Raw genomic sequence first — 68,920 nt, 5'->3', positions numbered from 1 at the left:
CGAGAAACAGCGCCGCGAATTGGGCAGAAAATGCATTAGGCGGCTCTTTGTGCATTGTGTAAAGTGCCAAGTTCAAAGCTTCATAAAAAAATAATTCCACAGTAAATACTGCTTAAAATGTGGATTTCATTAGAGGAGTAGCTCTACTGTGATAGGATAATGTCCACTTTAACGCACCCTCTGAGGCTGCCGAGAAACAGCGCCGCGAAATGGGCAGAAAATGCATTTGGCGGCTTTGTGCATTGTGTAAAGTGCCAAGTTCAAAGCTTCATAAAAAAATAATTCCACAGTAAAAACTGCTTAACATTTGGATTTCGTTAGAGTAGTAGCTCTAGTATAATGGGATAATGTCCAATTTAACGCACCCTCTGAGGCTGCCGAGAAACAGCGCCGCGAAATGGGCTGAAAATGCATTAGGCGGCTCTTTGTGCATTGTGTAAAGTGCCAAGTTCAAAGCTTCATAACAAAATAATTCCACAGTAAAAACTGCTTAAAATGTGGATGTCGTTAGAGTAGTAGCTCTAGTATAAAGGGATAATGTCCAATTTAACGCACCCTCTGAGGCTGCCGAGAAACAGCGCCGCGTATTGGGCAGAAAATGCATTAGGCGGCTCTTTGTGCATTGTGTAAAGTGCCAAGTTCAAAGCTTCATAAAAAAATAATTCCACAGTAAAAACTGCTGAAAATGTGGATGTCGTTAGAGTAGTAGCTCTAGTATAAAGGGATAATGTCCAATTTAACGCACCCTCTGAGGCTGCCGAGAAACAGCGCCGCGTATTGGGCAGAAAATGCATTAGGTGGCTCTTTTTGCATTGTGTAAAGTGCCAAGTTCAAAGCTTCATAAGAAAATAATTCCACAGTAAAAACTGCTTGAAATTTGGATTTCGTCAGAGTAGTGGCTCTACTATAATGGGATAATGTCCAATTTAACGCACCCTCTGAGGCTGCCGAGAAACAGCGCCGCGAAATGGGCAGAAAATGCATTAGGCGGCTCTTTGTGCATTGTGTAAAGTGCCAAGTTCAAAGCTTCATAAAAAAATAATTCCACAGTAAAAACTGCTTAACATTTGGATTTCATTAGAGGAGCAGCTCTACTATAATGGGATAATGTCCAATTTAACGCACCCTCTGAGGCTGCCGAGAAACAGCGCCGCAAAATGGGCAGAAAATGCATTAGGCGGCTTTGTGCATTGTGTAAAGTGCCAAGTTCAAAGCTTCATAAAAAAATAATTCCACAGTAAAAACTGCTTAAAATTTGGATTTCATTAGTGGAGCAGCTCTACTATAATGGGATAATGTCCAATTTAACGCACCCTCTGAGGCTGCCGAGAAACAGCGCCGCAAAATGGGCAGAAAATGCATTAGGCGGCTTTGTGCATTGTGTAAAGTGCCAAGTTCAAAGCTTCATAAAAAAATAATTCCACAGTAAAAACTGCTTAAAATTTGGATTTCATTAGAGGAGCAGCTCTACTATAATGGGATAATGTCCAATTTAACGCACCTTCTGAGGCTGCCGAGAAACAGCGCCGCGAAATGGGCAGAAAATGCATTAGGCGGCTCTTTGTGCATTGTGTAAAGTGCCAAGTTCAAAGCTTCATAACAAAATAATTCTACAGTAAAAACTGCTTAAAATTTGGATTTCGTTAGATTTATAGCTCTACTATAATGGAATAATGCCCAATTTAACGCACCCTCTGAGGCTGCCGAGAAACAGCGCCACGAATTGGGCAGAAAATGCATTAGGTGGCTCTTTGTGCATTGTGTAAAGTGGCAAGTTCAAAGCTTCATAAAAAAATAATTCCACAGTAAAAACTGCTTAAAATTTGGAATTCGTTAGAGTAATAGCACTACTATAATGGGATGATGACCAATTTAACGCACCCTCTGAGGCTGCCGAGAAACAGCGCCGCGAAATGGGCAGAAAATGCATTAGGCGGCTTTGTGCATTGTGTAAAGTGCCAAGTTCAAAGCTTCATAAAAAAATTATTCCACTGTAAAAACTGCTTAAAATTTGGATTTCATTAGAGGAGCAGCTCTACTATAATGGGATAATGTCCAATTTAACGCACCCTCTGAGGCTGCCGAGAAACAGCGCCGCGAAATGGGCAGAAAATGCATTAGGCGGCTCTTTGTGCATTGTGTAAAGTGCCAAGTTCAAAGCTTCATAACAAAATAATTCTACAGTAAAAACTGCTTAAAATTTGGATTTCGTTAGATTTATAGCTCTACTATAATGGAATAATGCCCAATTTAACGCACCCTCTGAGGCTGCCGAGAAACAGCGCCACGAATTGGGCAGAAAATGCATTAGGTGACTCTTTGTGCATTGTGTAAAGTGCCAAGTTCAAAGCTTCATAAAAAAATAATTCCACAGTAAAAACTGCTTAACATTTGGATTTCATTAGAGGAGCAGCTCTACTATAATGGGATAATGTCCAATTTAACGCACCCTCTGAGGCTGCCGAGAAACAGCGCCGCAAAATGGGCAGAAAATGCATTAGGCGGCTTTGTGCATTGTGTAAAGTGCCAAGTTCAAAGCTTCATAAAAAAATAATTCCACAGTAAAAACTGCTTAAAATTTGGATTTCATTAGAGGAGCAGCTCTACTATAATGGGATAATGTCCAATTTAACGCACCCTCTGAGGCTGCCGAGAAACAGCGCCGCAAAATGGGCAGAAAATGCATTAGGCGGCTTTGTGCATTGTGTAAAGTGCCAAGTTCAAAGCTTCATAAAAAAATAATTCCACAGTAAAAACTGCTTAAAATTTGGATTTCATTAGAGGAGCAGCTCTACTATAATGGGATAATGTCCAATTTAACGCACCCTCTGAGGCTGCCGAGAAACAGCGCCGCGAAATGGGCAGAAAATGCATTAGGCGGCTCTTTGTGCATTGTGTAAAGTGCCAAGTTCAAAGCTTCATAAAAAAATAATTCCACAGTAAAAACTGCTTAACATTTGGATTTCATTAGAGGAGCAGCTCTACTATAATGGGATAATGTCCAATTTAACGCACCCTCTGAGGCTGCCGAGAAACAGCGCCGCAAAATGGGCAGAAAATGCATTAGGCGGCTTTGTGCATTGTGTAAAGTGCCAAGTTCAAAGCTTCATAAAAAAATAATTCCACAGTAAAAACTGCTTAAAATTTGGATTTCATTAGAGGAGCAGCTCTACTATAATGGGATAATGTCCAATTTAACGCACCCTCTGAGGCTGCCGAGAAACAGCGCCGCAAAATGGGCAGAAAATGCATTAGGCGGCTTTGTGCATTGTGTAAAGTGCCAAGTTCAAAGCTTCATAAAAAAATAATTCCACAGTAAAAACTGCTTAAAATTTGGATTTCATTAGAGGAGCAGCTCTACTATAATGGGATAATGTCCAATTTAACGCACCCTCTGAGGCTGCCGAGAAACAGCGCCGCGAAATGGGCAGAAAATGCATTAGGCGGCTCTTTGTGCATTGTGTAAAGTGCCAAGTTCAAAGCTTCATAACAAAATAATTCTACAGTAAAAACTGCTTAAAATTTGGATTTCGTTAGATTTATAGCTCTACTATAATGGAATAATGCCCAATTTAACGCACCCTCTGAAGCTGCCGAGAAACAGCGCCACGAATTGGGCAGAAAATGCATTAGGTGGCTCTTTGTGCATTGTGTAAAGTGGCAAGTTCAAAGCTTCATAAAAAAATAATTCCACAGTAAAAACTGCTCAAAATTTGGATTTCATTAGAGGAGCAGCTCTACTATAATGGGATAATGTCCAATTTAACGCACCCTCTGAGGCTGCCGAGAAACAGCGCCGCAAAATGGGCAGAAAATGCATTAGGCGGCTTTGTGCATTGTGTAAAGTGCCAAGTTCAAAGCTTCATAAAAAAATAATTCCACAGTAAAAACTGCTTAAAATTTGGATTTCATTAGAGGAGCAGCTCTACTATAATGGGATAATGTCCAATTTAACGCACCCTCTGAGGCTGCCGAGAAACAGCGCCGCGAAATGGGCAGAAAATGCATTAGGCGGCTCTTTGTGCATTGTGTAAAGTGCCAAGTTCAAAGCTTCATAACAAAATAATTCTACAGTAAAAACTGCTTAAAATTTGGATTTCGTTAGATTTATAGCTCTACTATAATGGAATAATGCCCAATTTAACGCACCCTCTGAGGCTGCCGAGAAACAGCGCCACGAATTGGGCAGAAAATGCATTAGGCGGCTCTTTGTGCATTGTGTAAAGTGCCAAGTTCAAAGCTTCATAAAAAAATAATTCCACAGTAAAAACTGCTTAAAATGTGGATGTCGTTAGAGTAGTAGCTCTAGTATAAAGGGATAATGTCCAATTTAACGCACCCTCTGAGGCTGCCGAGAAACAGCGCCGCGTATTGGGCAGAAAATGCATTAGGCGGCTCTTTGTGCATTGTGTAAAGTGCCAAGTTCAAAGCTTCATAAAAAAATAATTCCACAGTAAAAACTGCTGAAAATGTGGATGTCGTTAGAGTAGTAGCTCTAGTATAAAGGGATAATGTCCAATTTAACGCACCCTCTGAGGCTGCCGAGAAACAGCGCCGCGTATTGGGCAGAAAATGCATTAGGTGGCTCTTTTTGCATTGTGTAAAGTGCCAAGTTCAAAGCTTCATAAGAAAATAATTCCACAGTAAAAACTGCTTGAAATTTGGATTTCGTCAGAGTAGTGGCTCTACTATAATGGGATAATGTCCAATTTAACGCACCCTCTGAGGCTGCCGAGAAACAGCGCCGCGAAATGGGCAGAAAATGCATTAGGCGGCTCTTTGTGCATTGTGTAAAGTGCCAAGTTCAAAGCTTCATAAAAAAATAATTCCACAGTAAAAACTGCTTAACATTTGGATTTCATTAGAGGAGCAGCTCTACTATAATGGGATAATGTCCAATTTAACGCACCCTCTGAGGCTGCCGAGAAACAGCGCCGCAAAATGGGCAGAAAATGCATTAGGCGGCTTTGTGCATTGTGTAAAGTGCCAAGTTCAAAGCTTCATAAAAAAATAATTCCACAGTAAAAACTGCTTAAAATTTGGATTTCATTAGAGGAGCAGCTCTACTATAATGGGATAATGTCCAATTTAACGCACCCTCTGAGGCTGCCGAGAAACAGCGCCGCAAAATGGGCAGAAAATGCATTAGGCGGCTTTGTGCATTGTGTAAAGTGCCAAGTTCAAAGCTTCATAAAAAAATAATTCCACAGTAAAAACTGCTTAAAATTTGGATTTCATTAGAGGAGCAGCTCTACTATAATGGGATAATGTCCAATTTAACGCACCCTCTGAGGCTGCCGAGAAACAGCGCCGCGAAATGGGCAGAAAATGCATTAGGCGGCTCTTTGTGCATTGTGTAAAGTGCCAAGTTCAAAGCTTCATAACAAAATAATTCTACAGTAAAAACTGCTTAAAATTTGGATTTCGTTAGATTTATAGCTCTACTATAATGGAATAATGCCCAATTTAACGCACCCTCTGAGGCTGCCGAGAAACAGCGCCACGAATTGGGCAGAAAATGCATTAGGTGGCTCTGTGCATTGTGTAAAGTGCCAAGTTCAAAGCTTCATAACAAAATAATTCTACAGTAAAAACTGCTTAAAATTTGGATTTCGTTAGATTTATAGCTCTACTATAATGGAATAATGCCCAATTTAACGCACCCTCTGAGGCTGCCGAGAAACAGCGCCACGAATTGGGCAGAAAATGCATTAGGTGGCTCTGTGCATTGTGTAAAGTGCCAAGTTCAAAGCTTCATAAAAAAATAATTCCACAGTAAAAACTGCTTAAAATTTGGATTTCGTTAGAGTAATAGCACTACTATAATGGGATGATGACCAATTTAACGCACCCTCTGAGGCTGCCGAGAAACAGCGCCGCGAAATGGGCAGAAAATGCATTAGGCGGCTTTGTGCATTGTGTAAAGTGCCAAGTTCAAAGCTTCATAAAAAAATTATTCCACTGTAAAAACTGCTTAAAATTTGGATTTCATTAGAGGAGCAGCTCTACTATAATGGGATAATGTCCAATTTAACGCACCCTCTAAGGCTGCCGAGAAACAGCGCCGCGAAATGGGCAGAAAATGCATTAGGCGGCTCTTTGTGCATTGTGTAAAGTGCCAAGTTCAAAGCTTCATAACAAAATAATTCTACAGTAAAAACTGCTTAAAATTTGGATTTCGTTAGAGTAGTAGCTCTACTGTAATGGAATAATGCCCAATTTAACGCACCCTCTGAGGCTGCCGAGAAACAGCGCCGCGAAATGGGCAGAAAATGCATTAGGCGGCTCTTTGTGCATTGTGTAAAGTGCCAAGTTCAAAGCTTCATAAAAAAATTATTCCGATGTAAAAACTGCTTAAATTGTGGATGTCGTTAGAGTAGTAGCTCTAGTATAATGGGATAATGTCCAATTTAACGCACCCTCTGAGGCTGCCGAAAAACAGCGCCGCGTATTGGGCAGAAAATGCATTAGGTGGCTCTTTTTGCATTGTGTAAAGTGCCAAGTTCAAAGCTTCATAAAAAAATAATTCCACCGTAAAAACTGCTTAAAATGTGGATGTCGTTAGAGTAGTAGCTCTAGTATAAAGGGATGATGTCCAATTTAACGCACCCTCTGAGGCTGCCGAGAAACAGCACCGCGTATTGGGCAGAAAATGCATTAGGTGGCTCTTTTTGCATTGTGTAAAGTGCCAAGTTCAAAGCTTCATAAAAAAATAATTCCACAGTAAAAACTGCTTAAAATTTGGATTTCGTTAGAGTAATAGCTCTACTATAATGGGATAATGTCCAATTTAACGCACCCTCTGAGGCTGCCGAGAAACAGCGCCGCGAAATCGGCAGAAAATGCATTAGGCGGCTTTGTGCATTGTGTAAAGTGCCAAGTTCAAAGCTTCATAAAGAAATAATTCCACAGTAAAAACTGCTTAACATTTGGATTTCATTAGAGGAGCAGCTCTACTATAATGGGATAATGTCCAATTTAACGCACCCCCTCAGGCTGCCGAGAAACAGCGCCGCAAAATGGGCAGAAAATGCATTAGGCGGCTTTGTGCATTGTGTAAAGTGCCAAGTTCAAAGCTTCATAAAAAAATAATTCCACAGTAAAAACTGCTCAAAATGTGGATTTCGTTAGAGGTGTAGCTCTACTATAACGGGATAATGTCCACTTTAACGCACCCTCTGAGGCGGCCGAGAAACAGCGCCGCCAAATGGGCCTAAGGCGCAATACGGCTCTTTGTGCATTGTGTAATGTGTCAAGTTCAAAGCTTCATAAAATAATAATTCCACAGTAAAAACTGCTCAAAATTTGGATTTCGTTAGAGGTGTAGCTCTACTATAATGGGATAATGTCCACTTTAACGCACCCTCTGAGGCGGCCGAGAAACAGCGCCACCAAATGGGCCTAAGGCGCAATACGGCTTTGTGCATTGTGTAATGTGTCAAGTTCAAAGCTTCATAAAACAATAATTCCACAGTAAAAACTGCTCAAAATTTGGATTTCATTAGAAGAACAGCAGTCCTATAACGGGATAATGTCCACTTTAACGCACCCTCTAAGGCGGCCGAGAAACAGCGCCGCCAAATGGGCCTAAGGTGCAATACGGCTCTTTGTGCATTGTGTAATGTGTCAAGTTCAAAGCTTCATAAAACAATAATTCCACAGTAAAAACTGCTCAAAATTTGGATTTCGTTAGAGGTGTAGCTCTACTATAACGGGATAATGTCCACTTTAACGCACCCTCTGAGGCGGCCGAGAAACAGCGCCGCCAAATGGGCCTAAGGCGCAATACGGCTCTTTGTGCATTGTGTAATGTGTCAAGTTCAAAGCTTCATAAAACAATAATTCCACAGTAAAAACTGCTCAAAATTTGGATTTCGTTAGAGGTGTAGCTCTACTATAATGTGATAATGTCCACTTTAACGCACCCTCTGAGGCGGCCGAGAAACAGCGCCACCAAATGGGCCTAAGGCGCAATACGGCTTTGTGCATTGTGTAATGTGTCAAGTTCAAAGCTTCATAAAACAATAATTCCACAGTAAAAACTGCTCAAAATGTGGATTTCGTTAGATGTGTAGCTCTACTATAACGGGATAATGTCCAATTTAACGCACCCTCTGAGGCTGCCGAGAAACAGCGCCTCGAAATGGGCAGAAAATGCATTAGGCGGCTCTTTGTGCATTGTGTAAAGTGCCAAGTTCAAAGCTTCATAAAAAAATTATTCCACAGTAAAAACTACTTAAAATATGGATGTCGTTAGAGTAGCTCTAGTATAATGGGATAATGTCCAATTTAACGCACCCTCTGAGGCTGCCGAGAAATAGCGCCGCGAAATGGGCAGAAAATGCATTAGGCGGCTCTTTGTGCATTGTGTAAAGTGCCAAGTTCAAAGCTTCATAAAAAAATAATTCCACAGTAAAAACTGCTTAAAATTTGGATTTCATTAGAGGAGCAGCTCTACTATAAAGGAATAATGTTTAATTTAACACACCCTCTGAGGCTGCCGAGAAACAGCGCCGCGAAATGGGCAGAAAATGCATTAGGCGGCTCTTTGTGCATTGTGTAAAGTGCAAAGTTCAAAGATTCATAACAAAATAATTCTACAGTAAAAACTGCTTAAAATTTGGATTTGGTTAGCGTAGTAGCTCTACTATAATGGGATAATGTCCAATTTAACGCACCCTCTGAGGCTGCCGAGAAAAAGCGCCGCGTATTGGGCAGAAAATGCATTAGGCGGCTCTTTTTGCATTGTGTAAAGTGCCAAGTTCAAAGCTTCATAAAAATTTTATTCCACAGTAAAAGATGCTTTAAATTTGGATTTCGTTAGAGTTGTAGCTCTACTATAAAGGGATAATGTCCAATTTAACGCACCCTCTGAGGCTGCCGAGAAACAGCGCCGCGAATTGGGCAGAAAATGCATTAGGCGGCTCTTTGTGCATTGTGTAAAGTGCCAAGTTCAAAGCTTCATAAAAAAATAATTCCACAGTAAATACTGCTTAAAATGTGGATTTCATTAGAGGAGTAGCTCTACTGTGATAGGATAATGTCCACTTTAACGCACCCTCTGAGGCTGCCGAGAAACAGCGCCGCGAAATGGGCAGAAAATGCATTTGGCGGCTTTGTGCATTGTGTAAAGTGCCAAGTTCAAAGCTTCATAAAAAAATAATTCCACAGTAAAAACTGCTTAACATTTGGATTTCGTTAGAGTAGTAGCTCTAGTATAATGGGATAATGTCCAATTTAACGCACCCTCTGAGGCTGCCGAGAAACAGCGCCGCGAAATGGGCTGAAAATGCATTAGGCGGCTCTTTGTGCATTGTGTAAAGTGCCAAGTTCAAAGCTTCATAACAAAATAATTCCACAGTAAAAACTGCTTAAAATGTGGATGTCGTTAGAGTAGTAGCTCTAGTATAAAGGGATAATGTCCAATTTAACGCACCCTCTGAGGCTGCCGAGAAACAGCGCCGCGTATTGGGCAGAAAATGCATTAGGCGGCTCTTTGTGCATTGTGTAAAGTGCCAAGTTCAAAGCTTCATAAAAAAATAATTCCACAGTAAAAACTGCTGAAAATGTGGATGTCGTTAGAGTAGTAGCTCTAGTATAAAGGGATAATGTCCAATTTAACGCACCCTCTGAGGCTGCCGAGAAACAGCGCCGCGTATTGGGCAGAAAATGCATTAGGTGGCTCTTTTTGCATTGTGTAAAGTGCCAAGTTCAAAGCTTCATAAGAAAATAATTCCACAGTAAAAACTGCTTGAAATTTGGATTTCGTCAGAGTAGTGGCTCTACTATAATGGGATAATGTCCAATTTAACGCACCCTCTGAGGCTGCCGAGAAACAGCGCCGCGAAATGGGCAGAAAATGCATTAGGCGGCTCTTTGTGCATTGTGTAAAGTGCCAAGTTCAAAGCTTCATAAAAAAATAATTCCACAGTAAAAACTGCTTAACATTTGGATTTCATTAGAGGAGCAGCTCTACTATAATGGGATAATGTCCAATTTAACGCACCCTCTGAGGCTGCCGAGAAACAGCGCCGCAAAATGGGCAGAAAATGCATTAGGCGGCTTTGTGCATTGTGTAAAGTGCCAAGTTCAAAGCTTCATAAAAAAATAATTCCACAGTAAAAACTGCTTAAAATTTGGATTTCATTAGTGGAGCAGCTCTACTATAATGGGATAATGTCCAATTTAACGCACCCTCTGAGGCTGCCGAGAAACAGCGCCGCAAAATGGGCAGAAAATGCATTAGGCGGCTTTGTGCATTGTGTAAAGTGCCAAGTTCAAAGCTTCATAAAAAAATAATTCCACAGTAAAAACTGCTTAAAATTTGGATTTCATTAGAGGAGCAGCTCTACTATAATGGGATAATGTCCAATTTAACGCACCTTCTGAGGCTGCCGAGAAACAGCGCCGCGAAATGGGCAGAAAATGCATTAGGCGGCTCTTTGTGCATTGTGTAAAGTGCCAAGTTCAAAGCTTCATAACAAAATAATTCTACAGTAAAAACTGCTTAAAATTTGGATTTCGTTAGATTTATAGCTCTACTATAATGGAATAATGCCCAATTTAACGCACCCTCTGAGGCTGCCGAGAAACAGCGCCACGAATTGGGCAGAAAATGCATTAGGTGGCTCTTTGTGCATTGTGTAAAGTGGCAAGTTCAAAGCTTCATAAAAAAATAATTCCACAGTAAAAACTGCTTAAAATTTGGAATTCGTTAGAGTAATAGCACTACTATAATGGGATGATGACCAATTTAACGCACCCTCTGAGGCTGCCGAGAAACAGCGCCGCGAAATGGGCAGAAAATGCATTAGGCGGCTTTGTGCATTGTGTAAAGTGCCAAGTTCAAAGCTTCATAAAAAAATTATTCCACTGTAAAAACTGCTTAAAATTTGGATTTCATTAGAGGAGCAGCTCTACTATAATGGGATAATGTCCAATTTAACGCACCCTCTGAGGCTGCCGAGAAACAGCGCCGCGAAATGGGCAGAAAATGCATTAGGCGGCTCTTTGTGCATTGTGTAAAGTGCCAAGTTCAAAGCTTCATAACAAAATAATTCTACAGTAAAAACTGCTTAAAATTTGGATTTCGTTAGATTTATAGCTCTACTATAATGGAATAATGCCCAATTTAACGCACCCTCTGAGGCTGCCGAGAAACAGCGCCACGAATTGGGCAGAAAATGCATTAGGTGACTCTTTGTGCATTGTGTAAAGTGCCAAGTTCAAAGCTTCATAAAAAAATAATTCCACAGTAAAAACTGCTTAACATTTGGATTTCATTAGAGGAGCAGCTCTACTATAATGGGATAATGTCCAATTTAACGCACCCTCTGAGGCTGCCGAGAAACAGCGCCGCAAAATGGGCAGAAAATGCATTAGGCGGCTTTGTGCATTGTGTAAAGTGCCAAGTTCAAAGCTTCATAAAAAAATAATTCCACAGTAAAAACTGCTTAAAATTTGGATTTCATTAGAGGAGCAGCTCTACTATAATGGGATAATGTCCAATTTAACGCACCCTCTGAGGCTGCCGAGAAACAGCGCCGCAAAATGGGCAGAAAATGCATTAGGCGGCTTTGTGCATTGTGTAAAGTGCCAAGTTCAAAGCTTCATAAAAAAATAATTCCACAGTAAAAACTGCTTAAAATTTGGATTTCATTAGAGGAGCAGCTCTACTATAATGGGATAATGTCCAATTTAACGCACCCTCTGAGGCTGCCGAGAAACAGCGCCGCGAAATGGGCAGAAAATGCATTAGGCGGCTCTTTGTGCATTGTGTAAAGTGCCAAGTTCAAAGCTTCATAAAAAAATAATTCCACAGTAAAAACTGCTTAACATTTGGATTTCATTAGAGGAGCAGCTCTACTATAATGGGATAATGTCCAATTTAACGCACCCTCTGAGGCTGCCGAGAAACAGCGCCGCAAAATGGGCAGAAAATGCATTAGGCGGCTTTGTGCATTGTGTAAAGTGCCAAGTTCAAAGCTTCATAAAAAAATAATTCCACAGTAAAAACTGCTTAAAATTTGGATTTCATTAGAGGAGCAGCTCTACTATAATGGGATAATGTCCAATTTAACGCACCCTCTGAGGCTGCCGAGAAACAGCGCCGCAAAATGGGCAGAAAATGCATTAGGCGGCTTTGTGCATTGTGTAAAGTGCCAAGTTCAAAGCTTCATAAAAAAATAATTCCACAGTAAAAACTGCTTAAAATTTGGATTTCATTAGAGGAGCAGCTCTACTATAATGGGATAATGTCCAATTTAACGCACCCTCTGAGGCTGCCGAGAAACAGCGCCGCGAAATGGGCAGAAAATGCATTAGGCGGCTCTTTGTGCATTGTGTAAAGTGCCAAGTTCAAAGCTTCATAACAAAATAATTCTACAGTAAAAACTGCTTAAAATTTGGATTTCGTTAGATTTATAGCTCTACTATAATGGAATAATGCCCAATTTAACGCACCCTCTGAAGCTGCCGAGAAACAGCGCCACGAATTGGGCAGAAAATGCATTAGGTGGCTCTTTGTGCATTGTGTAAAGTGGCAAGTTCAAAGCTTCATAAAAAAATAATTCCACAGTAAAAACTGCTCAAAATTTGGATTTCATTAGAGGAGCAGCTCTACTATAATGGGATAATGTCCAATTTAACGCACCCTCTGAGGCTGCCGAGAAACAGCGCCGCAAAATGGGCAGAAAATGCATTAGGCGGCTTTGTGCATTGTGTAAAGTGCCAAGTTCAAAGCTTCATAAAAAAATAATTCCACAGTAAAAACTGCTTAAAATTTGGATTTCATTAGAGGAGCAGCTCTACTATAATGGGATAATGTCCAATTTAACGCACCCTCTGAGGCTGCCGAGAAACAGCGCCGCGAAATGGGCAGAAAATGCATTAGGCGGCTCTTTGTGCATTGTGTAAAGTGCCAAGTTCAAAGCTTCATAACAAAATAATTCTACAGTAAAAACTGCTTAAAATTTGGATTTCGTTAGATTTATAGCTCTACTATAATGGAATAATGCCCAATTTAACGCACCCTCTGAGGCTGCCGAGAAACAGCGCCACGAATTGGGCAGAAAATGCATTAGGCGGCTCTTTGTGCATTGTGTAAAGTGCCAAGTTCAAAGCTTCATAAAAAAATAATTCCACAGTAAAAACTGCTTAAAATGTGGATGTCGTTAGAGTAGTAGCTCTAGTATAAAGGGATAATGTCCAATTTAACGCACCCTCTGAGGCTGCCGAGAAACAGCGCCGCGTATTGGGCAGAAAATGCATTAGGCGGCTCTTTGTGCATTGTGTAAAGTGCCAAGTTCAAAGCTTCATAAAAAAATAATTCCACAGTAAAAACTGCTGAAAATGTGGATGTCGTTAGAGTAGTAGCTCTAGTATAAAGGGATAATGTCCAATTTAACGCACCCTCTGAGGCTGCCGAGAAACAGCGCCGCGTATTGGGCAGAAAATGCATTAGGTGGCTCTTTTTGCATTGTGTAAAGTGCCAAGTTCAAAGCTTCATAAGAAAATAATTCCACAGTAAAAACTGCTTGAAATTTGGATTTCGTCAGAGTAGTGGCTCTACTATAATGGGATAATGTCCAATTTAACGCACCCTCTGAGGCTGCCGAGAAACAGCGCCGCGAAATGGGCAGAAAATGCATTAGGCGGCTCTTTGTGCATTGTGTAAAGTGCCAAGTTCAAAGCTTCATAAAAAAATAATTCCACAGTAAAAACTGCTTAACATTTGGATTTCATTAGAGGAGCAGCTCTACTATAATGGGATAATGTCCAATTTAACGCACCCTCTGAGGCTGCCGAGAAACAGCGCCGCAAAATGGGCAGAAAATGCATTAGGCGGCTTTGTGCATTGTGTAAAGTGCCAAGTTCAAAGCTTCATAAAAAAATAATTCCACAGTAAAAACTGCTTAAAATTTGGATTTCATTAGAGGAGCAGCTCTACTATAATGGGATAATGTCCAATTTAACGCACCCTCTGAGGCTGCCGAGAAACAGCGCCGCAAAATGGGCAGAAAATGCATTAGGCGGCTTTGTGCATTGTGTAAAGTGCCAAGTTCAAAGCTTCATAAAAAAATAATTCCACAGTAAAAACTGCTTAAAATTTGGATTTCATTAGAGGAGCAGCTCTACTATAATGGGATAATGTCCAATTTAACGCACCCTCTGAGGCTGCCGAGAAACAGCGCCGCGAAATGGGCAGAAAATGCATTAGGCGGCTCTTTGTGCATTGTGTAAAGTGCCAAGTTCAAAGCTTCATAACAAAATAATTCTACAGTAAAAACTGCTTAAAATTTGGATTTCGTTAGATTTATAGCTCTACTATAATGGAATAATGCCCAATTTAACGCACCCTCTGAGGCTGCCGAGAAACAGCGCCACGAATTGGGCAGAAAATGCATTAGGTGGCTCTGTGCATTGTGTAAAGTGCCAAGTTCAAAGCTTCATAACAAAATAATTCTACAGTAAAAACTGCTTAAAATTTGGATTTCGTTAGATTTATAGCTCTACTATAATGGAATAATGCCCAATTTAACGCACCCTCTGAGGCTGCCGAGAAACAGCGCCACGAATTGGGCAGAAAATGCATTAGGTGGCTCTGTGCATTGTGTAAAGTGCCAAGTTCAAAGCTTCATAAAAAAATAATTCCACAGTAAAAACTGCTTAAAATTTGGATTTCGTTAGAGTAATAGCACTACTATAATGGGATGATGACCAATTTAACGCACCCTCTGAGGCTGCCGAGAAACAGCGCCGCGAAATGGGCAGAAAATGCATTAGGCGGCTTTGTGCATTGTGTAAAGTGCCAAGTTCAAAGCTTCATAAAAAAATTATTCCACTGTAAAAACTGCTTAAAATTTGGATTTCATTAGAGGAGCAGCTCTACTATAATGGGATAATGTCCAATTTAACGCACCCTCTAAGGCTGCCGAGAAACAGCGCCGCGAAATGGGCAGAAAATGCATTAGGCGGCTCTTTGTGCATTGTGTAAAGTGCCAAGTTCAAAGCTTCATAACAAAATAATTCTACAGTAAAAACTGCTTAAAATTTGGATTTCGTTAGAGTAGTAGCTCTACTGTAATGGAATAATGCCCAATTTAACGCACCCTCTGAGGCTGCCGAGAAACAGCGCCGCGAAATGGGCAGAAAATGCATTAGGCGGCTCTTTGTGCATTGTGTAAAGTGCCAAGTTCAAAGCTTCATAAAAAAATTATTCCGATGTAAAAACTGCTTAAATTGTGGATGTCGTTAGAGTAGTAGCTCTAGTATAATGGGATAATGTCCAATTTAACGCACCCTCTGAGGCTGCCGAAAAACAGCGCCGCGTATTGGGCAGAAAATGCATTAGGTGGCTCTTTTTGCATTGTGTAAAGTGCCAAGTTCAAAGCTTCATAAAAAAATAATTCCACCGTAAAAACTGCTTAAAATGTGGATGTCGTTAGAGTAGTAGCTCTAGTATAAAGGGATGATGTCCAATTTAACGCACCCTCTGAGGCTGCCGAGAAACAGCACCGCGTATTGGGCAGAAAATGCATTAGGTGGCTCTTTTTGCATTGTGTAAAGTGCCAAGTTCAAAGCTTCATAAAAAAATAATTCCACAGTAAAAACTGCTTAAAATTTGGATTTCGTTAGAGTAATAGCTCTACTATAATGGGATAATGTCCAATTTAACGCACCCTCTGAGGCTGCCGAGAAACAGCGCCGCGAAATCGGCAGAAAATGCATTAGGCGGCTTTGTGCATTGTGTAAAGTGCCAAGTTCAAAGCTTCATAAAGAAATAATTCCACAGTAAAAACTGCTTAACATTTGGATTTCATTAGAGGAGCAGCTCTACTATAATGGGATAATGTCCAATTTAACGCACCCCCTCAGGCTGCCGAGAAACAGCGCCGCAAAATGGGCAGAAAATGCATTAGGCGGCTTTGTGCATTGTGTAAAGTGCCAAGTTCAAAGCTTCATAAAAAAATAATTCCACAGTAAAAACTGCTTAAAATTTGGATTTCATTAGAGGAGCAGCTCTACTATAATGGGATAATGTCCAATTTAACGCACCCCCTGAGGCTGCCGAGAAACAGCGCCGCAAAATGGGCAGAAAATGCATTAGGCGGCTTTGTGCATTGTGTAAAGTGCCAAGTTCAAAGCTTCATAAAAAAATAATTCCACAGTAAAAACTGCTTAACATTTGGATTTCATTAGAGGAGCAGCTCTACTATAATGGGATAATGTCCAATTTAACGCACCCTCTGAGGCTGCCGAGAAACAGCGCCGCAAAATGGGCAGAAAATGCATTAGGCGGCTTTGTGCATTGTGTAAAGTGCCAAGTTCAAAGCTTCATAAAAAAATAATTCCACAGTAAAAACTGCTTAACATTTGGATTTCATTAGAGGAGCAGCTCTACTATAATGGGATAATGTCCAATTTAACGCACCCCCTCAGGCTGCCGAGAAACAGCGCCGCAAAATGGGCAGAAAATGCATTAGGCGGCTTTGTGCATTGTGTAAAGTGCCAAGTTCAAAGCTTCATAAAAAAATAATTCCACAGTAAAAACTGCTTAAAATTTGGATTTCATTAGAGGAGCAGCTCTACTATAATGGGATAATGTCCAATTTAACGCACCCCCTGAGGCTGCCGAGAAACAGCGCCGCGTATTGGGCAGAAAATGCATTAGGCGGCTTTGTGCATTGTGTAAAGTGCCAAGTTCAAAGCTTCATAAAAAAATAATTCCACAGTAAAAACTGCTTAACATTTGGATTTCATTAGAGGAGCAGCTCTACTATAATGGGATAATGTCCAATTTAACGCACCCTCTGAGGCTGCCGAGAAACAGCGCCGCAAAATGGGCAGAAAATGCATTAGGCGGCTTTGTGCATTGTGTAAAGTGCCAAGTTCAAAGCTTCATAAAAAAATAATTCCACAGTAAAAACTGCTTAAAATTTGGATTTCATTAGAGGAGCAGCTCTACTATAATGGAATAATGTCCAATTTAACGCACCCTCTGAGGCTGCCGAGAAACAGCGCCGCGAAATGGGCAGAAAATGCATTAGGCGGCTCTTTGTGCATTGTGTAAAGTGCCAAGTTCAAAGCTTCATAACAAAATAATTCTACAGTAAAAACTGCTTAAAATTTGGATTTCGTTAGATTTATAGCTCTACTATAATGGAATAATGCCCAATTTAACGCACCCTCTGAGGCTGCCGAGAAACAGCGCCACGAATTGGGCAGAAAATGCATTAGGTGGCTCTTTGTGCATTGTGTAAAGTGGCAAGTTCAAAGCTTCATAAAAAAATAATTCCACAGTAAAAACTGCTTAAAATTTGGATTTCGTTAGAGTAATAGCACTACTATAATGGGATGATGACCAATTTAACGCACCCTCTGAGGCTGCCGAGAAACAGCGCCGCGAAATGGGCAGAAAATGCATTAGGCGGCTTTGTGCATTGTGTAAAGTGCCAAGTTCAAAGCTTCATAAAAAAATTATTCCACAGTAAAAACTGCTTAAAATTTGGATTTCGTTAGAGTAGTAGGTAGCTCTACTGTAATGGAATAATGCCCAATTTAACGCACCCTCTGAGGCTGCCGAGAAACAGCGCCGCGAAATGGGCAGAAAATGCATTAGGCGGCTCTTTGTGCATTGTGTAAAGTGCCAAGTTCAAAGCTTCATAAAAAAATTATTCCGCTGTAAAAACTGCTTAAATTGTGGATGTCGTTAGAGTAGTAGCTCTAGTATAATGGGATAATGTCCAATTTAACGCACCCTCTGAGGCTGCCGAAAAACAGCGCCGCGTATTGGGCAGAAAATGCATTAGGTGGCTCTTTTTGCATTGTGTAAAGTGCCAAGTTCAAAGCTTCATAAAAAAATAATTCCACCGTAAAAACTGCTTAAAATTTGGATTTCGTTAGAGGAGCAGCTCTACTATAATGGGATAATGTCCAATTTAACGCACCCTCTGAGGCTGACAATGTGATAACTCTTCTGTATTGTCAGATGTGGTCCATAACTTTAAAATGTACAGTAACCATGCAATTTCTCTTTCAAGTCAATTCAATTTAATTCATACATTCATTTGTATAATGCTTCTCACAATACATATAATTTCAAAGCAGCTTTACAGAAAATGCATGTTTCTATATTACAAAATCACAATAGGATTTTATGAGATATCAGAAAGTACATTTATAAGATTGCAAAAATTATTTAGAAATATCATACATGCATTTAAAGCAATGATAAAATTATCTTTATTTTATTTTTTTATAATCATCCATCTTTGATGTTCTGGAGTCCTTGCATGGGGTCTCCACAAGTCTTCATAAGAGGCTGGATCCAAGCTGGAGCATAATCTCTGGTTACCCTGTGAAATTTTAATTTGTAATAATAATAATAAAAAAAAGTATTCTATTTATTTTTTAAATAGATTCAAATTATGTTATTTGCAATAATTAAAGAATGATGTAGGCCTAATTATATTTTTACAGTCATTTTATGCTATAATTATTTGTTATTTACCTTTCAAAATAGTGTATTATTCTTTTCTGAAAATAGATAGGCCAACAAGATAACAGGGTCCCTAAAAAGTGTAAATAAGAGAAAAACCACATGGTCCCTAAACTGAGCTGATAATATACAAATAATTAAAGAATACTGTAGCCTAATTATACTTATGTGCCTGTATATTGTTAAAGTCCGTTTTCGCTGATCAGTGTTATTTGCATTTAAACATCGTTTATTAATATTTTATTCTGAAAATAAACACAAAAGTAACACAATCCCTTTAAAAAACGCGAAAAATAGAAAAACCGCACGGTCCCTAAGTTGAGCGTCAATAAGAAGCCAGCAAACGCGGAAGTTCGCGTCATTTAAGGTGGAACGGATAGCGTCAATAAGAAGCTGCGAATAAGAAGCTGGATTCAGCCTCGTGATAATTTACTTTCTGAAAGAAACTCTCAAAAGGCTACATTAATAATTTACAGTAATAACTTTGACTGTATCATTAAACATACTTTATACTATGGTATACCGTTGTATAAGTTCAAAGTAACTTTTAGCCTACTAGCTAATTTTAGCCAAACTCAGTTAATGTTAGCCAATTTCAGTTGACAATGTGGGCATCATTTCTTTCGGTTCATTCATGTCAAACAAGTAAAACTCTAGCACGTGAATCTAATAATACAAAATGTACGTACCCAACAGTAGATTTCTAATAATGTGGGCCTCAATTCCTCCTCTCTTCGTGGTTGTTCAAACTTCAGTGTTCCGGAGTGAGTCTATGGGGAAAACGCGTTAACATCTCGTGAGATAATCTAACCTATCGCGGGATTTGGTAATGTCGGAAGATCTTTTGTTACATCTTGGCAGCACAGTTTTGGCAATTACATCCAACTCAGACATAAATGGTGACCAGATATATTTCTGTTTTACATGCATACATTCCATAAAAAAACACACAAAAAAACAACAACACAACGTATCAGGTAGGCTACAGGTTGAAATAATGACTAAAATGCAGAGGCTTTGCATTCACTTAACCACACTGGGAACTGTGTGATTATAATTTATTTAAACAAGATAAAGTAAATATATTTACTTTGTATACAATTCGTGTATTTCATAAAGATAATTCCTGGTGTTTTTTTTTTCTGTCTTGCTTGACTAGATGTGTAAAGGACGTCAGTGGACGTGTAGCCTATTCACAGCCTTGACGTGTAAAGGACGTCAGTGGACGTCTTCACAACCTCTTAAAAACTACTTGGGCAATTAAATGAATTTTTGCAGTATTAACCATTCAAGGATTAAGCACAGCTTTTGCATATTTCACAAGGATTTCATGATGGAGGGTCATGATGGACTATAAATGCACGTGTAAAAGACGTCGCCAGGTGACGTCCTCTCACCCGATACTATAGACGTGTAAAGGACGTCAGTGGACGTATTCACACAACTTATTAAAACTTTAATTTAATAAAAAATTTAATTAATTATTGCAGTATTAACCACGCAAGGATTAAGCACAGCTTTATCACAATTGATTTCATAGAGGGTCATGATGGACTATAAATGCACGTGTAAAAGACGTCGCCATGGTGACGTCCTCTCTCACCCGAAACACAACATGGTATATATTGAACTACACGTAGCTAAAAGTCAAAATAACAATTATACATGCAACCTCAGATAACTGTAGACATGCACACATGTATCTGAATGCATTTTTAGGAAATGTTCTGTGTTACATATTTTTACCGATTTATGCCGTCATACCGCGACTATTTTTGGCCAGGGACACGACGTTGCCGTCGGACCAATGTTTGCTGGGTTATGACTATTTAATAAATTAGAACTGCCATCCAATGAACATGGATTTTTTTTTAATACAGGCATTATCAGTTGAATTTGGAGAAACCAATTTAAACATTTGTTGTGTTGCCTTACTTTTGTTTGATTTGTTCATTGCAAACAGCTGAAAGTCAGATTTTTTTGCTAATAAACCTGAATTGCGATTATACAACTGTATATATTGAACAACGAGAGGACTCTGATCAAATAATAATAGGCTATATTAAAAAAAAAATATGAAATCTACATTTTTTCTTTTTTAAGAACAAATACACAACTTTAAGTAGGCTACAAACGATTATACACTTTTACTTAAAGTATTTGTTTGAGATTCTTTGACTTTTATTGGAATAAATGATAGTTACCAAATTTAACTGATAAACGTAAAAACTATTTCTCGATAGGCCTACTTTTTACAGCATTTGTACGAGACAGATGGACTCCCATTTTAACAAGAGGATGAAAGACGTTTGCAAATCTAAATCTGTCTTTAATATGATTTCAAACCCATGGAACTAATGATCTCTGTTTTGCGTCAAGTATGAAGTATAATTCTTATTATTCTATTTGATCAAAATAACATCATCAGTGAACTCTGTAGGCTTGCATTTCAACATCCTGTATATTCAATATAATCAGGCCTACTTTTAGTTTGAGATGGCACAATGCAATGTTGAGGACATTCTTTGGCAGAAGGTATATCCTGTGCATACATTTGTTCATTTGTTTTTGTCTGTTTTTTTTTTTAAATAGAACTTGATCAACCGTTGGTATTATTATGAGAAGTATACGGATTAGGTCATGTACCCACTTGCTGCCTATTTTACTATAAGATGATCTGTTAGAAACAGTTTAAATCAATATTGATTTGTTTTTTTACTCAACTGTTGTCTTCAGCAGAAGCAATGCCAAAAAGAGTGAATTCATGCGAATATAAAAGAACACATAATGCACGTAATATTGAATATTCACATATTTATTTGCTTCAACTCAAAAGATCATATTCTAAACATCAGATGATCCTCTGTGCACAAGCAGGTTTAGTATCTAGTGATACTGTCTTCCAAGGGCGGAGACCACGACGGCGATGAATTTCTGAAAAGCGGCCTGGACTGCAGGTGTGAATCCAGCACCCATTTGTGCAGCAACAACGATGGTTAAGCAGTCAGCCAAAAGCTGTGGGAGGACAGAGAGCAGTGATATATACACAGATGAGATACGTGAACAATGAAGCCAGAACAAGACCATATAGCCTATTAATGAACGTTACTTGAGCGACAAACTTACCCTGAAGTTATCAGGATCTACGTGGAGCTTCTCGGAGTGCAGCACACTTAGTTCAGCATAGGTGGCTTTAATGTTGTCCATGTTCTTCACAGCCCTGTCCAGGCCACCGAGCACAGTTTTACCGTGAGCAGCAACCATGGGGTTTCCCATGATGGCAGCGGCGTTGTAGAGGTTTCCAAAATTGCCGAAGTACCGCTGGGTCCAGGGGTACACGATAAGACATCTACGAAACACAATGAGAAGAAATCATTTTATCAGAGCAGTTTCGAAACTAGTTGCCTGCCTTAAAGTTAAAGTATTGCTAAGACTCAATACCTTGCCAGGGCTTGGGGACCAACGACGTCGTAGTTAATCTTGGAGAAGACGTCCTGGATGGTGGCCCTCTCAAATTCTGTCCACTCAACCATGTTTCCGACTTTAGATGTTCAGACTAAACGACTTTAACAGAAGCTGAAGAATCCTGTGAAGAGAGCGTTTCAGAGATGAACTTTTAAATGTGTTTCGTCACCACACCCCTTAGCAGGCTATTGGGTGATAAGTTTGTGGGTTGGTTCAACGTCCATCCAAGAGATTCATATCATAGACTACTTACTTTTCTAATATCTACAAAGACTAAACTTAAAACAGTTCATTTTAGCAATAGTTTGCCGAGAAAAAAAACCTGAAACAACAACAGGCCAAATGACACTGAATTCTGTTAATAACTTAATTTAATAAGTCAAAAAAAAATGTAAATAACGATTATTGTAATCGGAGGATATGCTATCGATTGCAGATATAAATGCATAGCCTTTGAAACAATATTTTTCTAGGCCTACATCTCTGCCTCTTCATTTTTGCTGACATGTTTGTTTATAGTATAGGCTATAGAAGTATTTTAACAACTAATAATAACAGTAAATAGTATAGTTTTAACTGTAGAATAACATAGTCAATAAAAATAGTAACTAAAATAGTGAGCATTACAATAGCCTAAGTAAAATACAGAAGGGAAATTCAATTCAGAAGAAAAATATAAATGAGCCACGATTAGATGACAAGCTAAAAAAAAACACCTATTCTTTGGACATGAGTTGGGTAAAAGACATGGTTTAGTCCTGTCAAAGTCACGTGCTCACTGCAAACCACGCAAGACTCACTTGCGATTTAGTTTAGTTTATAACATTATATGAGCTGTGACTTCATAAGAATCATGCAAATTTATATAGTCTCACCTTTCTATTATCGCTAGCTATTAATAAATAGTCTGACTGATGGTCAACTACTTACTACCAACATAATGTTATGACCAAATACATAATACAACCAGAAACAACTGTTCAGTCTTACCAAAAAAGTTATTCCCCGAAATATGTTTTGGATTGTGCCACGGTTTGCATCAATCTAAGGCCTATTTCCTTCAGTCCTCTAATCCCATGCTGAGTGTGTTTTTCTGGATTGTGGCTGAATTAATGGTTTCATTCAACACACCAAACTCATGAACTGTGTTATCTATGTCCACATAAGAATGTGTGTTTTAGTGTGCGTGTCTATTTTACACTCTTGATAAAAAAAAAAAAAAAGTTTTAAACTGTGCTTGGGCACGTCATAGCGGCTTGCTGCGATATTGTAGACTAATATTGTAATTAATTACAAATATTGATGGTAAATGATTAAATTAACTTCAATTCAATTAATTGCTAGTTAATTCAATAAAGGTGAATAAAAAATAAAGCTTTACAAAGTATACGGTGAAATAAAGTGTGGCATTCAAAAGTTGATAAGTCTTCCACAGCTCGATAAGTCATCTTTGGGGGTGTGAGGAGGGTCTTGGGTGTTTCTTTCTGATGGCAGTATAAAACAGCCAGTCCTCTTGTCAGAACTCTACAGAAGTTTTCTGCAAACTAAAGTCATCCTTCCACGATGAGTCTCACTGCCAAAGACAAAGCTGCCGTCACAGCCCTTTGGGCCAAGATCTCAGGAAAAGCTGACGAGATCGGACACGATGCTCTTTCTAGGTAAGGTTTATTATGGTGTGCTGTAATATGCTAATAGTCATAGCTTAATGTTTTCTCTTGGCGTCTATCTGGAATTCAATGCAACGTGTCTTCCTAGGATGCTGGCGGTCTACCCACAGACCAAAACTTATTTCTCTCACTGGAAAGACCTGAGTCCCGGCTCTGCTCCAGTGAAGAAGCACGGGAAGACTGTGATGAGTGGCGTTGGTGAGGCTGTCAGCAAAATCGATGACCTTACTTCTGGACTTCTGAACCTCAGCGAGCTTCATGCTTTCCAGCTGCGAGTTGATCCCGCCAATTTCAAGGTAAAAGCACGAAAGTTCGTCTTAATTTTGTCATACTCTCGTAGTCGCGGTAACCTGAATTCGCTGTCTGTGTTTTCCCATAGATTCTGTCCCACAACATACTCGTGGTTCTGGCCATTCTGTTCCCCACCGATTTCACTCCTGAGGCCCATGTTGCTATGGACAAGTTCCTCTCTGCTTTGTCTCTGGCTCTGGCCGAAAAGTACAGATGAGCGCCCTTGTTGTTCTAGACCAGACGGATGCCTGTATAAACATTCTGTCTTGTTATGATGCAATAAAGTATGAAAAACCTTAACGAAACGTCTTTGCTGCATATTTTTAAGTCATTAACCTGTCAGTATCTGCTTATCAGTAAATTATGTTTTAAAACATTTTGTTGTCATAACAAGAAGACAATTAGCGAATGAAGAGAGACGAAATATAATATCAGAGCACAAATATTGTTTATAACTGTTTAAATACATTCTATAAGACTGCTATCATGAACATGAAAGTGATGTTGTTTTATATATGAGTAGTTTTTGCCTACAAATTTGGCATTTAAAATACAATAAAACATAAAACAACCAACCACAAAAATAAACAAGCAAATACATTTAAACAACTTCAAACTTGAAAACCTTAACATGAGACCAGACATTGCTTTATAATTTCTCAGCCTTAAGCATAGTTTGTGTATTTTAACATGGCCTAATATTGATCATTACAACATAATAAATCTATTCATTAAACAATTATTTTACCTGTCGGTCCGAGCTCTTGTCGTTAAACTTTCATTAAAAATAAACTATGAAATCAATATCAGTGTAAAATATAGTCACAGATATGGACGTCTCATGCAGTTTATTTTAACTCTAACTTATAACCATAATTGAAATTATGGTTAAGACCGAACGATTAGAAATCAGCTATTGCTGAAATTAATATGCACATATTGAATACTTCAAGAACAAATAAACTAATCAACTTGAAGTCCAAATGATAATTTTAATTACCAGTCTTATTTTATTTTTTTAGATACTTCCTAGACAGCAACATGTCATCCCAGATCCGGCCCACATCTGGTACACGTGGATTCCACAGGGTCCAGATGTGGGCCGGATCTGGGGCGACATGTTGCTGTCTGGGTGACTTTTAATGGAGTAAATTATATTGATTAAATTTAATTGATAAACAATTTCTCGGTACTTTTTACACCATTTGTACAAGACAGATGGACTTTTAAACTAATTTAAAAAGAGGATGAAGGCTGAAAACTAAATTCGTGTTTAATATGATTTCAAACCCATAAAACAAATCTGCTCTGTTTTGCGTCAATTGTAAACCAATTTGCGTCTCTCGCTCGGAAAGAAAATTTAAAGTTATTTTTCAACATGCAATATGTAAACCTAATATTAATAATGGGGTTAAACCCCATCGAAACTGTTCATTTGGTGCATTCTATTATCAAATATCTTATTATTATTATTATTATTATTATTATTATTATTATTATTATTATTATTATTATTATTATTATTATTATTATCATTATCATTATTATTATTATTATGGCCTTTAGGTTATAAATCAGCACTTTTACCATCATAACCTTCTTTATTAAAATAACGGACTTTTCCTGAAATCAAATTATTATTATTCGTATTTGATCAAAATAACATCATCAGTGAACTCTGAAACAACGAGCAAATTGTATTTGGTTATGTTTGTATCGTAGACGATTAAAACATCGAATATTAGGCTATCATGATTTTTCAATGAACATTGAAAAGCTGATATTTGTCTTTGTGTTAATATTTGTATTTCTAATGAGCTCCTTGGGCTATATAGGCTAGTAAAGGCTAAATGAACGGTGAAACTCTCAAACTCTATTACCTCTCTGAAAATATATTTCAACACCCTGTATATTATATCCTGTAGGGCCTACATAAAGTGGTTCATTTTCTTTTGTGTGTTTGTTTAATTAGAACTTGAAATAGGACTAATCTGCATGTATTAAGCTATTTGGTTCCACTTCATTTCGATAGTCAACTTTAGACATTCTACGAACTATTAGTAACTTTGCAACAACATGTCAACTATAACTCTCATTAGAGTATTAGTAGACTGTCAGTAGACTGTTAGGTTATGGTTAGGTGTTAGGGTTCGGGTTAGTAGAATAAGTTGAATTGTAGTTGCCAAGTTACTAGTCTGTAGAATATATGTTGGTGGAGCATCAAAATAAAGTGTTAGCAGATATTAGGCAGACAATCTACTAATAATGTAATAATAGTTAGTTGATATGTAGTTGCAAAGTGGACTATCAAAATAAAGTGTTACCGGTTATTTCACCAATATTATTATGAGAGGTCTTCGTATTAGGTTATGCACGAACTTGCTGCCTATTTTAATATAATAAGTCTGATCTGTTAGAGACAGTTTTTATCAAGGTTTGTTTTATTTTCAAATTAAAGGTTGTCTGCAGCAGAAGCAATCCCAAAGACACAAAGAGTGAATTCATGCGAATATGAAAGAACACATAATGCACTGAATATTGAATATTTAAATATTTATTTGCTTAAACTCAGAAATCATATTCTAAACATCAGATGATCCTCTGTGCACAAGCAGGTTTAGTATCTAGTGATACTGTCTTCCAAGGGCGGAGACCACGACGGCGATGAATTTCTGAAAAGCGGCCTGGACTGCAGGTGTGAATCCAGCACCCATTTGTGCAGCAACAACGATGGTTAAGCAGTCAGCCAAAAGCTGTGGGAGGACAGAGAGCAGTGATATATACACAGACGAGATACGTGAACAATGAAGCCAGAACAAGACCATATAGCCTATTAATGAACGTTACTTGAGCGTCAAACTTACCCTGAAGTTATCAGGATCTACGTGGAGCTTCTCGGAGTGCAGCACACTTAGTTCAGCATAGGTGGCTTTAATGTTGTCCATGTTCTTCACAGCCCTGTCCAGGCCACCGAGCACAGTTTTACCGTGAGCAGCAACCATGGGGTTTCCCATGATGGCAGCGGCGTTGTAGAGGTTTCCAAAATTGCCGAAGTACCGCTGGGTCCAGGGGTACACGATAAGACATCTACGAAACACAATGAGAAGAAATCATTTTATCAGAGCAGTTTCGAAACTAGTTGCCTGCCTTAAAGTTAAAGTATTGCTAAGACTCAATACCTTGCCAGGGCTTGGGGACCAACGACGTCGTAGTTAATCTTGGAGAAGACGTCCTGGATGGTGGCCCTCTCAAATTCTGTCCACTCAACCATGTTTCCAACTTTAGATGTTCAGACTAAACGACTTTAACAGAAGCTGAAGAATCCTGTGAAGAGAGAGTTTCAGAGATGTTCTTTTAAATGCGGTTCGTCACCACACCCCTTAGCAGGCTATTGGGTGATAAGTTTGTGGGTTGTTTCAACCACGTCCATCCAAGAGATTCATATCATAGACTACTTACTTTTCTAATATCTACAAAGACTAAACAATATTTTGCTGAAAAAAAAAAAATAGAAACAACAATAGGCCGTTTGAGACTACTGCATCATGTTTAAAGCCTACCATATTGAATATGTCAACGTTTTTTACAGAACGATTATTGTTATCGGATGCCATAGATTGTATATGATGGAAATAAATAATACATGCATATGAATTAATATTTTTGTACATTGGACAATTCTGAACAGAATTTAGTATCTGAGAAGAGGTGATGTTCTCTCATATCTCCACCACTTGGACAAATAACTGATCTCCCATGAGAGTTGCAAACTACAGAATAATTACGAAATCGAATAGCATATAGAGACGTATGTATTTGACAATACAGGTTCCTAAATACAAATGTAATTTGAATAACTGTTTATCAAAAAAAATTATAATTATTATAATAAAATAATGAAATTAAAAGCGACTGTCTCCTTAATTTACACAAGTTCTTCAGTATGCTAGGCCATATTAAATCTGAACATAGGCAACTTTTGCTATATCATATTCCCATAACCTCGCACAGGCTCGCAGTAACTTTATATTGTCCAAGCCTACAATAGAAATGCCTTGCATCACAGTCTTTTAGCGACCTCTGCTGTTCACGTCTATTAAGTTTGCTAATATAATAAATGTAAATTAAACAGAATTAGTTCACCACTTTCGCCAGCAGGAGACGCCAATATCTCTCTCTCTCTCTCTCTCTCTCTCTCTCTCTCTCTCTCTCTCTCTCTCTCTCTCTCTCTCTCTCTCTCTCTCTCTCTCTCTCTCTCTCTCTCTCTCTCTCTCTCTCTCTCTCTCTCTCTCTCTCTCTCTCTCTCTCTCTCTCTCTCTCTCACACACACACACACACACAATTCCATTTTTTCCAAAATACCCCATAATTTGTATTATATATTCATAATGTTAATATCATCATTTGCTACATGATAATATCATCATATTTTAAACATTTGCTATTAAGTCCACTATGGGCAGTACATCCACTGATTCCTTTCGAGAACATTATTGCCTAATGCCCAAAGGCTTTACATGTGGTCTCAAATTAATAGGCCTAATTACTTATTTGTTCACATGTACAATATATTGACAAAGAATTTTTTTGGGGGATGCCTGCCTTTACAAGCACATAAACTTTAATGACATCCCATTCTTAATCCGTAGGGTTTAATATGGAGTTGGCCCACCCTTTGCAGCTATAACAGCTTCAGCTCTTCTGGGAAGGCTTTCCACAAGGTTTTGACCATTCTTCTAGAAGCGCATTTGTGAAGGTCAGGCACTGATGTTGGACGAGAAGGCCTGTCTTGCAGTCTCCACTCTAATTCATCCCAAAGGTGTTCTATCGAGTTGAGGTCAGGACTCTGTGCTGACCAGTCAAGTTCCTCCACACCAAACTCGCTCATTCATGTCTTTATGGACCTTGCTTTGTGCACTGGTGCGCAGTCATGTTGGAACAGGAAGGGGCCATCCCCAAACTGTTCCAACAAAGTTGGGAGCATGTAATTGTCCAAAATGTCTAGGTATGCTGAAGCATAAAGAATTCGTTTCACTGGGGGCCAAGCCCAATCCCTGAAAAACAACGCCACACCACAATCCACCCTCCACCAAACTTTACACTTGGCACAATGAAGTCAGGCAAGCACCATTTCCTGGCAACCGCCAAACCCCGACTCCTGCATCAGCATCCGCTGACCTCACTCTGTGATTTTACATGGCCTACCACTTCTCGCTGAGTTGCCCAATTGCTTCCACTTTGTTATAATGGACTTAACGAAAGATTTTACGAATGGACTCATTGCACAGATGGCAACCTATCAAGGTACCACGCTTGAATTCACTGAGCTCCTGAGAGTGACCCATTCTTTCACAAATGTTTGAAGGTGCTTGATTGTATACAACTGTGGCCATGGAAGTGATTGGAAAACCTGAATTCAATGATTCTGAGGGGTGTCCCAATACTTTTGTCAATATAGTGTATAACAATGTGATTTAAGCACTGAACTGGCCAGAAAGGGTTGGTAAATCCTACAATAATTTGGAGACACTCGCAGCTCCGCTTACATCGAGACAGTGGACGTGCGGACAGTTATAGGCCTATTAGTATGGCGCTTTTTAGACAATTCCAGAATGTTTGTGAGTATGGCAAGCTGTTTAGCTTAAAATGTTCCAGCGATACTCGTAATTGCATTTTTTTTTACTAGTAAGACCTCAGTTTGAGAGTAATAACAATATAGTAACAATTACAATTGACCAATCGGTAAGCCCCTCCCCTCGAACGTAGATGAGCCAATGGCAGTGGGCATTTCCTAAACCCAAACAAGACAGAGCAAAATGTCTGTCTTGTTTGGCTCTCTAAGGATCACCCCCAATCCCAATGAAGACGAAAACATAAATTTGTATGGTTGTCATACTCTTGTTAAGTTACAATTAAAGTTAGTGAGTCCATGCAGACTGGTCTACAATTCAATCCCAGCAAACACAAAACATTGGCACAAAATACCCAACCTTCTAACAACATCAGAAGAAATGTGGTTTCAACCGAGGAAATACATCAGTAGGCTATACACCGCTTTGTAAAAAGTAACGCTGGGAACATTTTAAGCAAAAATGGCTTGCCATATGTGAGCGAAGAACGATATGATCTGAATGTTATCATGCACAAAGAAGAAATACGTTAAAGCCATCGCACCACGGAAGGCTCCAGGAAATCTGTTAATCCGCATATTGCAGAGACAAGGGGATTTCATAGCAATCATTGCCATCATTGCTGAGGACCGTTCAAGCTAGGCCTATAATGGAAAATGTCTAGTATTTTAGAGAGCGCATATAATAGAGAGGCGAAAACTTGACCAGCATTGGACCAGCCAAGATAAAAGCGTTGTGCAATAACGATTAACTTTTTCTAATAAAGTTTGTAATTATTATATCTAATTGGTGTAGTTCTTGGAAGGAAAGTTATTGGCAATAGCCTATGTCAGTTATTAGAAATATGGAATCAATTACATTTCAATTACCCTTCATATATACGTATGAGTTCAGCTGAACAATTACACTATTTTCTTTAAGAGGCTGCTATACAGCCGAAATGATGCAAACTGTCCATGATTACAGTTTGCATTATTTCGACAGTATATCAGCCTCTAAAAGAAAATAGTGTAATTGTTCAGCTGAACTTTTTTGAATAATTTTCCTGTTAAAGCTGCTTTGAATTTTGTAACAAGCTATAGGCTATAGAGGTAAATAAAGGTCACTTGACATTTTAAGATTTAGAAGTCCGTGATAAATTGTGATAACAGGAAACAAAGAGTTGGAACATTATATTGTAGATATTTAGGCTGCTGACTGTTTAAATAGCTAACTTTTGGTTGGTTTACTCTTATCTATAGACCCTTTCCAAAAAAAGACCATGACCATGGTATCCCTGTGTAATTACTGTGTGATTTCATGTAAGCTGGAAGCCCAAATTATGTACAAATAAACAACTAAATACTTGAAATCGTTTAAGTTGTGGGCCCTGAATCTATAATCTATGGAATTTTAACGTTTTGAATGGAATTATGGAAATAAATAAACTTTTCCATGATATTCTAATTTTTTGGAAAGGGTCTGTATATACCCAGCAAACACAGAACGTCAGCACAATGTACCCTTCTAAAAACGTTTTAACAACATGGCCAAAAGGTTGCTATATAACTACACTGTTAGACCTTACCAGGTTTTTTTTTTTACAGTAAAATACTGGCAACAGATTTACTGTTAATTGTACAGTTCTTTACTGTAATCTACAGTATGTTACTGTAAAAATGCACTAAATTAAAAAGTGAGTTAACTAATTTCACTTGCAGAAACCGACTGCCTTACATTGACCAACTGTCATTTAAATGTATTGTAACTAAAATGTATAATGCATTAATAATGTGAGCAAAGTATTACTGTGAACTTATTTCATTTGAGGCCACTAAAAAACTATTGTACATAAAAGATTTCCACTGGACCAGCAACTACACAGGCAACGCCTGTTAAATAAAGCAACATGCAGCATATCATCAATGTTTGTACATCTTCTCCTGGACTGAAGCACAGGCTCTACTCTTCAGCACAATGGTGACCCAAAAAACTAAATTTTACAGTAAACTATTGGCAACAGTGTTGCCAGTATATACCTCTTTTATAACTTACAGTTTATTATTGTTAAAATACATTTTGTGGGGGGTGTCTTTTTATCTTACACTATTAACCCTTTCAACCCCACAGGAAAATCCACACTACAAAGAGTACAAGTATCATTGACGCAGTGTTGCAGTGAGATAATTAAGGGAATATGTAAGTGATTGTTGAGCATTAGTGATGAACACCTGCTGTTAACAAGCAGATTCACTGAAGGAAAAAGGAACACATGAACAGAAAATAGAGAAACACAAGAAATGCAACTGCCTTCCAGCCACTACACACTATTACACTTATTATTAACCAGTAGCCTATGACTTTATTTCTGGCATACATCTACAGAAGTTGTTATTGAGATGTTTAATTGAAAATGTTTGGTTTGAAGTTACCATTATAGAGTGTTTGCTTTTAGTTGGGACTCTTTTTAACATTAGTTTCTTTCTTGCTGCTTGAACTGTTTTTGCAGGTCACACTTGTGCATACACACATAGTTAGTGAATGATTGCATTTATATTGATTATGATGCCAAAATCATCATATAGCATATACATTCAGAGTTTAATCCTGTATCAAAAGTGTTACATTACTACCACTGTGAAACTACAGCAAAGAGTTACAATTATGATTTATTTTAACACATCATGCACAACCAAAGCAACAGAGCTACACTGTATTGTAGAAACACAGAGATATCAAAAATTAGCACATGAATCTCAACAATGGTGGCAAAAAACAAACAAACAAACAAACAAACAAACAAACAAACAAACAAACAAACAAACAAACAAAACAAACAAACAAACAAAAAATAAAAATATATATATTTTTTTTATTTTTTTTATTCATGCAGCAGTGCATGCTGGGAGTTTTATACTATCCTGGAACCCAGCATGCATTGTGACATGATACTTTTGATTGTCACCATTGTTGAGAATGTGCTGATTGTTGATGTCTGTGTGTGTCTGAGTTAAGCAGGAGTTCAAATTGTTTTAATGCACTATATGATTTCAATATCCTTCAGAATAACTAGTTACAGATATACTGCTGTATTTCATGTTGTAGATTAACAGATGTATGATACAAATTCCAAAGCTTATATACTGGATGTGATCAGAGAATCAGACATGTTCAGGATGATTATGGCATCATCTCAACAGCCTAAAACACCTGATCATCTTCCTCTTGGCTTTTTCTTGCCATAACTAATGTTTTAGAAACACACAGTTAAAGCAGCCAGAGATAAACTAATGTTATAAAGTCAAGGGTCAAGAGACCAACTAAAACAAATACTGATCTCCATCATGGTGACAACAAACTTTATTATTTTCAATAAAATATTAACAACTAAATATATGTTAATTCTTAACAAGAACTTTTGTACATGTATGAAAGAAATAATCGTAAACTGGTTTGTAAACTGGTTTCAAACTCGGTGACTGGAAGTCAGTTGTAGTTCTTGTGTTTCTCTTTTTTCTGTTCTTGTTTCTCTGTCCTTCAGTGATTCTGCTTATCAGGTGTTCATCAGTTTCAATTCACTCACTTCTTTTCATTCACTCTGTCAAGGCGACTATATATATATATATATATATATATATATATATATATATATATATATATATATATATATATATATATATATATATATTTACATTAGTGAACTAATGTAGGGAATAGCGAATTAGGGTATAGGGTGTGTTTGGGAAAACAGCCTCTGAGTGTCGATTTTGAGCACTGTTAATTTACAGTAGGCTATATTCCTGTATGCTATTTTTGTTCTCTTACGAGAGGTTCTCTCGTACTGCGTGATATATCTTACGCTATGGGGAAATCTCTTTTCCGCGAGATACTGAAGCCAAAAATTATCCTTAATTTTGGAATAATGCAAAACGCGTTGCGGCAGCATGCAGACATAGGCAAGACGGCGCGCGCGCCTATTGGCTGCCCTGCGGCAACTGCAGCAGCCTACCGAGAGGCCCCATCGTGAGGCCCCACCACTGCGTCACGTCCTGCCGAAAAGGGCGTGGCCTGGGCCTATAAACATAGCTCGACAGGCTGGTAATCTGATTTTTCATCTCTTCAGCGGAGCTCACGCATCGCTGGATCCTGAGAGAAAGAAGCCGCGCCGTCAGAGAAAGCCTTTCAGCGGGACGAGCCTTGCATCTGAAGCCGCTGGCCACGCCGCCTTCAGTCGCCGTTCCTGCTGCGCTATCCGGCACATTATATCCTTTTCACTGCTAGTGCAGTTTCACCCACTCAGCGACGGGGACCGCCATGTCATCTGCGTTTCCTGCCTGGGTGAGGATCATGCAGCTCTCGTGCTCACTGACGGCGGATGCCCTCACTGCGAGCTATTGCCCATGGTGGCTCTGAGGACTCGCCTGGCATCCTTCACCGAGACTGCACCTCCACCCGCTGCGGTGCCGCGCCGTAAAAAGCGCTGTGCTCAGCTGAGTACAGCTTCACCGCCAGCTTCGCTGCCTGCTTCACCTGAGTCTCTCACTCCCGGACAGCGGCCGCAGTCTGCCGCCGCTTCCGTCATGGATGACGACGAAGAAGCGGCATCTGTAGAGGAGGACAGCTGCTCTATCCTGGCGTCGGACAGTGAGGATTGGTCGAGCTCTGTGGATCTCGCCCCCTCTGCTCGCGAGCCTTCTGGGAAAAGGGATAGCATCGAAGCAGAGCTGACGCGTCTGCTCACGCAGGCCGTGGAGAGCCTCGGCCTCGAGTGGTCGGCGCCCGCGGAGCCTGCGCACAACCGGCTGGATTGTCTGTGTTTTCCTGCAAGGGGACCACGTTTCGCCGCCTTCAAGACCCGCTCCGTTTCTTCCTGAGCTTCATGAAGAACTCGCAAAGTCTTGGAACGCCCCCTTCTCAGCCAGGATGCATACCTCTGCCTCGGAAGCATTCTCCTCTGCTGGACGGCGCGCTAAGACGGCGCTACCATCCAAAGCTTGCCGCACGACTTCAGCCATGCACAGTCGCGCTTACACCGCCGCTGGACAGGCTGCATCGGCGTTGCACACAATGGCCACCCTGCAGATCTTCCAGGCCGACCTTCTCCGCAAACTGGATGAGGAAGGACCGGAAGCTATCAGCTTGCCAGATTTAAGGAGTGCCACGGATCTTGCACTCCGCGCCACTAAGTCCGCTGCACAGGCCATAGGGCGGAACATGGCCTCTCTCACCATTGCTGAGAGACATTTATGGTTGACGCTCTCTGAGATGCCGGACTCGGAGCGCGCCGCGTTCCTCGACGCCCCCATCTCTTCTTCTTCCGACCTCTTTGGATCGTCCGTCAAAGATTTCGCGGACAGATTCGCTGAGGTGCAGAAAACGTCACAGGCCATGAAACATTTTTTGCCGAAGCGCTCCAGCTCCGCAACAGGCCGCTCTAAACAGCCGTCTTTTCGAAGCTCACAGCCTCCGCCCGCCGCTGCCTCACAGCGTCGACAGGCCCGAGACCCGAGACCGCGCTCTCGCTCTGCCGGCCACCGCCCTCCGCGTGGGCCCCGGCCGAAGATTGAGATAAAGCCCGAGGCCTCAAAGTCTTCCTAGCCCGCCTAGGAAAATGACGGTGTTCAAGTCCTGCTGCAGCCAGACTTTCACCAAAACTTCTCGCTCGTTCAGTTCCAGAAAATGGGACTGTTCCAGTGTATTCTGCGGAAAACAAGCCGGTACCACGGCCCGCTTGCCTGCACACAAACGCCAGTTTTACGGCGACCCAGATGAATCTCTCAAAGAGTGTATTTCCTGGTATTCCGGCCATGGCCGATGGTGTTATGAGTGTAGTAAAAATGCTCACTGCCCAGTGCTCATTCCTACACACAAGCACAGCCCACCCCACAGGGCTCACACACATAAAATCGACTCATGTCGATTGTGCATTAAATGTAGTGAATGTGCCCATGACCCAGTGCCCACAAACACTACACACTGCATGTCTCACGGTTTCTGTAAAAGCGAAACCAACACACATACAGTCAGCTCAAGCCGACGGTGTTTTCAGTGTAGTAAATGTGCCCGCTGTCCCGCGCCCACATTCACTCACAGACATGACAAGCCCCACGGGGTTCCCCCCGCTCGCTCTCTCTCAGCAAGCCGCCATATGAGAGTGCTTATAAGCCGCAAGCCTCGAACGCTGCAAGCACGACGTCTATGTTACAGCATACCGAAGCTCTCCGGCTGCCACTATGTCACGGCCAGAGTCCAGATCTCATTCAACCCCTAGCTATTCATGCAAATGCGTGGGCAAAGCTTCCCGGGGTATCAGAATGGGTGCTGAACATTATAAAAAGAGGCTATTCACTACAGTTCGCTCGACACCCCCGCCGTTGCGCGGCGCGAATCGAAACTACGGTAGAAAAGGAAGTAGCACATCTACTTCGAACCGAAATTGCGAAACTGTTGAGCAAAGGGGCCATAGAGCCTTTATCTCAAGCTCAGAGCGAAGGGGGTCTGTACAGCAGATATTTTCTGGTACCGAAAAAAGACGGGGGTCTCAGACCCATTCTAGATCTAAGACAGCTGAACAAAGCGTTTTCGAAACGCCGGTTCAGAATGCTCACAACCAGGAAAATCCTCGCGCAAATTCGTCAAGGGGACTGGCGATTTTTGGGCGATTTTTGAGATTCGCCTTCGAGGGCCAGGCATATCAATACGCAGTCCTACCGTTTGGCCTGTCCCTAGCACCCCGTACATTCACGATGTGCATGGATGCGGCACTCGCACCCCTGAAACTTCGGGGAATGCGAGTTTTGAACTACTTGGACAATTGGCTGGTTCTAGCTCAGTCACACTCAGAGCTCATAGAAAACAGGACCATATTACTCGAACATCTCGAGAATCTGGGTCTCAAAGTCAATTGGACGAAAAGTTCACTGTCTCCCACTCAGAGAATATCTTTTCTGGGCACAGAACTGGACTCGCTGTCTATGACAGCACAGCTATCACCGCAGCGCAGAGTGGATATTCAGCGCATGACGGAAACCTTAGTCCGGCACTATAGTCCTACTCAGAAAGTTTCAAAGGATGCTGGGTCTCATGGCCTCAGCATCATCAGTACTCCAGTTGGGTCTGCTTCGCATGCGCCCACTGCAGTTCTGGCTAAAAGCACGAGTACCGTGCCGAGCGTGGACCTCCGGTCTTTCTTGCCTCAAGGTCGATCAGAAATGTGTCTCAGCTCTGAAACCTTGAAGAGTGATCGACTGGTACCAGTCAGGTGTAAGCCTGGGGACTTCCTCGAGTGTGAAGGTGGTGTCTATGGACGCCTCCACCTCGGGATGGGGAGCGCTGCTCGAGGGCAGACCGTTCTTCGGCCAGTGGTCAGAACGGGAAAAGCTTCTACACATAAACTGCTTGGAAATGATGGCAGTCGACAACGCGCTGAGGCGCTTTTGTCCCCAGATAAAAGGACACCACGTCTTGGTCAATGTGTCAGTGGTGGCCTATATAAATCGCCAAGGAGGTATCAGGTCCCGAAACCTTTACAGGCTGATGGAGCGCCTCTTGGTCTGGGCTCAGCACAATCTGCGCTCACTGAGAGCAGCGCACGTGCCTGGCCACCTGAATGTGGGACCAGACAGACTGTCCAGGAACAATGTTCCAGCAGGAGAATGGTCTCTACACCCGCAGACAGTCCAGCTGCTGTGGGAGACATTTGGCAGAGCGAAAGTAGACCTGTTTGCGTCTCAGGAAAACGCTCACTGTCCGGAGTTTTTCTCCAAGAGCAGGGATGCGCTGGCCCATGTCTGGCCCTGCTGCCCGCTCTATGCTTTTCCCCCCGTCACTCTCCTACCTCAGGTATTAGAGCGGATCATGGAAAACGGATGCTCAGTGCTACTAGTGGCTCTGTTCTGGAAGAACCAGGCTTGGTTCCCGGTTCTGATGCAGCTGACAAGCACTGCCCCATGGCCGATACCATTGAGGAGGGACTTCCTCTCTCAGGCCAAGGGCTCGATCTGGCATCCTCACCCGGAGCTTTGGTCCCTACATGCGTGGGCCATCAACGTGTACCCTCTAACCTCCCGGTGGGAGTGTTAAACACGATCATGCAGGCTAGGGCCCCCTCTACGAGACGGCTCTATTCCTCATGGTCTGTGTTCTCTAGCTGGTGCACAGCCCGTGGAATATCACCCCCAAATTGTGGGGTGACGGAGGTTCTCTCCTTCCTGCAAGAGCTACTGGATAAGGGCAGAACCCCATCCACGCTCAAGGTTTACGTGGCGGCCATAACAGCGTTTACTAAACCGACGCTTGACCAGTCACTTGGAAGGAACGATCTGGTCATTCGCTTCCTTAGAGGAGCTAAGAGGTTAAATCCTCCCAGACCTCCCTCAGTTCCCATGTGGGACCTTTCTACGGTCTTGGAAGCCATGAAAGGTGCCCCATTCGAGCCAATCCAATCAATAGATATCAAACACTTGTCTTTCAAGACAGTGTTTCTTCTGGCTCTCGCTTCAGTAAAGCGTATAGGGGACTTACAAGCGCTCTCAGTGAGCGCGACATGTATGGAGTTTGGGCCAAATGACTCGAAAGTCATACTCAAACCGAGGCACGGGTATGTTCCTAAATCCCTCAACACACCGTTTAGGGCTCATGTGATTTCCCTGTCGGCCCTGCCGGTCTCTAATGAGGAGAAGGACGCGAGCTTCCTTTGCCCGGTCAGGGCATTAAGGGCTTATGTGTCTCGCTCGAATGTCTTCAGACAGACAGAGCAGCTCTTTGTCTTGTTCAACGGACGTTCTAAGGGACTAGTCGTGTCGAAACAGAGCCTATCCAGATGGATAGTTGATGCTATAGTGCTGGCTTATGCTTCTAAGGGCCTGCAGTGCCCGTTAGGTGTCAGAGCGCACTCCACAAGAGGCATGGCCTCGTCGTGGGCTTGGTCTAGTGGGATTGCCTTGCAAGATATCTGTATGGCGGCAGGCTGGGCCTCCCCATCTACATTTATAAGGTTTTATAACCTAGAGGTTCCCGCCTTGCAGGCTAAGCTGCTTTCGGTCTAATAGATCAGTATTGTCTGCCCCGATGCTTTCGGTCCAGAATACTGAAACTGCTTGAGCGACGCTCGCTGATCGATCATGCAACACTATGGGCAGTGTGTAAGACCCATAATATTCATCAGACCAGGCCGAGTTTTTCGCCCTGGCTGTGTGGAACACTATCGATATAATTGCTCCTTATAGGATGCTATTTATTACAGGAATGATGCTATTACCTTTCGATGCAGCACAAACGGCAATAGTCGCTGAACGCCATCGTGTACACATAAATCTCTGACCCATCGTCTTCTTCGTTGTCAAATTTCTGTCGCTACATACGTCATCTGGTACAATTGAAACGATTGGCTATGAGCTACGTACAGGCGCATTTGATAGACATTCGTAGCGCCCAATAAGCGGCTCTGGGCATTCGTAAACCACGCCTCAAATACGAGAAAATGAACATGGTTCCCAGACCATAGGTGTGTTCGACATCGGCTGCGACTGGATGTAACCGATCGGTGAGAGTAGGGGAGGCGGGGAGGAGCTGCAAACGGAGATGTGAAGTCGGACACTTTCTAGTTCCCGTAGTGACCGCTCATGTGGTGTTTGCATAGCCTACTTTACCACAGCTGAAGTGAAATAAATGCAATATTTGCCTAATAATGCACAGATGTTTCAGAGACATTTTCATTCAATACTTTATGTACTGCTTCATACAGCATCTGTTTGAACAAATTAAAGTTCAACATAAGCTACTATCAATGAAGTGGAGTCTACGTTTTTTAATCAGTTTTAATTTGATAAACATGACACAATAAAACATCGCAACTACATGAAAAGAGTGTTTACTGTTATAAAAAACTGATTTGTGAGCTTTAGAGGAACTAAAGGTGTTCGAATAAACACGAAACACACGTGATCGTTTTCATGCAGTGAATCCGGCCAATCGTGGAACAGCTGTGTCGTCATCAGCCCTCGTGCAGCTGCTCTTGAGAAGATGTGCTGGCTGAGTTCTCCGGCTACTCTCGAATCGCTCTCGCGGTACTTTGATGGCACACGTCACAGTCACGTGGCGTCGGCGCTGCATCAAGTCGGACAAAATTTCTAACCGGCATGCACTGCTTCAAGTCAGCCGCCGATCGGTCTGCGCAGAGCTGCATGAAGTCGAACAAGCCTAATGTCTCAATGAGACGAGGTCTGACGTTAGCCAGGCTAGGAAAATGATATGATATTAGGCTTGTTTGAGATGCGCCTTGCCTCGCCTGCAATGTAGCCGAGAGTAGGCGGCTGCAGTGAGAGGAGGAGTGAAAAAAGCGCAGGCAAGACGGACAGTTCTCTCTTCTCGCAGTGGATCTGACACCTGTGAGATCAAAGATGGATATCGCGGGATTCACCGGATTCACGCTTGTGCACAGTGTTGCTAATAAACTGGATAGAATTTAAGTTCTGTTGCTTTTATGAAAATAAATAGAATGAACAAGACACCCAAAGTAGCCTACTTATTTAATTCCATTCCAAATACATGTTTATCAGTCTTTTTTTCTTTAATACAGACTTGTTTTTTTTTTAAAATAAAAAATACATTGCATAACCCATAGAGATCGCACTGTTAGTTAGTTTGGGAATATTCACACATAATTTATACACATAAAACATGATATCAGAGTTTTAAAATCAAACATTTTAAAAGAGAACAAATACATCACGGTTGTTTAAACCAATGAGCATTAAGCTGTGTCGTCAGCAAGTCGTTTCCCATCATGCTTTTGATCAGCGCAGTCGGTGGAGAGCAACTGCGCGCGACTGCAGAATCCGACAGGTGCGCCTTGCGCTCGCGAGAGATTTTTGACATACGTCAGCATGACATCAGAGCAAGGCGGACCGCACTCGGACACATTTCTAACCGGCATGCATCTCGCGCTGATCACCGGTGATCGATTCTGCGCAGATTTTGCTCATCTCAAACAAGCCTATGGTCAGAATTTGGCCTTTTTTTACAGCAAGGGTTAACAATGTACGTTGTGTGGTGAAGGTGCAGGTTCCACACTGTAAAAATCTCGTACAAAAACAACAACAACAAAAAAAAACTTAGTACTAATTTCCCCTAGTAGAAATGCAACGTGTCACAGACGTTGCCACCACCTAAAAGTGTTTGCTGGGTAGACCCTTAAAACTATTGGCTACCTTCCCCGTGTTCTGCAACAGAATTTAGTTAATTAATAACAAATGAAATCACAAAAGTTTAGCAAATACTTTTCGACATTTAATATTTCTTTTTTTTTTTTTTTACAATAAACGAATAAATTATTTTGTTCCTTTACTGAGTAGGCTATCTTATTTTTTCTTCCACCGTCACAAATATTCAATAGCCTAATAATGAAAATAGTGCGGACCAAATATTTAAAAACGTCTTTCTTGTGAAATCACATGAACCATGCAGAAACATCAATCAGATGTACTTTAAAGTAACAATAAGCAGTTTGATACGTATTTTCTCTGCAGGATACATTTTAGTGCCGTCCGAATCCATAACCTAACTAACCCAACCCGCGTAAAAATCCCTGACCAAATTAGTACCTGTTGTTGTTTTTTTGACTTCTTGAGTTTACAAGAAGAGATTCAAAATCCAATGTTTAAATCCTTTTTGATCACCGCCGAGCACCGTACGTATGTACACTTTTATTACTGAAATGCTGGAAAGTATTTACAAAAACAATATTTCATCGCAGCTCCACCTCAGCGAACAAAAATGGGAAAGAGAAGAAAGCACGTAAAAATTGTAGGCCTAAATGGTTAGCTTAGCAGCAATATATGATACAATTTTAAAATATGTAGGCTAGGCCAAAGGTGATGATACAATGATACACAGGGCAACTTTTTGAGCAATGTTGCTGGGCAATCTTGCCGAGCGATTGTTGCTTGGGCACTTTCCCATTGAAAATGGGCAATAAATTTATATCTGGATCATTTAGATCGGTCGTGGGCCCTGTGTCTCATCTGGTTGCCCGTTGACGGCAACATTGCCCAGCAACATTGCTCAAAAAGTTGCCCCGTGTATCATCACCTTTATAGTTTGGATTCTTTTTTATAATATCCCTTGAGTCAAAATGCAATTTCAACTATTTTTAAAGTGCTTCTTTTATAAAGAACACCGCTTTCTCACATAATGCAGTGAAACAGCCCCTGCATGAGTGAATAATTTATTCTCGAGACTCGAGCCATAGATATCAACCATTTCAGCACCATCGCCACGGACAGCACCTGGTAACGTCGCACGTAAGAAGGTAAATCTTAACCAGCTTCATATGATTTGAGGAACACGCCTAGCAATGGTATACGCAGGTGAAACGGGAAACGTAGCCCTGAACATCTTTTGTTATGCACTGAAGTAAAAAGTCGTGCAGGTTTAGAATTACATATTAATGTTTTGATAAACTATTCGTAAAATACTGTAAAAGCTGCCTTACACTAAAATACATTTCATGCTGTTTAAATAAAAATAAAGTTGCATATTTTTTTGTTAGTCACATTATAAATAAAAATAAAAAAAATTAATCACTGAGGAAAAGTGTCATGATGAAATTATATATATATATATGAAGAGTTCAGATGCAAAAGCCTCTAAGTGCCATCTGAAATTTTCTTCTAGAATGATCATTTTTATAAAGCTTGTATATGTAAGTTAAGTAATTTCACTTAAATGACAATTAATAGGTCATTTTCATTGCCATTTAAGTGAAATTATTGAACTTAAATATACGAGCTTGATAAAAAATTATCATTCTTGAAGAAAATTTCAGATGGCACATGGTGTGTGTGTGTGTGTGTGTGTGTGTGTGTGTGTGTGTGTGTGTGTGTGTAGCCTATACTATGTATTTTTGAGTAAAAAGTATTTTTCCCTTGTAATTAAAATAGGCTACAATTAAATAATAGTAATAGAGGCTTTTGCATCTGAACTCTTAATATATATATATATATATATATATATATATATAATAGTACTATTGTGATTCGCATATGTTGTTCATCTTTATTAGAATATCTCTGTAATTTTAACCTCCTAGTATTCTGGATTCTAGCTCGCTCAGGTGAGAATGTCAACCAACATTATCTCTGAGTTGAATGAACTTTTCCCGGCCGCATTTTTGTAACTGATAAAGGTAAGTTAACCCTTCTTTACTCCATAGATTTGGGTCATTTTGAATATAAAAAAAAATAACATTTCATCATTGATTGATTGATTGATTGATTGATTGATTGATTGATTGATTGATTGATTGATTGATTGATTGATTGATGTCATATTGAGTAGGCCTATATCGTGTAGCGTTTACCCTGGGAACACACGATCGACATGATAAAATACAGGTTAATGGATAAAAACAAGACTCAACTCATTCAGTTCTGTGCCTTTTATTGAGAAATGTTATTCAGACATCATGCATGAGTTGGTTAGGGATGCCGCACAGTCTTGCCCGGATGCCCACTGGAAGTTTAGCGGTACTTCTCAGCAAGAGCCAGGGCCAAGTTCTGAAAAAACTTGTCAACTGACACGTGAACTTCTGGGCTGAAGTCTCCAGGGAAGAGCATGGCGATGACCACTATGATGTTGTGTGCGAGGATCTAGAAAAGTAATAAAGAGAAACACATTACCATGAGTAGACTATTACTACATGTCAGTGTTGAGTAGACTTGTAGTGCTACTGTTTTGGTGTACCTTGAAGTTGGCCGGGTCGATACGCAGCTTGAAAGCATGAAGTTCGCTCAGGGCGGCCAGACCTCCCACAAGGTCGTCTATTTTTGAAACGGCATCGCCGACTGCACCCATGATAACCTTGCCGTGCTTCCTCACTGGAGCAGAGCCGGGGCTCAGGTCAGCCCAGTGAGAGAAGTAGGTTTTGGTCTGAGGGTAGACGGTCAGCATTCTGAAGAAGAAAATAATAACAATAATCATTTGGGTAATCTAAACTTTAGGCTATGTAGAAGAGATAAAAAACATTAACTTTTCATGTTGTTTAGCAAAGTTATTTAACAAGTTTCTATAAAACTCCGTTTATCTTAACTTAAATAGAAAGACAATAGGTCAGTATTACCTGCCGAGGGCTTCAGCGCCAATCTCATCGGCCTTAGGGCTGATCTTACCCCAGATGGCCTTCACCGTAGCCTTGTCCTTATCAGAGAGACTCATCTTTTTTTCTCAAGTTAGATCGTCTTCAGAAAAAACGGTGCTGGCGAAAACGGGATTTTGTTCCACTTTTTATATAAAACTAAAGACGGGCACACCCATGCAATCGATCCAAACCACACCTCTTCAACGCTTTTCTGCTGATCTCTAACCTGTGGTGTCCAATCAAAAACGTGCCAATTTTGTGCTTCTTGTTTAATGAAGATAACGATTTTCTTTCTACGTATTCTATACGCATTTTTACAAAGATGTGTGTAAATTAAATGACAATTCAATGACAAATATGAAATTATTTTTTCATAATTTTTTTCAGTTGATCATAAATAAATATTTATTTTCATGTTTAAACTTATGAATCATAATTAACACGTTTAAATTAACTGAACCCAAAATTTCATTTTTTTAATAACGTTGAGAAATGGTTGCATTTGTAATAAAATTAATTCTAAATCATAAAGTTAATTTCAAAATCATTATCAACTAAATATGCTTGCAAAATAGCTACATTAATCTTTTTATACATTGTAATCAAAATACCAATTTGGAAAGGTGCTGTTTCCTACACTCAAAAAAATAAAAAAATAAAAAATAAAATAAATAACCATTTTTTTAAGATTTACGAATTTTAATTATATAGTAAAATTCCATCTAATTTAATTGAATAATGCTCACATATTATTCATATTATGGATTGAGAATTGTAAATGAGAAAACTAGAGATAGAGCTTAATAAAAACCTTTTGTATAAATCTAAATGGAGCAAGGGAATGGATTTAGTTTATGTGATTCGTATTCATTTAAAAAAAAATGAAAATTTGTTTTATGAATTTACGAATCACATAGCATACACTGGTCCATTCCCTTGTTCCATTACAAAGGTTTTATTAAGCTCGGTTTTTACTCATTTAAAATTCTTAATCCATAATGTGAATATGTAAGTATTATTCGATTTGATGAAATTTTACTATACATTTGAAATTCGTAAATCTTAAAAATGCAAAAAAAAAAAAAAAAAATTTGAGTGTAGGTATTTCACCGAAAACAACTACGTTTTATTGAAATGTATGAACGTTTGTTTGTTTGTTTGTTTGTTTGTTTGTTTGTTTGTTTGTTTGTTTGTAAAACATAAACTATTTATTTTTAACCCTATAACAGTGGGGCATATTTGGGGAAAGTAATGGCATGATCATTGTGGGCACAACCAAAATTCGTATGCAAATATTTGATGAAAAAAAAAAAAAAAAGCTTGTTCATGTTTAACTTTTTGGACGGGGTCCGATCAGTAAGGTCCAGACACATATGCGTCACCTGCTAAGAGAAATTATCCAATAAGACTTTGCATATTTTAATGGGCGGAGACATCAGACATCAATAAATTGTACTTCGGTTTCTGAATTTCTACTAGTGATTCCTATTGGACTTAAACAAGCACCTAAGGACATCCTAAAGCGTAAACATGGTTGAGTGGACAGACGCCGAGCGAACTGCCATCCTTGGCCTGTGGGGAAAACTCAATATCGATGAAATCGGACCTCAGGCCTTGTCCAGGTAAAATAACTGCACCAGATTCTTAATAGACGCATTCTATCAGGACTCCCTCTGTTAGATGATCTCAGCTACGCAGTTTGATAAATGCTTCTGTTCTTTTAAGGTGTCTGATCGTGTATCCCTGGACTCAGAGATATTTCTCGACCTTTGGCAACCTGTCAAGCCCCGCTGCAATCATGGGTAACGCCAAGGTGGCAGCTCACGGGAGGACTGTGATGGGAGGTTTGGAGAGAGCCATCAAGAACATGGACAACATCAAGGCCACCTATGCCGCGCTCAGTGTGATGCACTCTGAGAAACTGCATGTGGATCCAGACAACTTCAAGGTAGGTTTGCCCACGACATTTACAAAACTGTTGTGCTCATATTATGTTGAATAGGCCTATTCATGACCGAAAAAAAGCAGCCACTTAATAGATCTCTTGCTCTGCAGCTTCTCGCTGATTGTATCACCGTGTGCGCTGCCATGAAGTTCGGCCCCTCTGGTTTCAATGCTGACGTCCAGGAGGCTTGGCAGAAGTTCCTGAGCGTGGTCGTGTCCGCTCTGGGCAGACAGTACCACTAGAGTCTCATCACCAATGAACACCAGCTGTATTGCAGAAGATCGCACCCCATGGAGCTGTTCACACAAAGATCTAACTCTTATACAACAAGATCAATAAAATAATGCTAAAAGCACTTTAATGTTGTTTGCTCCCATTTATTCCACGAAACATGCTGATCATAGTCTATGATCGTACATATAAACTCTTAAAAATAAAAATAAAATATTGATGGCAAATTAAGAAAATAATCCTGTTCTTTAACAAAATTATATTGGGGTTTTAACCATTTCTTAGTGAGTTTTTCGACAAGACCTAATGAGTCAGAAACTTCTTACAAATAAACATTTCAATGACAACTGCGATAGATTTGCAGACTATGGGTGTTAACCGCTTGAATTCATTGATAAAAGAAATTAAATTTATCGCAGCCTCCATAAGCTGACACTCTTATCTATTTTAATAATATCATTATTTATTAGTCTGTTAGTTTCTCTGTTTGCAAATTTCTTTGCAACTTATCATAACAAGAGAAAACAGCGAATTAGCTGCAATATTATGCTTGAACAATATTTTTGCAGGGAACGTGAGGAAGAACCTTCTTGTTATTATTAAATAGTAAAAACAACATTCCAAGTTCCAGGAGACCAAGTTCTATTATGAGCTATTTTGTGATAAGTAAAAAAAATTAATTACAACAAAGGTATAGCAGAACCTATAAGTTTAACTTTACATCTCTTCTTCAAGTTAACATGTTTAACTCTAAAGGTTCTAACTCATAACTGAAATGTGGGCATCTCTGAATTTCTAAATTCTTTAAACTACTTTAACTAACCCGGATATCTACTAAAATTAGCCGAAAGCAAACCGTGTAGATCTACCAAATAGGCCTACCTGAAATGTCGAAAGTTAGGTTACATGTAAGTTAATAGCCTGTAAGATATAAAAGGTATACAATCGCATTACTTCTTGTGGGCCCATGCCGATAACAAACAATGACATAGCCTATATTGACTGTAATGGGCCTGACAACACAGCTGGACAACCACAGAAACAACAAACAGCAGCTGGAAATGTACGATATATAACTTAACTGTCAAAATAACTGTCTGTCATAAAAAAAAAGAAAAGAAATAAAGAAATAGAAAGCTATATGTAGCCTATTTAAAACGAAAGCAAATGGATAAACCGGGGCCTCATTTATGGTTCAGTCATTTCTGTTGCAAATTTAACACTTCAGAAAGAGACAGGTGTGAAGAAGGAACGAAAAGCTCATACCATACATTAATTTAGTTAAAGGCCTAGATGTACAAAGCACATAGTTAGATGTACAAAGTAAATTTAAACGTTCACCTCTCAGCGTTTTAAGCAAATCTTTGCAGGGGCGTTTCCAAGATTCTATGAATTAATGACAATTTTTTTAAATGTCAACTTATCGTTTGCTTATTTTTTTTATATGCTATTGTAATATCAATCAGTAATTAATCCGGAGATCGAGTCTAAAGTTTTCCTGAGATAGAAGAAAGAAAGAAAGAAAGAAAGAAAGAAAGAAAGAAAGAAAGAAAGAAAGAAAGAAAGAAAGAAAGAAAGAAAGAAAGAAAGAAAGAAAGAAAGAAAGAAAGAAAGAAAGAAAGAAAGAAAGAAAGAAAGAAAGAAAGAAAGAAAGAAAGAAAGAAAGAAAGAAAGAAAGAAAGAAAGAAAGAAAACTAGCAGGTTGACAGTCATATATATATATATACACCTGTTTTTTTTTTTGTTTTGTTTTTATTGCTTAAACAGAGTATAACCAATTTCTATAGTGTTGACAGCTCCATTTAAAAGTATATGGCTGCACTTTTGCTGTACCATATAGCCAAAACTGAAAAGTAAAATGCATATTTTTAATTTACTTTTGCTTCTGAATAAGTAGGCAGTCTAATTTAATAAAATGACGACTCTGATTTGTTATGGTCAGAATTTATCCTAAATGACGAATAAAAAAACTACAAACATTGCATACAAAAATGTATAATTTAATGATGAAATATTTGAATAGGCCTACACAGTTAATACCTACAATGTGATTTCAAACGGATGGATGAGGAAAGTAGCCTAGCTTATAGTTCTAGAATAATCTTGTTATCTGAGGCTAAACGACGAACGAGGCGGACAGTATTGTTTTATTTAATTAGTGTAGGCCTACATAAATCTGCTTATAGATCTTACTTTTCTAGACCCAAATAAAACACATTTTTCAATTTTCCATACATGATTAAATATATTGCTGTCCATTTAAAAATGACTTTTTCGAGATATATACAATTTATATAGACACTAAGGCTATTTACTGTTGTGGTATGAATAATAAAACACAAACACTTGAGTTAAACTGCAAGCAGGTTATAAGGCAATGCATATAGAAATATATTTTAAAAATGAAAAGAAACTTAAATGTACACTATCTAACAGTTTTATTCACAATTAAGCAAATTTAAATGAGTCAATACATCATCAATCCTTTTTCCAAAACGTTTTATTTTTTTGATTTTTTTTTTACTTACCCTGATTCAGTGTTCATGTGGACCTGATGGGATGGTTTTCGCGGGAGCATCATAAATTCATGAAACTGCTTGTTTGCTTGTTTAGAATGACTTGGTTTGCGTTTCACGAACAACGACGTAACTCGCTGCTTAACTATAGTAGGCTACGATGCATCGTTGAAGAAATCAACTAGCTAGTCACGACTGTTTCAGGGCTGCCAACTTTTGAGTTTAGCTTGGAGTGCGATTTTTTTTTTTTTTAATTTGTATGTAAAAAAAATACTGCATCACAATAAGTGAAATTGTGATTGTCAAAACATTTGGTAACGAAATAGAATTTTATGAAGTTTAGTGAGACCATGTTACAATGTTTACATTGTACAATGGTAGGATACAGTTTTTATTATTGCTTGACAAAAAATTCAAGATTTCAATTCCATTCTTGTGATTTGATTCCGATTTTGATTCAATATTGACTAATTTGGATAGGCTACATGTTTATTTTAAATTTTATTTAAAAAAATAATCTCACCTAATGCTGTAAACATAGAGGGCCCAATCTGCTGGTATTATTAAAGGTTAAAAATAACAAATTAAATTCAATATAATGCAGTTTTTGTTATAATAACAATTAATGACATAAGTAAAAATATGTAATAGGCTATAGCAGAGCCATAGAGAGAAAGAGTTGCGACACTCCCATAGACCTCCGTTGTAAATAATGGCGGCGCTTTTAACCGCCTACTTCCGGGATTTGAAGATCTGAATGGTTCCAAACACTGTCATTTGGGCGTTGGACACCATCCACTTACATCCCAGCGGGCATCTTGATGTCAAAATTACGTCAAGAAATAGGTCAAAAATGAAAGTCAAATTGACGTCAGTGTTGATGTCAATTTGATGTCAAGATTTGACCTCTGCTGATGTCATTTTGCCAAACAAAAAGGTGAAATGCATGGCCGTACTTATTACCAGCTTCACTTAAAACTAACCAGATTTACTTTATTTAATTTCCGGTTTAAATAAATATAATATTTAAATAGTTTAAAATATATTAAACATATTTTGATGACACCATGATGGTGGTTAGCGTTTGCTAGTTGTGCTCTTGACCCTTGACTCTTTAAAATAAAATTTCTCTGGCTGCTGTAATTGTCTGTTTATAAAGCACATGTGTTGTAGCTAAAAAAAGCCATGAAAAAATGAGATCAGGAGATGTTGATGGTTTATTGAAAAGGATGATATTATCATCATGTAATTGCCTGAATCTCTGATCTTATTCAGTGTCTGATGTTTGATTATATAGGACTTGTGATTTTAATGTTGTATTATAATAGAAGCCATTTAATTTTACAGCATGAGAATAATTTTTTTAATTAATAAAGGATTTTAAAAACATTTAATGCATTAAACTCAACATTATTACTTAGCTATCAAGAATCAGTGTATGACTCTCAACAATGGTGACAATCAGTGAAATGCTTCATGCTGCAGTGCATGCTGGGAACCACCAATCAAAACTCACCCACATCTCCCAGCATGCATTGCGGCTTTAATAAATGATGCAGCTGGAGTTGATCTGATTATCTGGATATTTTGTTTGATTGTCACCATTGTTGAGATTCATATGCTGTTTGTTGATGTCTGTGTGCGTCTCAGTAATGCCATAGATGAAACATTTTTGTGCACTAAATAGTTATTAAAAACCAAGTATATTATTTGATAACATTGCTAGACATGCTGTAGAATCAAATTACTTTTATCATGAATAAAATCACTTTTATACCACAAGTCCTATATAATCAAAGCATTAGACACTGAATAAGCTCAGGCAGTTACATGATGATATCATTAATAAACAGCCAACATCACCTGATCTCAGTTTCTGATGGCTTTTTTAGCTACAACGATCGTTCTTTATAAACACACAGTTAAAGCAGCCAAGGAAACTTTTATATTAAAGAGTAAAGGGTCAAGAGCACAACTAAAGCAAATGCTAACCACCATCATGGTGACTTTAAAATACAAAATATGATTTCATTAAACTGGAAATTAAAGAAAGTAAATATGGTTAGTTTTAAGTGAAGCTGGTAATAAGTGTACGGTCATGCATTTCACCTTTTTGTTTGGCAAAATGACATCAGCAGAGGTCAAAATCTTGATGTGGCGAGGTGATAGATCGGGTAAATTACAGTTACACTTATGAGGAAAAGTATAACTAAATGGAGAGCAGACTACGCCACCCCGTTTCACTAAACGGGGAAAGTTATACAAGACACGCTGGTTCGTGACCACAGACGACAAGAGACGTGGATCTGAATACAAAAATACTTTATTTTCACAACAATAATTTAAAATGTATAAAATTGACTCAGAGGGCAAGAGTTTACACCACTATGGTGTGTACCAAATGAAATAAAGAAAACAAAACCACTTTCAGGTTGAGGCTTACCAGTAGGGAGCTAGCTGGGCAGTGAGCATCCTAAAACCACACCACTCACCAAACTCCACACAAACACTCACACTTGCTAAGTGAAAGAAACGCAGGTGCCAACGGCAGAACACTCGGTGAAGGAGACACCACCACCAAAAAAGGGCACAAACAGCTAGCTTCCCTACACCGGGGGCCTTCAGCTTCTGAAAGGACAAAAAAAAAAAAAACATATACACACTCACAATTAACCAACAGACACACATTCTAACAAAACATAGTACAGTAAGTTCAACCTACGAGGATCAACAATTGGCAAATTACTGGCCAAATGATGAAGCGATTTTTTTTACAACAGACAGAACAAAATACATCAAATACAAATGAACACCCAATTATTTGGGCTTCCACCAAATTAAAACACAAAACACATCCAAAAGTAATTAGTAAATAAAAATAGAAAAAAAATCAAAACATTAAACAAAACAATTGGTTTTCTCAGGTACAGGATATTACTCACTTTTCCCTAGTCACCAGGAAAAACCTGTACCCCAAAGAAACACACAAACTGCTGGTGGCGATATAACAGGTGGGGCTAATCATATCCATTAACTGGCTCACGTTTAAGTGACAACGCCGAGACCATAGTTAGCCACTCTACACCTCTACCACCAGCATTAGCATAAGCTATCACAATACAGAGGACAAACAAATCACAAGGACATATCAGAAAAATATAAAGAAACGGTCACACCGTAGAATAAATGGCAGCAGAACAAACAGTGCAGTCTTAACGACGTTGTCTATGGAGCACTTGCCCCGCAGTCCACAGAGACGAACTGCTCACGAGCAGATTGATGCACCAGAAGTCGATCGCTAGACCCACAGATAACTCAGTTACTCACAGCTTCGTTCATGATAGGAAGCTCACAAATGTACAGCTGCTCCATCCGATCATTCACATGGGCTGTGGTGAAAGACAGCCTCCCACAGAGCTGCGCGCGCACAAACAGAGGCGATCGTAACAATGACGCATACCCAGGTGGCCTGAACTCCACCTTAAATAGGCCAGGGACGGCCGCCAATAGGCGCTCACGCCCATCAATTAGATGACAACACTTACTAGGGCGGGATCTAACCCCGCCCTGCCACATTGACATCAAATTGACATCAACACTTTGACGTCAATTTGACTTTCATTTTTGACCTATTTCTCTACGTAATTTTGACATCAATTTGATGTCATATTGATGTTAAATTGACATCAAATGCCCACTGGGATTGCTTCGCGTCGAGTTGTTCCAGAGTTAAGTTGCTGAAATATCGACCTCTTTTGAATTGTCAACTGTCTATATTGTATCAGAGGCCCTTTGCGATGCTTATACTGTTCTTCATTTGTAAATGCACAGCGTAATTATTTATATTTTATGTTGGTTGTTTCAACCAATTTTTTCAAGCACTGCCTGCTATCTAGTGCGACTTCGTCAGCTGTGACAGTAAGAGTTCGGTAATGAATCGCTACCACCTTTATAGCAACTTTTATTTTATTTTAATTTTTTGGGATATACCAACTTTTCATTAGGTGTTATTGTCTTGAGTGAAGCGGCTTGTGAGAACAATGCTGGACCTCTAGGATTGTTATGGGATCACCAGTCCTGTCTGTTTCATGGATCACCTGGCTGCCCCTGGTTTTTGTTTTTCTTGTTCACACACACTCACACAAGCACACATTTTTGTTGTCTGTCATTGTTTAATAAAAAATATTTACGCGAACTCTGAACGGACCGCCACGGCAGACCTCTTTGCGTGATCACGAAGGTAGTGGCTGAATCAAAATTTATAAGCAAAATCACGGGAATCAACAGCCTAATACAGCCCAGTTGTGCTAAAATAAATATCATGAGACGTCCATCATCAGATGAATGATATGGTATAGTTAGCCTAAGTTAGAGCCGCTAAAGACATGAACACTAACGCCGGTTTCACACCGCAAGCGTCAGCGGCGCGTGAGCAGCACGTATTTTTTTCGGCGTCCATGTTATTCAATGAGTGCATTCACATCGCACGCAGAAGCGGCGCGGCAGCGCGTAGCAGGAGCAGAGCAGGAACAGCAGTGCAGCGATAGTTTCGGCGCCCAGTCTATTTTTAACGCGCCGCTTACGCTGAATTAAAGTGACACACGCATTGATCAAGGCCAAAATACACCGCAGTTTTACCCCAAAAGCGCATTGATGATATCTATTGTGTTTTAAACAGTCACTCAAATGACCAACAGCAATTTAAAAAGAAAACAAATGTCCAAAAACAAACTTGTTGCCCGAACAATAAAAACAAAGACTAATCAAAAGTTACATAAATGAAATGATTAATAAAATAAGCTTCTTGACAAGTCTTTTCTCTTAAATGTATTTGAAAACGAAATAAAGCAATGCCAACTTATCCATTATAGAGTACTCTGTCTGTACACAAGCCGCGGTTCAGCCGCGCGTGACAAACGCTGCCAGTGTGAAAGCAAAACGCGCGTGTCCTGCTCCTGCTCACCATACGCACTGCTCCTGCTCTGCTCACGCTCTGCTATCGCGTGCAGTGTGAAACCGGCGTAAGCTTTTCCCTCCAAAAATATAGCCTAAAACTTATCTCCAAATGCAAAACTGATATTAATACAAATACAATAATGCAATAACAGCTGAAAAAGTACTTGGGTGTGTGTTTTATTTTATATTTACCGTTCAATAATGCAATCGCTGCTGTCTGTCCCATAGAAGAACATGACAGCCAGCGTATGTTTTGGAACTATTGGGGCTTACATGAACCACGTGACAGCCATAGCGGCGACATCAAAGAGTGTCGCAACTCTTTCTCTCTATAGCCTTGTTTATACTCGACGCAGCCGCAAGATCGCGAGGCGCGCGCGGCAAAAATGACGTCATTGCGGAGTGGGCGGTCTCGCGCGTTGGGTTCGCAAGACCCAATTTCGCCTGGCGGTGTGCACGGCACTTTTTGTAACAACGCGCGCGGCGCCGCATCCGAAGATGAACGACTTCGAGCCGAATCTGGCCGAGCTCGAATTTCTCACCACACCGGCACCCAGTTTGCAAGTCTAAATGAGTTGCTTACATTTAAAAAATGAGCATACAATAGCATAAAAAGTATTTTTAATGAACATAAAGGTCCATGTTTAATAAAAATGTTCACGAAACTTAATGAAATGTTTAGTGAAATTAGAAAATATGAAAGAGATTGTTAATTGATTTATGTATACACATTCTCATATCCATATATTTTGTTTTATTGTCACTAGTAATAATCTCAGGGTTTAGCCTACTGGGGTTTACACGATTCTTTCTGTAGTGTGGTATTGGTGGCGGTGTACTAAAATAAACATTGTCACGTGTGTATAGCTTCTTCTAACCGCTGATTCCTGATGGTTTAGAGGATAATTACTTGAGTCGCCCCCTATCGTTTCAAAGAATAGTACACCGGCGAGCGCGTCAAGTATAAACGCCTCGTCCGTTTGCGGAGGTGCGCGCGCAGTCTGCGGAGACTCGCGCTGCGGAGCCAGGCGAAAGTATAAACAAGCCCTAAGGCTCTGGGCTATAGTATATTTTTTCTATTCAGTTAACATGCTATGGTCATTAAATGGCTTTCCTGAGGTAAATGTAACGTTATGTGACATAATTGTTCTCCTGCTGTTGTATTGACCTCTTTCCGTGGTTGAAAAACACCAATTCGCCTTTGGCTAAGCCACACCCTAGAATGTAGATTAACCAATCACAGCACAGCCAAGAACGAGCTCCGACACTTTTTCACAGCGCTCCATTGACTTTAACGCAGACGTCTCATATTTTTGGTCTCGGCAGGCTATTACCATCGTAGTTTTATCAAAAATATGGTTAAACGTTGTGCCTGGGGCATTTGTCACACAGATACACGTTTCCCAGAGAGGTTGGAGGGGGGTGTCCGTTTTTATGTGCAAATTGCAATTCTCTCTATAGGCGCGTTCACTACAGAGATGGCGATCGTCAACTTCATCTCTGCAGCCGAGTCGACACTGTCAGAAGTTTATTAACAAAAATCAATGCACGCGTCACCGGATTTACAAATGCACTTCTTGCTTGTTGCACGCACACATATTATGTCGAAATAACGAGATATTATGTTGAAATAACATTATTCTTAATAAAACATTTTTTATTTTTGAATAAAACATTTTAGAATATTTGATTGAATGCTGAATGTTGCGCTTGTTCGATTTAATAAAATTAAAACTTTAATTGTGATCATTAAAATAATTGAATATGAAATATTTAGTGGCCAAGTCTTGCTCATTATATATATATATATATATATATATATATATATATATATATATATATATATATATATATATATATATATAGCGATAGTTTATTCTAAGTTTACTCAAGTGGAAGAATATGACTAATAAGCCTACTACTAGCTATGCATTATATTTTGAAAAAGAAGTAATTATCTTAATATCAAAACCTTAAATTTTCTCTGGACTCAACGATAAATACATGTCTGACCGTTGGAACGAACCATAAAAACTAGAAAATCGCATTCATGACGATATATGGTGATTTTATTTCCGTTAGACCTTTGCCTACATTGACGCTGATGCATTAAAGAGGAGGGGCTCCCCTGTTCCAAGATGGCGGCTCTATTGACGCATTCGTTCCAATGAACTGCCGTAGCCCAGGCGACATCTAGTGTTTTTATCTATGGTGCAGGAGCAGCCATAGATATCATATAAAGGCTAGATGTCTCGTCCGCGCTGCTGGCCAATGGAGCTCGACATCCGCACACGGCGGCCATCTTACGACAGGATGCTCGCTCACTCATAACATGGTGCATGTACTTTTAAATAACCATAACTTGCTCAATTTTCAACCGATTTTCAAACGGTTTGGTTTGTTATAAACGTCAGAGATGTAGCTATTATACTGCATACATATGAATAATTATGTTCAAAATGTTTAAGCATTCAGAATTATAGCCACGTTAATAACGTTTGTAAGAAACCAAACCGTTTGTAAATCCGTCCAGATTTCAGCAAGTTACGAGCATTTTAGTTGGCGCATGTCACTCACCTTCCGTCCACAGCAGCAGGGAGCAGCAGCGCAGTCTCCTGACCTAAGATGGCCGCCAAGTGACGACACAGCTGACTCCGCCTTGAGCCATCTAGCCTTTCTATACATGTCTATGGGAGCAGCAAGCACTATAGAGCTGGTAAGTCCCGCCCCTTCCGCTAACCCGCTGGACCTCTAGTTTGAAAAATCGTCAATGCAAGTGAATGGGAGAAAATAATTATTTTCTGGTCCCGCTTGAATTGTGCCATGAATGTGAACATATGTTGTCTGTGAATTTTTAATATAATCTTTCGTGTGAAGAATGCTACAATTTAGCGGGTAGAAGTTTGATACGGTTAGACTTTGTGTGAGAGCACTTTGTGGACTACAACTCTTCGCTACTTTCGACGCGTTTAAAACGTCACCACCACTCGCATATGGACACTAGCTCACGGATCCCGCAAACCATGGCGGTGTCTTTGGTGCACTTCAACGTCTTCTTTCAGGGAGAGGACAATATCGTTGAGGTTGGTGAAAACCACGGGTAAGTCAACTTTATGGGGTGACGTCACATAGGCGACATGTAGTCTTTCTCATTATGTCTTTTCCACAACTGCTAGCCGAAGAATCATACTGTCAAACTCGTAACATGAAAAGTTATATAAAAATTCACAGACAACATATGTTCATATTCATGGCACAATTCAAACGGGACCAGAAAATAATTATTTTCACCCATTCACTTGCATTGACGATTTTTCAACCTAGAGGTCCACTTTGGGGTTTTACGGATGGGCGGCACTTACCAGCTCTATAGTGCTTTCACATATGCTGCGTTTGCAGTACATAACTGATCCGCTGCTGTACCACAAACACATACTCACTATTTTTATTTCAAATCCATAAGTTATGCAGCAACTTTTATTAAAAAAGAGTTTTGTCAGCATTGCGATAGTCTCTGTACACATAACCTCTTTAATGGACGTATGCACGTTTAAACACAATTTAAACAATGTAGGCCTATTATTCCATGCATTACTTATATTAAGTTGCTCAAGCAAGTGGTCAAATATTTAACTATGTTGTCTATTTATATTAAAATCCCAAACATTTTAAATTAAAACTTAAAATTGACAAAAACAGCCGACTCTCATGCCTTTTGCATTTAAATTTTAATACAATAAATCTTGCATGTCACAAAGAACTTGTTTTTCCACCTCCACAGATGAGACAAGTGTTGTTCATTATGTCAAGTCAAGTCATCTTCATTTATATAGCGCTTTTAACAATGTAGATTGTCTCAAAGCAGCTTTACAGAGATAAGCGTATAATTTAAGGTAACAGAGATTGTTTCGGCTTTAAGCAGAGTTAAGTTATTTCCATCTAAAGTTAGTTTTAATTGATTTGCTTCCGTCGCAATGATCATTTGTTATTAAATTAGGGGCCGCTAAGACGACACCATTCCCTCTACACAGACTTTAAACGCGGATCTGTGAGAAACACTGATGGCGTTCACATGCGCATTTAGAATGGGTTCTATAGTTATGTGCGTTAGAATATACGCAGGTTTGGAATTCCCTACAAGCCAAGCCTAAACAAAATTGTCTTTCCTTATAAATTTTGATAAGGAATTTTATTTTATTTGTTGCTTTGGGGTTGTTTCCCGACAACGCCTTATCTGTAGAGTGGTAGTGGGATCCTCCATAGGGAGAGACTAGTTGGCACTTCAGCACTGCGTTGTCATCGGTCCAGGCGAAGGTCCTTCGTCAGATCTGGATACGGCCTGGATCCGGCAGGCTGCAGGAAAAACCTCGGGATAAACACAGACACTAAAATTAGCGTAGATGCCATTCTTCTCATGATGTAACGAGTACATCAGGATTTTTGGGAAGTGTTCCCGGTTCTGGCTGACCTAATATATGCAGCCTAACATTAAATTATAGAAGTCTATAATGTATTATGTGAAAGCTAGGTCAAAGAGATGTGTCTTTAATCTGGCTTTGAACTGACAGAGTGTGTCTGCTTCCCGGACAATGGTAGGAAGACTGTTCCAGAGTTTTGGTGCTAAATAGGAAAAGGATCTACCGCCAGCAGTCGATTTTGATATTCTAGGTATTATCAACTGGCCGGAATTTTGAGATCGTAATAGACGTGACGGACTATAATGCGTTAAGAGCTAGCTCAAGTACTGCGGAGCTAAACCATTCAGTGCTTTGTAAGTAATCAGCAATATTTTTAAATTGATGCGATGTTTAATAGGGAGCCAGTGCAGTTTTGACAGAACTGGGCTAATATGGTCATACTTCCTGGTTCTGGTAAGAACTCGAGCTGCTGCGTTTTGAACCAGCTGTAGTTTGTTTATTAAGCGTGCAGGGCAACCAACCAGTAGAGCATTACAATAATCTAGCCTTGAGGTCATGAACGCATGAACTAATTGTTCCGCATTTGTCAATGAGAGCATATGGCGTAATTTAGATATATTTTTAAGATGGAAAAATGCAGTTTTACAGATACTAGACACGTGACTTTCAAATGAAAGATTGGTATCAAAGAGCACACCCAGGTTCATAACCGACGACGAAGACTTAACAGAGCAGCCATCAAGTGTTAGACAGTATTCTAGATTATTACGTGAGGAAGTTTTTTGTCCAATAATTAGAAACTCTGTTTTTTCAGAATTTAGAAGTAGGAAATTACAAGTCATCCAATTTTTTATATTCGCTATGCATTCCGTTAATTTTGTGAATTGATAAGTTTCGTTAGGTTTTGACGAAATATAGAGCTGAGTTTCATCGGCATAACAGTGAAAGCTAATGCCATGTTTCCTAATGATATCTCCTAAGGGTAGCATGTACAGAGTGAACAGCAGCGGTCCTAGTACTGAGCCTTGTGGTACGCCATACTGAACTTGTGATAGATTAGACATCTCTTCATTTACTGCAACAAACTGATAACGGTCAGATAAGTATGATTTAAACCATGCTAGTGCATTTCCCGTAATGCCAACATAATGTTCTAATCTATTTAAAAGAACGTTGTGGTTGATGGTGTCAAATGCAGCGCTAAGATCGAGTAACACTAATAGAGAGATACAACCACGATCGGATGATAAGAGCAAATCATTTGTGACTCTAACGAGAGCTGTTTCGGTACTATGGTACGGTCTAAATCCTGACTGGAAATCCTCGCAGATATCATTTCTTTCAAGAAAGGAACACAGTTGTGAGGATACTGCCTTTTCTAATATCTTTGACAGAAAAGGTAGATTCGAGATCGGCCTGTAATTGACTAATTCTGAAGGATCAAGTTGCGTTTTTTTAACAAGCGGTTTAATCATAGCCAGCTTAAATTTTTTTGGTACGTATCCTAGAGACAAAGACGAATTAATGATATTAAGAAGAGGATCTATGACCTCTGGAAGTATTTCTTTCAGTAGCTTAGTCGGTATGGGGTCTAACATACATGTTGTAGATTTAGATGATTTAATGAGTTTAGTAAATTCTTCCTCTCCTATAGCAACGAATGAATCAAATTTTTCCTCAGGGAGACTACAATGCACTGCCTGATGTGATACTGTAGTAGACGGTTGCATAGTTATAATTTTGTCCCTGATATTATCAATCTTATAAGTGAAGAAGTTCATAAAGTCATTACTGCTGTGTTGCTTGGAAACTTCGGTGCTTGAAGCTTTATTTTTCGTTAGTTTAGCCACCGTTTCAAATAAATACCTAGGATTATGTTTATTTTCTTCTAATAGGGTTGAAAAATAAGCAGATCTAGCAGCTTTTAAAGCCTCTCTGTAAGTAATTGAGCTCTCTTTCCATGAAATGCGAAATACCTCTAGTTTTGTTTTCTTCCAGTTGCGCTCCATTTTTCTGGCTGCTCTCTTAAGGGCCCGAGTGTGCTCGTTGTACCACGGCGTTGGACTATTTTCTTTAATCTTCTTTAAGCGCAACGGAGCAACTGTGTCTAAAGTGCTGGAAAAGAGAGAGTTAAACGTTTCTGTTGTAATATCTAGTTCTTCTAAGCTATCTGAGATGCTGAGATGATGAAACTGATTAGGAAGATTATTAATGAAGCAATCTTTAGTAGCAGAAGTGATAGGTCTCACATATTTGTAACACGGAGTCGGCTTTGCAGCCTTGGCTAAATGCAAATTACACGAGACTAGGTAATGATCTGAGATGTCATCGCTCTGCTGCAGAATTTCAACGGCATCCACATCTATTCCGTGTGATAATATTAGATCTAGAGTATGATTACGACGATGAGTAGGTCCTGACACGTGTTGTCTAACTCCAATTGAATTTTATGTCGCCTTGTTGAGGTAAATTGTAGTTTTCCTTGCTTTACCCCGGTCTTAAAGTAAAAAGATGACTGTGAAAAAAGTAGTATTTAATTAAATACATTTATGGTGTTGTAATATTGACTGACCGGCCGAGAAACAAGGTGCTCGTCCCAAAGAAAAATTAGACGAGTGCTTTTTGTCACAAGCTAATGTGTCACCTCCATTACGGGGCCTTTTTTCCTGATCTGCACAGTGAGCTGTCCAGATCATGGAATAAGCCGTATTTATTCCGACTTTTCAGTCCCCAAGTACATATTTATTCCGATATAAGAGGGTTGAAAGAATACGGCTATGGGACAATGCCCAGACATTAGCCAGCTATCTGGCCCCTGGTTCAGCACCGTACCTGAAGGCCCCAGTGCTACCCACTAAGCCACTAAAAAGTATATCTAGCTTACTGGGCAAAGTATATACGGCAGCCGGTCAGGCAGGAGCATGCTTACACACCATGGCAGTCCTGCAAGCATATCAGGCTGACCTGCAGGGGGATTTGGATGAGAGCGAGGGGGTAGGGCCCAATGCAGTTCGAGTTGTTTTCTATGAGTATGATTCAGGTCACCGAAGTGGCTGTTCCAGTTACACCAAAGGCCAGTCCCGAGTGACTGGTACCCTTAGTAGATTATCAGGAAGAATCTACAGAATATATCAGTGGGTCCTGCAGATCATAGAGAAAGGCTACAGAATCCAGTTCGGTTCTCATCCGCCACGCTACAAAGGGGTGTTGCTCACGTTAGTGCATCCCGAGCAGGCTCTGGTAATGGAGCAAGAGGTGAAAGCTCTGTTAGCGAAGGAAGCTATAGAGCAGGTGTACTCACCCGACAGAGAATCAGGTTTTTACAGCCTATACTTCATTGTTCCAAAAAGGTTGGGGGGTTCGTACAGTCAAGAAACTCAAGTTCAAGATGCTGAAACTCAAACAGATTGTGACTCAAATCAGGTCCGAGGACTGGTTTGTCATGACAGATCTAAAAGACGCATACTTTCATGTCTCCATCCTCCCTGGATGGAAAGGTTTTCTTTCAGGGGCAAATAATACCAATATCGTGTGCTTCCATTCGGTCTAGCTCTATCAACCTGCACGTTCAGGAAGTGCGTAGATGCAGCTCTGGCCCCACTCAGGCTGCAGGGCATACGCATTCTGAACTATATCAACGACTGGCTCATTCTAGCGGAGTCGGAGCATGTGGCGGTTCAGCATTGAGATGTCGTCAGAGCACACATGCAAAAATTGGGGTTGAGACTCAATGCCAAGAAGAGTGTGCTTTCTCCAGTACAGAGAACCGCTTTCCTTGGTGTGGTCTGGGATTCGGTCACGATGCGGGCCGTCCAATCGCCTGCTCGTGTAGCTGCTATCCTCACAGCCACGAAAGAGTTAAAGCTAAGCCAGTCATGCACTGTGAAACAGTTCGAGAAACTGTTAGGTCTCATGGCAGCGGCGTCCAATGTGATCTCCCCGAGGGGAAAGCCACTTCGTATGATCAAGGTCGCGCGGCGGTGTCTCCATGCTTTGATTATGGAGGAGACCTTGGTTCCTCTTTGCCATCGAGTTGGGCTCTCGACAGATGCTTTCCTCACTGGCTGGGGAGTGGTAATGGAAGGCCGCTCAGCTCAAGGTCTGTGGAGGAGTCATCATCTCTCTTGGCACATCAACTGCCTGGAGACGATGGCGGTCTTCAATGCGTTGAGACACTTCCTCCCAGATCTGAGGGGCCATCATGTTCTTGTCCGGTCAGACAACATCCGGTCTCTTACATAAATCACCAGGGGGGTCTGCGCTCGCGTCCACTATGCAAACTAGCGCACAAGATCCTCCTGTGGTCCCTAGGGAAGATACTCTCCCTGAGGGCAGTGTATATTCTGGGGTACCAAAATATAGGAGCAGACATCCTGTCGAGACAGGGGCTGAGGCCAGGGGATTGGAGACTCCACCCCGAGGTGGTGGAGTATATATGGGAAGTTTATGGCCGAGCGGAAGTGGATCTGTTTGCGTCTCAGAACACAACGCACATATGTCCACAGAGCTTCCACGTGGAGAAAATCAGATCAGCTGTTTGTCTGCTTTGGATCACCTAAGAAGGGTCTTCCAGCATCTAAGCAGACAATCAGCAAGTGGATAGTTGAGGCTATTTCTCTTGCTTATGAGTCTGTGCAAAAGGCTCAAGTGATGTGAGCCTGACCGAGCATGTACAACGTGTGTTCGCTCAGACCACGCCCCCCTTTCTGACATGTTGTGACATGCCCTGGCTTGCAGAGAACGGCTGTCAGTTGAGTTTCAGTTTATAAGTTAAACTTCAGGTTGTGTTCGTGTGCGTCAGTGACCACAAGTAAGTTACAATTATATCATTTAGATAAGTTAATATTAGCAATTCATGTTTGAGTTTACAGTCAGTGACAGCCTTTATACCTGTTGTATGTGTAGCTTGTATGGTATTCTTATTGTAGTTCACGTTTCAGGACATGTTTAGCTCTGTTTATTTAAGTAACTAGGGAGATTTATTAGCCTCAATTGTGTTTATGTCAGTTAACATCAATGTTTATTTCCTTTCCTTTAGAACCACACCTACATTGTAAAGTTCATAAGAAATAGTGCCTGTGCATCTGTATTTCAAAAGTGATATATTAAACCCTTCAACGAATATCTCTGCCTTCGTGTCCTGACTAGACACCCCATATCGATGACTAATTTTCATAACCAGTAGAGCCCCATTACAGAGTCCTCGGGCCAACTGTCACCCTTGGTGGTCAGGGCTTATTCTACTAGGAGTATGGCGGCCTCCAAAGCCTTACTCTCAGGGGTTTCCCTACAGGAGGTGTGTGATGCGCTGGGTTTCCCATACAGGCATTTGTAAGTCTGGCATTTGGGTATTGTCGTTCCCAAAGCGTCATCGACAAAGCGTGAGTTCTCTCGAAAGGGAGACTGCGTCGCCCTGCCATACTTCCTGCATTCCTTTGATTGACTTGCTTCGGCTATATATCGAAGCTAACGCCGGTCAGACCGGTTGTGCTTTTATCCTTTCCTGGTCGTGACATCATCTGCCCATGACATTCACTCTCGCCATTGGACTAGTTGACATACGTGCTTTAGATGCAATCATGCAGGGGTGTTCCCAAAGCGTCGTCGACGCAGCATAAGTTCTCTTCTCAGGAGTTTCCTTCTTGTAACCTGAGACAGTCTGAGGATGTCCTAAAATGTACACCGTGCTACAGGTAACGTCGCACATAAGAAGGTATCCTAAGCAAAATTCAATTCATTTCACATTTATTTGTATAGCGCTTTACACACATCATTTCAAAGCAGCTTTACAGAAAATGCATGGGTCCACTTTACAATTTAGAGTGATCTGTTATCAGAGGCAACTGTCTAATTTACGTATATCAGAAATGTACATACAAAATCACAGTTAGCAAAAAAGGTATTAATTTAAACAATGTAATAATTGAATGCAGAAACAATGAGCTCTTTGAAGTAATGAATACTTGTTTGTTAACAAGTATACTTGTTTGTTAACGAATTCCAAAACAGGAATTTGGCCATTTCGTATAGAGAAAAGTCTCAATTGTTGTCGCCCTTTAGTCTTAGAATTTGAGAAAAACTCAAAATTGTGGAGATCATGGAGTGTTGAGACATTAGTAACTTTGATTTTTGTGCCTCAAACAAATGGTATAATATTCCCATATTTGGTTGCGACAAACTAATTTGTTGCAGACAAATATGGGAATATTATACCATTTGTTTTAAAGTATTTCAGAAATACTCTAAATACAACCCAAAATCCAGAACAGACATTTTGCAAAATTTGGTCGAAATTGAGTTTTTGACAATCTGATCCATTAGGTGTTTATTAATGCCTGTGTGGTGTCATTTTTGTAAAAAAATATTTTGTTAGTGGTTATTAATAAAATACAGTTAAAACATAACAGTGTTGCCAGCTGGGATGTAAAAACTTTGATGCTCAATATCTCGGAACTACCCTAAACGGAGATAGAACCTTATAATTCTAAGCTCACGATTTGTCTGCTACAAATTAGTTGGTCGCAACAAATTAAAGTATTTCAGACATTTTGCAAAATGCAATAAAATCAAAAATCAAGATTTGTTAATTCTCTTGAACCTTTATTTAACTGCCAAAAGTTCAAATAAAAGATTTCCAATGTTTTCACTGACCAACTTAATTGCATTTTGTAAATATAAGCATATTTTTCTTTTGATGGCTGCAACACACTACAAAAAAAAAAATGGGACCGAGGCATGTTTACCACTGTGTCACATCACCTTTCCTTTTAATTACACTTTTTAATCATTTAGGAATTGAGGATAAATTGTTGCAGTTTTGCAAGTGGAATTTTTGCCAAATCTCGCCTGATACAAGACAGTAGATCATTGTCTGATTCTCCTTTTCATGATGGGTCACACATTTTAATAGGAGACAGATCTGGAAAATGACTATTTATCATTGTTCTGTCTATGCAAGACTCTCAGACACAGTGTTCTACTGAAACCAATATCACAAAACCTGTTACCATTGAAAGTACAATTGAAATTATTCTGGAAATAGTGTGACCTGAATATTTTCATCTGAAATTAGCAGCAGATGACTTGAATATAGTGATTTTTAGAATAATAAATATAAAAATATAAATTCTCAAAGAATCATTTTCACACTTGACTCAAGTTCATTCAGCCGGCCTATAAAAAACAATTATAGTTCAAAGCCTGTCTGAAAGGGAAAATTGTCGAAGTAGATTTCGAAGACAAGTGAATAACTCAGTTCCTTACATAAAGCCTCATATGGCTATGGAGGTCTTGGAATACAGTACATGACTTGTATTGACAATGACAAATTATGCTTTCATGCTAGTGTAACAGGTCAAATATGTGCTTCCACTTGCTACAGTTATATTCATGTATGGCCCCTTTAATTGCACTCTCCGCCCAGATCTCGTAGAATGATGAACTGGTTCCGGTAGAGTCATTTAGACTCGCACCAGTCGAGAGTGAGAATGGCCGCGGTGAGTGAGTGCTCCATGTGTTAAATATATTTTAGTAATTATATAGGTATTTTATGGGATAATACTGAGTTATACGTGTGTTTAGAAGTATGTTGTATGATTTGGGTTTGTGTTATATGTATTGTAATATCAAGTTTAATTTTCACTTCCAATAGAATATGCACGAGGGTGATTCCTGAAACTGATCACCGCTGTTCTATATACATTGTCAACAGGTACAGACCAGTTTCAAATGTATTATTAATTACTGTATATTATGTAGTTTATGTAAAAGAGTCATTTAGACTTGCGCCAGTCAAGAGTGAGAATGGCCGCGAACATGCACGAGGGTGATTCCTAAAACTGATCACCGCTGTTCTATATTCATTGTCAACAGAATAAACATCTTAAAGTGCGATTTGGTGTCCATCTGATTTCAACACACAACGCAGAGACAACACTGTTACAATGGTGCCGTGACCCGGATGGGAGTAAGGTTTAGGGGGGTGAGTGTAACGGAGGCCAGCTAGTAGTTGCTGTGCGAGTAAACCTCAATAGGCGCTCTAGCGACAGATGCTAGAGGCTGCAGTCTTTAGCCTCCTTGTTAGAGCGACTGACTCGGGTTCGAGACCCGCACGGAGCGGGGTGTGAAGGACCCGGTGAGAGGGGTTACATTGGTGCTGTGACCCGGATGGGAGTGAGGTTTAGGGGGGTGAGTGTAACGGAGGCCAGCTAGTAGTTGCTGTGCGAGTAAACCTCAATAGGCGCTCTAGCGACAGATGCTAGAGGCTGCAGTCTTTAGCCTCCTTGTTAGAGCGCCTGACTCGGGTTCGAGACCCGCACGGAGCGGGGTGTGAAGGACCCGGTGAGAGGGGTTACATTGGTGCTGTGACCCGGATGGGAGTGAGGTTTAAGGGGGTGAGTGTAACGGAGGCCAGCTAGTAGTTGCTGTGCGTGTAAAACCTCACTCCTCTGATCTCAAAAGGCGCTCTGGCGACAGACGCTAGAGGCTGCAGTCTTTAGCCTCCTTGTTAGAGCGCCTGACTCTCATGCCGGAGACCCGCACGGAGCGGGGTGTGAAGGACCCGGTGAGAGGGGTTACACTGAAGCTAAGTTTTTTTGTCAATTTTTGGAACTTGAAAGCTCCTGGTCCATATCCACAGTCATGATGGTCGGGGGTGACTCACGACGAATTCGTAACAATTAAACAAAGTGGCTAACTCGTACGAATTCATACGACCTCACTCGTACGAATTAGTAAGATTTTTGCTAAATCGTACATATTTTACGAATTGTCGAATTCGAATGAATTCATACGAATGACCTACCCCTGACCCTGTCCCTAAACCTACCCATCACGTGGGTTTAGACAAATCGTTCAAATTCGTACGAGTGAGGTCGCACGAATTCATACGAATTAGCCAACCTTTTATCATTCGTACGAATTGTTACGAATTGGTTGTGAGATAGTGTTGCCATTCTTCAGAACAACTTATATTGTGATGCACTGAAGTGAAAATTTGTGCAGGTTTAGAATGACATATTTATGTTTTGATAAACTATTCATAAAATAAAAGCTGCCTTGTGCCTTACACTAAAATACATTTCATGCTGTTTAACTAAAAAGAAAGTTGATAATAATAATATTAGGCTAATTGAGTTTTGCTGAAATATAATTGTAGCCTATTTTTAATTTAATTTACAAAGGGGAAGTATTTTTCTTGTGCGAAAAATTCGCAAAACATGTGCGAATTACAATAGTAGGCTACCTTACGATAATAATATTAGTCTAATATTATTATCGTAAGGTAGCCTACTATTGTAATTCGCACATGTTCTTCATCTTCTTTATTAGAATATCTCTGTAATTTCAACCTGCAGTATTAAATTGTATTAAACCAGTATTAATATAAAATTGTGAAAAATATGACAATTAACATTGATGATGTGATGGAGATAATAACGGTCGAAATTATTTTGGAAAAAAGAAAAATGTAATTGTAAGCTGTGTATACAGAGCCCCTGGTTCAAATATCGAAATGTTCATGAACAGTATGGAAAGTCTATTTACTAAGAATGATCAAAAAGCGGTTTTGTGGGGATTTTAATATAGATCTCTTAAATCCCAACAAGCATAAACTCACAGATGAATTTATCGATTTAATGTTTAGCATGAGTCTTTTACCACTTATAACTAAACCAAGCAGAATATCACAACACTGTGCAACTCTAATAGACAACATATTCACAAACCTAATGGACAATAGTCTAAAGACTGGGTTGTTACTAAATGACATAAGTGATCATTTGCCAGTTTTTGTGATGTGTGTTTTTGATCATGTGAAGTATAAGGAAGTTAATGAGATTAGTTACAGGAGAATTAGAACTGTTGAATCAATAAATACACTTAGAAGCGAATTACTTGCATATAATTGGAAAACATTGTATGATGAGACTGATACCAATAATGCATACGCAACATTTCTGTCCACTTTTAAATCATTATATGATGAACACTGCCCTTTAAAACAATTTACCATAAAGCACAAATTTAAAGAGAGACCATGGATGACAAAAAATGCTTGCAAAAAAAAAGAACACCTTATATAAAGAATTTATAAAACACAGAACAAAAGAAGCTGACAATAAATACAAAAGATATAAAAATAAATTAACTACTATCATGAGGATAAGTAAGAAAGATTATTATAATGAAATATTAAATGATAATAAAAATGATATCAAGGGTATATGGAAAGTGCTAAATAATATTATAAGGAATGGACCAATGAATAAAAAATACCCTCAGAATTTTATAGATAATGAGAGGACTTTAAGCAACATGAAAGATGTAGTCAATGGGTTTAATAATTTCTTTGTAAGTGTGGGAGCAAAGCTGGCCGATGTAATTAAAAATCCACAGACTGAAGGTGAGGTGGAGGCAGTGGATTATTTAGACAGTAACCCTAACTCTATGTTTTTGAAACCAGCTGAGGAAATTGAGATTATTGAAATTGTTAACAATTGTAAGAATTAAAAATCAACAGACGTGAATGATATTGATATGGTTTTAATTAAGGATGTTATTGGTGCAATTGTTAAACCGTTAACTCATATTTATAATTTGTCTTTCAAAACAGGTGTATTCCCAAGCAAAATGAAAATTGCTAAAATCATTCCACTATATAAATCTGGAGAGAGAAATCAGTTCACGAATTATAGGCCATTGTCTTTACTCTCTCAGTTCTCTAAAATATTAGAAAAATTGTATGTAATTAGATTGGATAATTTTATTGAGAAGCATGAATTATTGGTTGATAGTCAGTATGGATTTAGGTCAAACAGATCTACATCAATGGCATTAATGGAGTTAATTGAAGACATTACCAGTGCTATAGATAACAAACAATATGCAGTGGGAGTATTTATTGATTTAAAAAAAGCTTTTGATACAATTGATCATCGTTTGTAAATCAATAAACTGGAAAAGTATGGTATCAGAGGAGTTGCATTAGATTGGATGAAAAGTTACATAACTAACAGACTACAATTTGTTCAAATGGGGGATTACAGATCGGAGTGCTTGGGTACCACCTGTGGAGTACCACAGGGGTCAATATTGGGTCCAAAATTATTTATGTACATAAATGACATATGTAGGGTGACTAACCTCTTAAAATTTGTGATTTTTGCTGATGATACTAATATATT

At 39.6% G+C, this 68,920-nt stretch overlaps 5 protein-coding genes across 5 annotated transcripts; 2 read left to right on the top strand and 3 right to left on the bottom strand.

Moving 5' to 3' along the window:
* Positions 1-21,376: 21,376 nt before the first annotated feature.
* LOC308688966 (hemoglobin subunit beta) lies at positions 21,377-22,032 on the bottom strand (the record flags this gene model as incomplete). The annotated part of the gene is made up of 3 exons (XM_081362434.1): positions 21,377-21,514; positions 21,626-21,848; positions 21,941-22,032. The coding sequence occupies 3 exons, from the start codon at positions 22,030-22,032 to the stop codon at positions 21,386-21,388; spliced, it is 444 nt and encodes a 147-aa protein (XP_081218560.1). The 3' UTR covers positions 21,377-21,385.
* A 1,495-nt stretch (positions 22,033-23,527) lies between these two features.
* On the top strand, positions 23,528-24,139 carry LOC308692325 (hemoglobin subunit alpha-1-like; the record flags this gene model as incomplete). Its single annotated transcript, XM_081368243.1, has 3 exons — positions 23,528-23,622; positions 23,720-23,927; positions 24,011-24,139. The coding sequence occupies 3 exons, from the start codon at positions 23,528-23,530 to the stop codon at positions 24,137-24,139; spliced, it is 432 nt and encodes a 143-aa protein (XP_081224369.1).
* Positions 24,140-26,351: 2,212 nt separating this feature from the next.
* Positions 26,352-27,250, bottom strand: hbbe1.1 (hemoglobin beta embryonic-1.1). The gene is made up of 3 exons (XM_081368191.1): positions 27,102-27,250; positions 26,787-27,009; positions 26,352-26,675 (listed from the first exon to the last, which is right to left on the bottom strand). The coding sequence occupies exons 1-3, from the start codon at positions 27,191-27,193 to the stop codon at positions 26,547-26,549; spliced, it is 444 nt and encodes a 147-aa protein (XP_081224317.1). The 5' UTR covers positions 27,194-27,250; the 3' UTR covers positions 26,352-26,546.
* A 15,704-nt stretch (positions 27,251-42,954) lies between these two features.
* On the bottom strand, positions 42,955-43,986 carry LOC308699805 (hemoglobin subunit alpha). The gene is made up of 3 exons (XM_081380853.1): positions 43,651-43,986; positions 43,275-43,482; positions 42,955-43,180 (listed from the first exon to the last, which is right to left on the bottom strand). The coding sequence occupies exons 1-3, from the start codon at positions 43,743-43,745 to the stop codon at positions 43,052-43,054; spliced, it is 432 nt and encodes a 143-aa protein (XP_081236979.1). The 5' UTR covers positions 43,746-43,986; the 3' UTR covers positions 42,955-43,051.
* A 912-nt stretch (positions 43,987-44,898) lies between these two features.
* On the top strand, positions 44,899-45,968 carry LOC308694390 (hemoglobin subunit beta-2). Its single transcript, XM_081371894.1, has 3 exons — positions 44,899-45,290; positions 45,394-45,616; positions 45,724-45,968. The coding sequence occupies exons 1-3, from the start codon at positions 45,199-45,201 to the stop codon at positions 45,853-45,855; spliced, it is 447 nt and encodes a 148-aa protein (XP_081228020.1). The 5' UTR covers positions 44,899-45,198; the 3' UTR covers positions 45,856-45,968.
* Positions 45,969-68,920: the final 22,952 nt, after the last annotated feature.

This window comes from Scardinius erythrophthalmus (genome assembly GCF_964197995.2).
Source record: "Scardinius erythrophthalmus genome assembly, chromosome: 1".
Lineage (NCBI taxonomy): Eukaryota > Metazoa > Chordata > Actinopteri > Cypriniformes > Leuciscidae > Scardinius > Scardinius erythrophthalmus.
The sequence above is the reverse complement of the archived record's forward strand: the minus strand, read 5'-3'. Positions and strand labels throughout refer to the sequence as shown.

Bases quoted from the DNA above. Each gene is read 5' to 3' on its own strand.
- LOC308694390 (XM_081371894.1), top strand. From the start codon at position 45,199: ATGGTTGAGTGGACAGACGCCGAGCGAACTGCCATCCTTGGCCTGTGG. The intron at 45,291-45,393 runs GTAAAATAACTG...TGTTCTTTTAAG, and splicing joins GGACCTCAGGCCTTGTCCAG to GTGTCTGATCGTGTATCCCT. The intron at 45,617-45,723 runs GTAGGTTTGCCC...CTTGCTCTGCAG, and splicing joins TGGATCCAGACAACTTCAAG to CTTCTCGCTGATTGTATCAC.
- hbbe1.1 (XM_081368191.1), bottom strand. From the start codon at position 27,193: ATGGTTGAGTGGACAGAATTTGAGAGGGCCACCATCCAGGACGTCTTC. The intron at 27,010-27,101 runs GTATTGAGTCTT...TGTGTTTCGTAG, and splicing joins GGTCCCCAAGCCCTGGCAAG to ATGTCTTATCGTGTACCCCT. The intron at 26,676-26,786 runs GTAAGTTTGACG...GTCCTCCCACAG, and splicing joins TAGATCCTGATAACTTCAGG to CTTTTGGCTGACTGCTTAAC.
- LOC308699805 (XM_081380853.1), bottom strand. From the start codon at position 43,745: ATGAGTCTCTCTGATAAGGACAAGGCTACGGTGAAGGCCATCTGGGGT. The intron at 43,483-43,650 runs GTAATACTGACC...TTTCTTCTTCAG, and splicing joins GGCGCTGAAGCCCTCGGCAG to AATGCTGACCGTCTACCCTC. The intron at 43,181-43,274 runs GTACACCAAAAC...TTACTTTTCTAG, and splicing joins TCGACCCGGCCAACTTCAAG to ATCCTCGCACACAACATCAT.